This window comes from Phocoena phocoena, chromosome 1, assembly GCF_963924675.1.
Source record: "Phocoena phocoena chromosome 1, mPhoPho1.1, whole genome shotgun sequence".
In the NCBI taxonomy this organism is placed as follows: domain Eukaryota; kingdom Metazoa; phylum Chordata; class Mammalia; order Artiodactyla; family Phocoenidae; genus Phocoena; species Phocoena phocoena.
The window spans coordinates 129,350,965-129,423,053 of record NC_089219.1 but is presented as its reverse complement, the minus strand read 5'-3'; the positions used below and the strand labels follow the sequence as shown (position 1 = coordinate 129,423,053).

Sequence of the window (72,089 nt, the reverse complement as noted above, 5' to 3'; positions counted from 1 at the left end):
GAAGAGTAGCCGCCGCTTGCCACAACTAGAGAAAGCCCGCACACAGCAACGAAGACCCAACGCAGCCAAAGATAAATAAATATTAAAAAAAAAAAGCAGCAAGAGGGATTTACCTTTAAAATCAAAATATTAAGACCTACATGGGAGAGAAAGTGTCTTATTCAGAAAAAAAATTACAGATTGGTATTTTATCTTATCTGGGTAATCCACAGTCCATGTGTATATTACAGCTCTAAGTGACTGGGTAGCATATACAGATAATTCTTATAGTAATATATATCCTCATGTATGTTTTAAATTAGATAATATCATCACAGAGCAAAATATCTTCAATACTCAGAATGAAGCATGTCCAAATGACAAATTGTCAATATGTTAATAATTCCCAGGGTTCTGTCTTTGGTCTTTCTTTTATTCTATTCTTTTTCCCTTTGTGATCTTCTCCTCACTTTGAGAACTGCATATCTACATCCATACTGTGTATTTTCATGCGTGTGTCCCTCAGGGTTTTTGTTTCCATCGTATTGCCACATAACAAACTACCATACGTTCAATGGTAAAGAAACATTGATTCTCAGGCTCATGAATCTGCAAATTGACTGCAGTTCAGCTGATCTAGAATGGGCTTGGCTAGGCAGCTCTGCTCCAAGCTGAGGGTCAGGCTCAGATCTGCTCCATATGGGTTTTGTTCTGTGACCCAGAATGAAGGGGGTTTTTATTTTCATGGCAGGCATTAGAAGCTCCTTCTCTGAGTGGAAATATACAATGCCTCTCATGGCTTAGGCTTTGAAAGGGCAGCTATCATTTTCATTCACATTCTGTCCGTCAAAACAAGCCATGCACCCAAGCACACCATCAAAGGCTCAGAGAAGAGCAGTTTTCTCATAGAGGCTGAGAAAGAGGAAGTGAATATTTGCTGAATGATATTTAATCTGCTAAACTCAAACTCAGTGTCTCCAAATCTCTCATCCTCTTTGTTGTTCTCCTTTATCTAATGACTGGCACCGTTATCCACCCAGTTAGAAAACCAAGAGTCGGACTTCCCTGGTGGCACAGTGGTTAAGAATCCGCCTGCCAATGCAGGGGACAGGGGTTCGAGTCCTGGTCCAGGAAGATCCCACATGCCGTGGAGCAGCTAAGCTCGTGCGCCACAACTACTGAGCCTGTGCTCTAGAGTCCGTGAGCCACAACTACTGAGCCCACGTGCCACAACTACTGAATCCCGCATGCCTAGAGCCAGTGCGCCCCAGCAAGAGAAGCCACCACAATGAGAAGCCCACGCACTGCAACGAAGAGTAGCCCGCACTTGCCGCAACTAGAGAAAGCGCGCGTGCAGCAACGGAAACCCAACTCAGCCAAAAGTAAATAAATAAATAAATTCTTTAAAAAAAAAAAAAGAAAACCAAGAGTCATTCTAACTTCTGCTTACCCTCAGTAACTGTTTATCAAATGTGATTGATTCTCATTTTTCCATTTTTTAATTATCTGTACTTAATTTAGGCCTGTAGTGAAAACTATAATGATTTCTCTGATTACTCCTACTGTCTCATTTCATAGCTGGTTGTTCTATTACCCTAAAATGAAAAATATTAGAGAAAGCAAGTAAACCTAGATGATCGTTAAACGCTCTTTTTTATAGAATTCCATCTAATAAATGTGGAAGAAATGATAATGTATAAATCCTAATGAGCTATTGACTCAAGGAAAGATCGTCAATAGTTGAAGCCATTAGATCAGGGGTTCTCAACCTCAGCACTACTAACGTTTCTCATCATCAGACTTCTTGTCTTTTTTCAATTAACTGACAGCACTCAGCCATCTAAGTTCATTGTCCTTATAATTTCACAGCCCTTGGACTTCTCAAATGCTTGAGATACTGCCCCTGCCACCACATTCCCTTCACCTGTATCCCATCCCAGTTCCCAGAAAAAGTTTTAACAATTCTACTCACCACATGCCAGAGTCTATCAGAACACTAGCGATGGGATCCTTATTGCCAGCTGGTCGGTGGGCTGTCCAACTCTAAAATCCCATTTTGTAGTCTGCTTTCTCAGACCAACTTTCTTAGGTTGAGTTCTCTGGGTATAGACACCAAGAGAGAGATCTGTGGAAGATCTATTTATTAGGGTTAGCTCTCAGGAACACCACATTTGTGGGATTGAAAGAAGCAGGACTAGACAAAGGGAGAAATCAAACTGCAATGAAGTTGCAACAAAGGCCACTACCTATCCCCTAGGAAGTTCTAGAAGTAGGATGGCCCTTCAAAGTTGTTCTAAATTGTGGCAGTGACATTGTACCATCACATCAGCCAGTCACTGGATGCAGGCGCCTACAGGGAGGGTGTGAAACCTTGCACAAGGCAGCAGCCTTCAGCTGAGGGCAGTTTCCTTCAGCTGCGAACCCTCAGTGGCCAACATTCTCACTGCTGGGAAATGAGTGCCTTGGTCCTGAAGGGAAACGGGGGCAGTGCACTGCATTATCCACTACACATGTAAGCGTGCTCTAAGGTTTGGACAGAATCAGATTCAGCATGTTTTGGGGGGCGGGGGTGAAGGGCATATTACATCAGGACAGCTGAGGCACATAATATCTGCTTGTTCCACCCTAAAAACCTTTTATCTCATGCACTGGTTCTCTACAGTCAATTTTGCCCCCACCAGGGAACATTTGGCAACGTCTGGAGACATTTTTGGTTGCCACAACTGGGAGGGTGGGAGTCGAGGCTGCTACTGGCCTCTGATAAAATGCTGCTAACCACCCAATGGTAAACAACACAACACCATCCCCAACAAAGACTTATCACGCTCAAAATGTCAATAGTGCTAAGGAGTGAGAAAGTCAGAGGACCTCCTGGGCAACATCAAAGAGACTCTAACCCCTGAAGCTGGAGGGCAGAAAAATCTGAGAATCAGGTCCCAGACTTAATTAGTATCTTGCAGAGCAGTTTAAAATCTCTGGCAAGTCCACTATGCCAGAGGAAGGACGCTGGTTAGAAAGGAATGGTACCTTGAGACTGGGAAATGGGACATTTGGGTCAATGCACTCAAAAGCCTTGAAATATCAGATTCTCTTGACCTTTCTGGGCCTGCAGAAGAGGCCCACTCCTCTGTATTAAAGGTTAACATCCCACATTGCTTGAAGATGACACAGAAGCCTCTGCCTTGCAAGAAAAAATTACTTTCAAATATCAAAATTTACTTCCACCTCCACCTCTTAGCCACCGTCATCAACAACTAGGGTCGTTCACAACATGGCATATTATGGTGGGAAGACCAAACTCTACCACCATCACCCTTCAGCCAAGATAGTAAATCAAAACAATCTCGCGTGCTAGCGGGTGGAATGGCAGGGGTGGTATTCCTCATCATGTTTCCACTGAATTCACCAGTCTGACTCATAAAGAAACCATACGGAGCCTAGAGAATGACAATGGACTGCTACAAACTCCATCAATACTACCTGTAAGTGCAGCTGCCGTGACAGATACGCTATCTTTGTTAGAGCACATTAGCCCTGTCTCAGCTACAAAGTACATACCATTGATCTGGTCAATGAATTCTTTTACATCTTATCAAGACAACAGAGCAGAAACAGTTCACGCTCCCATGGAAGAGACAATAGTATGCATTTATGGTTTTCCTCTAAGGCTATATTAACTCTCTCCCTCTGTCATAATATAGTCTAAAGAGACTTGGACCATCTGAACACACATTAGTGTATTCTACAGATGGCACCATATTAATCAGCCAAGATGAGCAAGAAATGGCAAGTATTTTGAAGGCCTTGGTAAGATACATGCACTCCAGAGGGTGGGAGATGTATCTCATGAAGATTCAGAGGCCTGTCTCATCACTAAAAAATTGTAGGGGTCTGGTGGCCTGGGGGATAATTTAAACAACTCCTTTGCTAGGATCTTCATCTCCCCTTGCCCTTTTATCCTTCCACCACAATTCATGCAGACTTCCAGTCACCTCTGTTCTTTGTTTCATGAATGACACCAAAAGCTATGTATCCAAAACTGAACTCATAACTTTCCCCAGAGACCCTGGCTCCACTCCTGTATTGTATCTCTTGGTGAATGTCTCTACCACCCATCCAACTACCCTATATGCCCCAGCTTTATCTCTCCCTTTACCCCAAATCCAATAAATCACTGAGTCCTAAACATCTCTCAAGTCAGGCTCCTTATCATGTCCTCCACTGTTATTACTCTAATTCAGGCCTTCAGCATCTCTTTCCTGGTCTGACACTGGAGACAAATATTAGAGTGGAAAGAAAACCAATTTTGGAAACCTGTTGGTCTATCGACCTAGGTTTTAATATTCATTTTACCCACTCTCTGCCTATATGAACGTGGACAAGTAAATTAACCTAACAGTTTCTTCATCTATAAAAAGAGATAATAAATATCCACCTCACAGGTTGGTATGAGGAGAAAAAGAAACTAATTTGTAAATTGCCTGCCATAGAGGTCAGCATATTTTCCTAGAAGGGCACACTTCATAGTATAAAGCAGTCATATTCCCCCAAAAAATAAGTTATAATAAATTTTATGTAATTCCAATCAAAAGTCCAGTAGGATTTGGCAGGGAAGTGGGTGGGGGGAGAGGCATTGGAGGAGTTGATTATAAACTCTATATGAAGAGTATATATATATATATATATATATATATAAGTGCCAACACAAAAAGTCATAGAGATGCAGTTATTAAAATACAGTGACTAGTCCAGTAACAGAGAAGAAGATCAAAGGAACAGAAGAGAGAGTTTAGAACTGTTAAAAAATAAAATTCAACTGAGTAAATTTGCTTTCTAATTAGCTTTATTCAACAACTCATGAATTGGGCAGCACACCATCTAATAAACAGAAGGATTTTCCAAGAAGCTGTACAAAATGGAAGGCTTTTACAGAAACAGAGGAGTACAAGGAGGTTATTAGCAAACGAAAAGAAAGTTTCAGGCAAGACTACCTCACTACTACTGACCAAAAATTTCTAGAAATTCCACTCCTGGGAGAAGTGGAAACTGCAATTAAGTCTTGGTTTGCTGTTCTGGGGACAAGTGGTTCCACCTTGGGCCTATTGATTCTTTTTCCTTCCTTTTTATTTTTTTTTAACAGAAACAAACCCAAGCATAAAGGGAGCTTTGTCTAAGATTGTGCTGTCCTTTCAAATAAGTGTGAAATTAAAAGATGGTGTTGCTTATGTTGTCCACTATCTATTTTGAAAAAGTTGTTTACTACTTACCTCACACTATATAAAAGTAGATTTTTAAATACATTGTGGAGCTAAAGCACAATGAAAGTTTTATATTCTAAGAAAATAGAGAAATATATACCTATAAGCATAGGGTGAGGGAAGTCTAAGTGTGACAAGAGCTATACAGGAAACAATAGATTTGCTTTTAAAAATTAAATATTTTTGGGCTTCCCTGGTGGTGCAGTGGTTGAGAGTCTGCCTGCTGATGCAGGGGACACAGGTTCGTGCCCCGGTCTGGGAAGATCCCACATGCCGCGTAGCGGCTGGGTCCGTGAGCCATGGCCGCTGAGCCTGCGCGTCCGGAGCCTGTGCTCCACAACGGGAGAGGCCACAACAGTGAGAGGCCCACGTACAACAAAAAAAAAAAAAAAAAAAATTAAATATTTCTGCATGGAAAAAGTTAACGGACAGATGACACAATGGGAAGAGATCTTTGTAATACATGTAACTGACAAAAAGAGCCACATAAAGAGCTGCTATAAACCAGTAATAAAAAGACAGCAGCTTAATTTTTAAGAATAAATTATATTAGGTAATTCACTGAAGAAGAACTACAAATGGCAGTAAATAAAACCAAAAATAAAAGAGTTTCAACTTCAAAAAAAAATATATATATATATATATTTTTTTATTTGCAGTACACGGGCCTCTCACTGCTGTGGCCTCTCCCGTTGCGGAGCACAGGCTCCGGACGCACAGGCTGAGCAGCCATGGCTCACGGGTCCATCCGCTCCGCGGCATGTGGGATCTTCCCAGACCGGGGCACGAACCCGTGTCCCCTGCCTCGGCAGGCGGACTCTCAACCACGGTGCCACCAGGGAAGTCCCCTTCAAAAATATTTTAATGCAAATTATGGAGACCGTTTTTTGCCTGCTGGTGTAAAAATTTTTACAAATGGTCATATAAACAGGGCTTATAGTATAGAGAAAAGGCACTCTCACCTGGTGTGGGTAGGAGTGAAAATCAGTACAACTTTTCACAGAGCAATTTGATAATACTCATTGAAAGTCATAATATATAACTTATGCCTAGACCTTCCAATTCTATTTTTCTATCCTAGAGAAATACTAGCAGAAATACACAAACATGTATATAAACATAGTCATTATAGCATTTTTTTTTTGAAACAGCAAAACTTGGGGAACAAATTAAAATGTTCCTTTGTAGAGACATGACTAAAGATGTGCTGATGGTCTATGCGCCCAGCCATTAAAAAGAAAGAGGTAGGTCTGTATGTATGGAGGGAGAGATATTCATATTGTTCTATTCAATCATTTTTTCAACACACTTTTATTGAGTGCCAGAAGAAAAGTAGACATGGATCTAATTGGAAAAATACACAAAGGAAAAAATGTCTAGGAAATCATTACAATAGGTGCTGTAAAGGAAACAGAGTAGAAAATAGTAGGTGTAGTCCTTGATTCATCTCTTTTCCATGCACCAAACACCCAATCAACAGACCTGAAAATTCCACTACCAAAAGTAATAGATCAAAATTTTCCACTTCTCTCCAATTCTCCTTCTACTATGCTTTTCAGTGGCTTCCACTAGAACTAACAATAAAATCTAAAGCCCTCACTGCAGTTTAGAAAGCCATATGTGATCTGAGTCTCTATTAATCTCTCTAGCATTATCTCTTGCTGTCCCCAGACTCCAGCTCTATGGTCTTTCATGTTATTCCTGCTACATGCCAAGCTCATTCCTATTTTAGAGCCATTGCCTTTGATGGTGGTTTTCAACAAGCAGGGAGGAAGGAGCCACCACAGAGGGAAGTCTGGAAATGTTTGGGGGCTATATTTGGTTGTGTGAAAGGATTTCAATCTAAAACGGTACTGGAGGGTATGCAATGAAGACCCTCACCTATGTGCCCTCAAAGGAATGGGACTTAAGAACCGAGAGACTGATTTCCTCTAAATGCCTGGTTTATGGAAGACTGAGTCTTGTCTCCTGACCAATGAACATCTGCCAAGAATCTCTCTCCATCCTCAAGCCAGAAAACATATTGCTTGGACTCTGCCTGAACTTCCTCCCCTTTGCACTGCTTTCTCATAAATACAGCCCACCCCAAACCCTCGACAGACTTGCCTATAACTTGCTACGGCACGTGTTTCCTGAATAGCAATTCCTCCACTATTCTCAAATAAACCCGATTTCTGGTAACTTGAGCTTGCCTCGGTTTACCTCTTTATTTAGGTTGACAGTCGTCACAGTGACTAGTGGACCTGCTGGCATTTAAGCTCTTAAGAAAGCTCAGCATATTGCTAAGTGCATTATGGTTTCAAAATACCATAAGCAAGCCATAAAGAGTTGTTGCCGGGGCTTCCCTGGTGGCGCAGTGGTTGAGAGTCCGCCTGCTGATGCAGGGGACACGGGTTTGTGCCCCGGTCCGGGAAGATCCCACATGCCGCGGGGCGGCTGGGCCCGTGAGCCGTGGCCGCTGAGCCTGCGCGTCCGGAGCCTGTGCTCCGCAACGGGGGAGGCCACAGCAGTGAGAGGCCCGCGTACCGCAAAAAAAAAAAAAAAAGCTGTTGCCTCTGCTTGCAATGCTCTTTAGCTTAATCACTGCATTCCTGGCTCTTGTTACTTTAAATGGTACCTCCTCAGAAAGGCCTTCCCTCTGATGTAGTTTTCTAGTCTCTCTTTACCTTATCACCTTATTTTAATTCTCTACGTGGTGCTTATCTGATAATTTATTTGTTTGCTTGTCTGTTTATTTTCTCCACCACCCACACCCCCAATTAGGATGTAAGTTTAAAAGAAGCAAGGAACTTGTCTGCCGTGTTCACCACTCTATCCGCTAAACAATGCTTGGCACCTAGTAGGTGCTTAATAAATGTTTGTTGAATGAATGAAGGGTATTGGTATCATAATGGGGTAGTATGACTTTGCTTTAGGTAAGAGTCCTTGGATCATAAAAGCCTGGTCTTGAATCCTAGCTCTGTTACCCTGTGACTTTGGGAAAGTGACTTAACCTCTCTGAAACTAAATCAGTTTTTGGTCACTTTCAAAATGGACTTGTGGAGTTGTTGTGGGGATTAGTAAACATAAATGTTGGGTGTTTTACATAATCCTCACAAAAAGGAGTCAATAAATTACAACTACTATGGCTATTTATATACTTCATGGTTTGGCTTAGGGCAAGAATAAGTCCTGTGACAAGCATCCCATTATTTTTAAATAAAAAGTTGGGTATTCTTACCCAAGATGGGCATCCACCTGTGAGCCATAAGGTATGACAGTGCGGACTTGGCTGTAGAGCAGAAAAAAACATATTCATCTCCTCTTCAAATGTTTTTCCAGCTACCTGGCCACTGACTGTACTCCCGCTTCCTTCCCAGAGCAGAGCAGTCTTTCCGTGTTCTTCTGGAAAGTAGGAAAGAGCCAATTTGCCATCCTAAAGGAAGTATCAACCACCTCAGCCCCTGCATGGTGTTCTTCTCTTTGCCACCCTCCCAGACCCCTGCAGAAGCCTTCGGAATTTCTTAGAAGCCAGAACACAACCCACCAAATGATGCAAAGAGGATGCTGAGGTTTGAGCTGTCTTCCCTTGTAGCTCACACTTTAGAGTTCTGTTTAACACCTTCGTGTCTCTTTCTCACCATCTGAGCCAAGGCTGTTTTCTCTTCTCAATGAAGACACGGGGTGAGGAGAAAAAGATGCATTGCATGTTACAGGAATCCCCAGTTTCTTCAAGCTGCAGTCTTTAATCTGTTACGAAGGTCTAGAATCTTAGTTCATTTACTTAAGGCCAGAGACCTTTGTAGCTTCCTGAATCTTCCATCTGCCTTCTCTTCCAATCAGGAACAACTTATAGAAGCTTCCCTTCCAGAAAATGTGTACCAAGTTCCCTTCCACAGACTGGAAGTAGTGCAGGCGTGCTGCTGCTAGGGTGGGGTGTGTGATAAAACTGAGACCTAAACCAAGTGAAACTAAAAGATCCTTTGCCCAGAGAAACTTTTGAGACATGAGTGATGCCTCTCCAACTCTCCAGTCTCCTTTGCAAAGGTTCCTGTCTTGCATACGGTATCTTACATGTGCGGACACTTTCAGAGTTCGATAACGTCAAGGGTGCCTCTTACTAGCTCACAGTCTTTGAAGTGGTTCACCCACAGAAAGCCAAGGCTACGACAGAAGAACCAAGAGGTTCTATCCCTTCTGTGATGAGCAGCCAGAGAAGGTGGATTTCCTTAGTGGCTCACATCTCTTGAGGCAACCCTGAGTTAAGCAGAGGGTTTTAGCTATAGATAAGGATAGCAAAGAGCTTAAAGTGTTATATCTCACCAGTCAAAAGTTTACACATCACTCTATTTCATTGTATTTCAGGATTTAAAAAATAGGCATCAAAATGGATCACACTAGGCTGTGAACATAGTGAGCACGGACTATATTCGATATATTCAAATAACTTTTATAGAGAATCTGACACATGCCAACTGCTTTTATGTGTATTACGTCATATATTGTTTAAAAACAATAAAAGCAAGAGGCATGTGAGAAAATGTTTTAAAGGCTATGAAAATGTAAGATATTATTTCGTTTTTATACCTCAGAATGAGATTTACCTACATGTTATTCCTCATTAGTAGTTTTATGTGTGATGGGATTCATATAAAATATAGTAGGATTATGAATAATCGATTTTGTAAGTATGTAAGGATTTTTTTAACAGTGACTTTATCAAGAAAGTTGCTGAGGGATATGACAATTCCACTGACTAACCGTCAGGAGCGATTTTCCAAGTCACAAAGTAGCCTCACTCCATTTGCCATTAACAATATTCCCAAAAAATCATAGGAAAAGGAATTGGCATCCTTATTTTACAGAGGAGACGACTGAATCTCAAGGTATTCATGTCACTTACTTAAGGGCCCACATATAGCTAGTTGAGCAGCAGAGGCTGAACTCAACCCAGACTTTCTGACCCGAAGCTCAATCTCTTTCATTCTCACCTTATTAAAACCAGGATGCTATTTGCTGGTAGAGGGACAATAAGGGCAATTCAGATGGAACACAGTAGAGAGAAGAAACAAAAGAAGAATCTAAGAGAAAGTCTCAACACTGAAAATCTGTGACCTCTATCTATAGAATTACATCAATATATACATATGTTATATATAATATAACAATAAATATAATGCAGAGTATTGGTAATAGGCAAAGTGAGACTCACACTGAAATGCCAGGAGCTAAGGAAACACTGAAAATTAATGGGATGAGGCTCATTTTGAGCACCATTATATAAGATACAGTTCTAAGAAGTCTCTTTGCATGTGGAAAGAACATAAGACATACGGTTAGACAACTAGAGTTAAGTCCCATCCACCATTTCTTAGCCACATCACCTTGAGCAAGGCTCACAACTTTTCAGTGTTTCAGTTGTTTCTGTGTATAAAATGAGGATAACAATCTACCTTACAGGGTTTAGTGAAAATTAAACAAGATAAGGTACATGAGAGAGCTTGACAAGCCATAAAATTCTATAGGCGTATTAAGCAGCAAAGACTTAGGACCAATGTGTAGAGGATTTCAATTAAATCTAAGAAAGGACTATCTACAATGTAATATAGGCCAGTACAGAAATGGGTTCCCTCACAGTTCAGGGAGCCCTCTCTTCCGAACATTTTCAAATAGAGAATATGTTGGAAATGGGTTCCACTTGTTGGAAATATGGCAAAGAGGACTTCTACCTTAGAAGAGAGGTTGCCTTATATTATTTCTAAGATTATTTATAACCCAAGATCTGTGATGAGTAATTTTTGGCAATGGGGGCAGTTTCAGGTTTATATATGGCAATCTTAACACACACAGTTTCCTTCCTTCTTAAGGCTGGTATAGAGAACTTCTATCCATGAGAAGAACTCAAGCAGAACTCTAAGGCTGGTTGGTCTCTGTGCCTTTGGCTATCAGTGAAGAGTTGGCCCTTGTTGGTACAAACCCAAGGATGTGCAGCAAGAAACAAGAGTTTTCTTCCTCCGTCACAGACTGTGCCTCTTACATGACAGCAGCAAGACTATAATACAGTAAATGGCACCACCAGCCCCCCAATTGCTCAGACCAAAAACGAGAGAATCATCATTTCTCTCATGTCCCACATCCAATCCATCAGCAAATCTGTTTAACTCTTAACATCAAAATGACTCTCAATACCCTGGTTCAAGCCGTTGCCATCTCTCATCTGGAGTGCTGAAGCAGCCTTCTGCTGGACTCCCAACTCAGAGACTGTTCTCCATAAACAACTAGAGTGTTCCTTTTAAATTGTAAATGAGGTCACATCACTCTCTGTTCTCTGTTCCCAGCCCTCTAACAACTTTCTATGACACTTAGAAGAAAAACCACACTCCTTTCCGAAGCTTCCAAGGCCCTACGTCATCTGGCCTCTGGCTACCTTTCCAACCAGTTTTTATCAAGCTCATTCCACTTTAACCATATACCAAACATACCAACCACATCTTTGCATTTTCATTTCTCTACTTGATATGCTCTAAGTGGTGTGCCCTCACCACTTATCAAATAATCCCCTCCTTCTTTACCACTCTCTACCACCTTACCTTGCTTAAATTTTCTTCATTAACGCTTACTACCATATGACTAATTAGGTATTTATTTGCTTCTTTTTTGTTGTCTATTTACCATCTCTCCATTAAAATATAACTCCATATGAGGCTTTACTTTTCATTGTATTCACAGTACCTAGGGTAGTTTCTGGTATATGGTAGATATTAAATAAACCGTTTTTGAATGAATGAGCTTATGCTTCCTTTCAAGTACTAGGGTTTTGGGTGACACACTTAAGGAGATAATTGTGGCAAATTTGGGGGGTGATAGTGATGTCTAACACTCAATCTTAGGTATAACTTACACTGTGTGTGTAGTGTAATCTCTATCCATTACCCCCAAACCACCAATAAAATTTGTCTACACTCAGCAAGTTGTGGTAGTAGCGCCTTGAGGGAAATACAGGTATTCCACAATGGGAGTACCTTAGAGAACATCCACTGCCAGAAACCAGGTGAGAGCCAGGAAACCCATTATCATGTGGACTGCCCAAAGAATGGAGGTATTTCCTGAAAATTTCAGAAAACTTAGAGAGAAGACAACTTTCAACAGAATGTGATTGAGGTTCATGTCGTTTTACTGAGAAGGAGAAAAAAGGGTGGCTCCGTAGAGCTGAGGGAGCCTCCAAATGAGAGAGGAGAGACATGTGCATTGCACTTTTCTCTAAGGATGTATCAGTCACAATGGTGAATAAATGTCTCCCAGCAAAGGGAAAGCTTTAGCAAAAGGAAGAAAATCATCACTGAGGTGATGCTTTTCTACCCTCTGGGTGAATTGTAAGGAACAAAAGATACCCACTTAGCTGTCTATATTTCCAGGGCTGGTTGGCTTCTAGATGAATCCCAAAGATTCCTGGCTACTCTCAATTGTTATATTATTTCTGAATAAGGTCCATTTTTTAGTCTGAAAACCCTAAGGAATTGGCTTTAATTTGGCTCTCCTAGGATCACCTCATTCTGCCTCTGGATGATCCAAAACCCGGGGAAAGAAACACACACACACACACACACACACACACACACACACAAAGAAAAAATTTATCTCTACTGACATCACAACTTAACCAAACTCCTATGAAAAAATGTTATTTAACATGTGTAATTTAACATGTAATTTAACAGCACACTTTCTTAGATATGGACCAGGGGATGTCTATGGCTTAACCTCCTTAAGGAAATCTTATAGTCTGGCTTTGAGGAACCAGGCTTCTCCCCACAGTTCAACCTCTTCCAATGACCTGTTGTTTCAAATTAGTCATTCTCACAGTGATGATTCCAGTAAAGCTTTTTTTCTGTTAAGCTGTGGTAAGTCAAAACCTACTTCAGAGAATACAAAGTCACCACTCTGGGGGGTGGTGGGGGCTAAGAAAAAAACATGGTTTTCTGTGTTTTCAGTTGTTTAAAAAGAAAGAAAACTTCAAACTACTAAACCAGAAGTGACCTTTTTTTTTTAAGTGGTCTACTTTGGGTTTAGCATTTCATAAAGGAACAATGATTGACTCTACTTTTGATGAGCACATTCAAAAGGTTTTGGGGTTTTGACATTCCTTGTGTTCCTTCTTAAAGAAAAATAACTAAAGGAACTGTTAATATCTCTACCCTGAAACCAGTATTTAAAGCACAGTAAGCTACAACCCTGTCTTCAGAAAATCCTGAAGGCATCCTAGCAGAGCTCAGAGTTGATAGAGAAAAGTACCAGTAGTACCACAACTAGCTAATGGCATCGGTCATCACAGGATGCCCAGCACCATTCCTGCTCCTCTTTGCTCTAATACCATTATCTAGGAGGGCCCACTGACCCAAAAAAATGGTCCCTCAAACTTCCTGTGACCATTAGAACTGGTGTACTTGGATGGATGGAATCATATGAAGAAGAAATGGATGAGGAGAATTTCATTGTGAGGGTTGGGAATACAGACCATCAGCCAAAAGAAGGGTGACTACCTCTCTGACTTTCTCCATGAATTACCTGGTCAGAAACCTGACCACATAGAGCAGATTAATCAACAGTAGAGTTTCAAGGAGAGCAGGTGACACATTCCAACCTGGACTTTTAGTTTTGTTCATTAATTTATTCAACAAACATGTATTGTATATCTTCTAAACGACAGTTTCAGCTTTAATTACCTAGAATTTTTCCTCAACAGTCTCCCAAAAGCTCCTGGTAATGCTAACGACCAAATAGCTCTTTCTTTTTTTCTAATTCTATGAGTTAGGGCGCACTATATTTTTTCATCTGTAGCCTCAAACCCCCATTGAATAATCTAGTCAAAGCTGGATAAACAAGCACACACGTCCTTGAGGCAACACAATTATAGATTCACTACTCTGAAAAACATACCCATTGAAAGACTTTTGCCTTATAATGAAAGTTATTTAGTCAACAAATATTTATTGAGCACCTAATATGTGCCAGACACTGGGTTAGGTAACGTGAATACAGTGGTAAACAAGGCAGAAAAGGTCTTGCTTTCGGAGTTTTTTTTCTAGCAGAAAAAAAAACCCAGATATTTTTAAGTGGTTAAATAAATAACAGGCAGATTCCTGGCTTTAAAAATGGAGCCCATGTGTGTGGAGAAAACCTTCTCAGATGTTTGTCTCTGTGGGGAAAATGAGAAATGCAGCCATTTCTGGAGGAAGAAGAAGGCTAAAGAAAGGTTTGGGTTTTTTTTTTTTTGGTTTAGTTTGGTTTGGTTTATCTTTCAGTGAGAGGGGATACTTGAATATATGTACATGCCGGTGGAAGTTATTTCATAAAGCTAGTTTGAAGATTTAGAAGAAAGAAGAAAACTTTTAAACAGGTAAAATAAGGAAGAGGAAATTAGTGCACACAGAAGGTCCTCTTCCTCCACCGTATCAGATGGAAGAAAGAGATCATTCAGATACAAGTGGGTTTGTGTTTTGGTGGTAAAAGTGAGGTTCCATGGTGGGAGGAGGGGAGGAAGTTGGTTTATAAAAGGAAAAGACATGATGTAGTTGTCTCAAACAGTGAAAAAAACATGCTTACCAGGGAACTGGAGGAAAAGTGCTGGGCTGTGTTGAATGCCTATTTGAAATCTGTGATCACTAATGTAAAGCAGTGGTTCTCAGTCAGGAGTGATTTTGTCTCCCCACCTTCAGCCCGGGGACATTTGGCAACATTTGGTGACATTTTTGGTTATCACACATGGGGGCAAGGGCATGCTACTGGCATCTAGTCGGTAGAGGGCAGGGTTACTGCTAAACATACGACAATGCACGGGCAGGACAGCCCTCACAACAAAGATTTGTCCAGCTCATAACGTCAATAGAACCGAGGCTAGAAAACCCTGATGTAAAGTGATGTCATATTTATGTATAGATCATCTCGGAAAGGCTACAGAAGGAGACAGTGATCCTCCTTGTGGGCAGAGATGGAGCCACAGGACAGGATGAGAAAAGGACTTATTTTCATCCTATATCTTTGTGTATCTTTTAAAATTTGTGTTATGTGCATGTATTACCTATTCAAATCTATCAAAAGACAGAAATAATTCACTGATAAATAATTGATTTGGCCTTCCTTGGTGGTGCAGTGGTTGAGAGTCCGCCTGGCAATGCAGGGGACACAGGTTCGAGCCCTGGTCCGGGAAGATCCCACATGCCATGGAGCAACTAAGCCCGTGCGCCACAACTACTGAGCCTGCGTTCTAGAGCCCGCGAGCCACAACTACTGAGCCCGTGTGCCGTAACTACTGAAGCCCGCGCGCCTAGAGTTTGTGCTCCGCAACGAGAAGCCACCGCAATGAGAAGCCCGCGCACCGCAACGAAGAGTAGCCCCTGCTCACCGCAACTAGAGAAAGCCCGTGCGCAGCAACGAAGACCCAACGCAGCCAAAAATAAATAAATTAATTTATTTTAAAAAATTGATTGGATGACTTAAGTAGATGATAGATAAAAATAAAAATAGTCAATCGGTTTGTGTCATTTTTCTGCAGCAACGTCCGGCTGCTAGGATGCCAGCATAAAGAGAATGGGATTTTTACAAGAGGAAAACAGGGACGGTAACAGAGTATTTTGGAATTCAGGGTCTTTCCAAGGTACTGATTGTAACGACAGATCGTGGAACCTAAGCTGGATAGAGAAAAGAGTGAAGATAGAGAAGGAGCTGATGGATATATAAGAAAATGATAGCATTTATTAAGTAGATGTCACAACACAGTAAAATATATATACATATATTTAGGAGAGAAAATGTTGGACCAACTGAGTTGGAAAAAGGACATGATGTTGTGAAAATAAGGTGTCTGAAATCAAATTCCAGAGGAGATGTTGTTATTTTTAATGATGAAAAAGTCTAGGGAGAAGTCATGGTAATGAGCATTTGGAGAAAATAGGAAAAGGTTATTGTGAGACCAAGGTGAGAAGGCAAGAAACCAGGTGTTTGAATGGATCCCTCAGAGCAGTGGCTTCTTCTGGAGAATGAAGTGCCTCCTATAGAGTGGCTTATTAATAATGGCAGACACTATTGTTTGACATTCTACGATGTGTTAGATACTCTAAGTACATATCAGCCCCTTTTTGTCCAAAAGAGTCAAGTGATCTGCCCAGTGATTGCATAGTTAATAAGTAGAGGAACAAAGATTCAAATTCAGGTTTTTTAGTCCGAAGTCTGTGTCCTTTCCACTATGCCACATCTCTGCCCCCAGGAAAAGACAAATTGTCATCAGATCTATGGGAAGTTGGGTGAGCTTAACACTGGCAATAATATTGGTAATGGAAACTCTGGATAGTGGGAGATGGAGGGGAAAGAGAATATAGTGAGGAGAGGAGAGCCTGGCGAAGATGCAAAGATTTGCCTCACAGCTCTTCTCACCCTAGCAAATTCTTCTTAAAGTGGGCTTAAGTCATAAGGAATGAGGAGGCCATGGAAGAAAGAAATAATAAGGAAAAACTCCAGATCTTAGTGATTTCCAAAAAGCACACTCATAATGTTTACCTGTATTTTAACATAGTTTTTGTTACATGTATTCTGTTCATTAAAAATGCACAAAATAGGGCTTCCCTGGTGGCGCAGTGGTTGAGAGTCCGCCTGCCGATGCAGGGGACACGGGTTCGTGCCCCGGTCTGGGAAGATCCCACATGCCACGGAGCGGCTGGGCCCGTGAGCCATGGCCGCTGAGCCTGCGCGTCCGGAGCCTGTGCTCCGCAACGGGAGAGGCCACAAGAGTGAGAGGCCTGCGTACCGTAAAAAAGAAAAAAAAAAAACCCACAATATATATATAAATATTAGTTATCTTATGGAGAAACAGCTTTAATAACTGACAATCAAAGAGTTTTGAGGACTATTAGAGTTGGTTGCCCAAAAAGCATTCAAAATCTACCACCAAATGCAACCCATATTTTCCTAACATGTCCTTCCCAATCTCCACGTTCTCTCTACTTATGTAACTCTTCTAGTCACGTGCGCACACACACACACACACACCCCTACAATTGCACTGGAAATATACATGCTGTATAGGGAATGGGCTGAGTCCTCAAAAGATCTCCCTTGCTTCTCTGTTAGCATCACCTGATGGCTCAGGCTATGCATTTAGAAGTAAAGATGCTGCCAGTGGGACACTGGCCTTTTAGTCTCTTTAGCTTATCATGTAAGCCTAGCCCTCTTTTCCCACCCCTTATACATTCATGTTGCATCCATATACGTGAAAGACAGCCTCCCCTGAGGTAGACAGTAGACCCACCCCAAGAGGTGAGTTAAAAGGTGCCATTTTCAGTGTACCAAAGTGTGCTAGGCCACTTAAGATGAGTGTAGAACACCCTGGTAGCTGCTTTTCCCTGTCTCTGCAGCTTCACATGGCAGCCCAGAGTTTCATGTTCATGTCCTCCTCCTGTCTGGCTCGTGGACCTTAGGTGAGATGAGGAACTGTAGAACTGCTGGACCCTGTGGTCTCAAGATCCTCTTGGTTCATGTCTTCTCTCTTGACCTCAAGTGGACTTAAGAAGACCCTCATTCAAGACAACATTCTCAGTGCCTATAACAAGAAACCATAATGGAGAGAATCCCAAAGTGCTTTTCTTAGAGCTTATATAAGCCAAAAAATGTCTTAGATTCCTCAAAATTGACCAGAGAGGGCTCAGATACATTGACATATAAATGGTCAGCATTGGTGAGATTGAACACAGCCCCCAGGTAGCTGCTGCGGGCCCACATCTGGCCAGTAGTGCAGTAGTCCATCATCTTCCCCTCCATGAGCACCAGGTCCTGGGGGTACCTAAAATTCCTCGTGTAAACCTTGTGGTTCAGGGGCTGGTTGTTGCAGGACTGACCCCGGAAGTACACTTTGGAATACACAAAATACAGCCCAGTTTCATTGATCACAAGGCTGCCTTTCTTATACTTCACCCCAGAGACCAGGGCAATTCCATAAGTGTCTTCCCATTCCAGAGGGATGGATCTTGAGTTGGGCTTGCCTGAAACCAAACCAGAGAGGAGCTTTCAGCCAGGAATGCTCATGTATCAACAAACCAAGCCTCCAAGGCAAAATTGTGCACCATGCCTTGAGCAAATGCTTTTTACCCCAAATGACATAGCCCATATTGAGCCAGGTGACGGATCAGGCCTGACCTGTTACTGAATTTCTTCACACCTTTATCAAATTGACGTCTTCAATTTTATCATCCACACAACTGGGACAATAGCATATACCCCTAATCAACTGCAGTGAGAAATGATTGGGATGATTTTAGCTCTCTGGAACAAAGGTTCAGAACTAGTACCAAAACTACTAGGGTTTGAGGTCCCTTCATGAGGTGAAAAATCAAATCCAAGGAACTTTGAAGTTCTAAAGTTGGGAAGGACCTTAGGGATCATCTAGTCCAATCTTTACCTGCACTAAGGATTCTTCAGTGTGGGCGAAAATCCCCTTTCATTTGTATCCCCACAGCATTATGTACATTCTTAAGCAGAGAATGCTGGAATTATTGCTTATGCACCTGTCTTTCCCTGTTAGATTGTAAGCTCCTTGAAGGCAGGAGCCGTGTGTGGTTCATCTCCATGTCCCCCAGGCTTGGCACACAGCATGTGCTCAAGAAATGTCTGTTTATCTAAATTGGATCATTTTACAGCCTCTGCTGAAATAATTTCAGGGACAGCAGCATACCACTTTCCATGATACTTATCCACTTTTCAGATATTTGTGGACTTTACACTGGGAATGCCCATACCACCTCGCTATCAAATCATTTCACTCTGCTACACGACCACTAGTGCCAGGACTGGGGCTCCCCTCTCCTTTTTCTACCCATGGAGAAAGCAGAGTAAATCTCTTACAGAAAACCAAGGAAACACGTACTAAAATAATTCATCATTCCCCATCTCCCCAGCTCTCACCGCTTGGATCTGTGCCCCAAATTCCCTAAGGGTCATTGGAGTGAGTGAAAAGAGTGAGCTCCTTATGGGCAAGGATCACGCCATAAGCAGCTCCATTTCTCCAGTTTAGAACAGGGCCTTGCCCCGAGTAGGGGCTCAATGTGTGTGTGAGGTTGACCTGACTAGAAAGATGTAACTACTCTTGGGTTTCAAATACTGTCACTGGAAAGTATCAACTACTGCAGAGCACAGTCATGGAGACCAACCAGCTCTTCTGCTTTCTGCCAAAGGCTTTCCCAAGCCCATCTTCCAGATACAGACCTGTTAAATGAGCTGCCTTTCTCAGCTCCGTTTTCTCAGAGGATGGATTGGGGTGACCTGTTTCATAGAGAAATGAAAGATATATGTAAAAAATGACATAACAACTATTCTTTTTGTGGGACTCTAAGCAGGGCATTTAAATAAAAGAAGTTTTATGAGCATAAATGGCAACAGTCTAACATAGCCAACTCATTCAAGTCCAAATTGTAGGAATTACAACAGCCTGTATTTCAGAAACAGAGAGGTAAAAAGGAACTAAATTAAAATAGACACATGCATAAATTATAATGCTACAATAAAATAATAGAAAGGTTAGTTTATAAAGATGTGCCATATAAGTTATTGCATTTATAACTGGCCACAACTCTTTGAGGTAGAGATTACTGTCCCATCTTATAGATGGCAAAATGAGCTTAAAAGTTGGGTGACTTGTATACGTATAACTGAATCACTTTGCTGTACACCTGAAACTAACACAACGCTGTTAATCAACTATACTCCAATATAAAATAAAAAGTTATTTCCTGATAAAAAAAATAACAAGTTGGGTGACTTATCCAAGAAGACCTGTTTACTCAGTGTCAGAGTGGGACTGACACTCAGGTCTCCTGAGTCCAAAGCCAAGGCTCTTTCCTCTCTGGCTCAGCTGCCCTTAGGACTCTGCAGGACAAAGCCTGAAGACTGCTAATCTCCAGGCCACTAGGTCTTCCCCAACAGCATTCTACAATCTGCCCCAAATAAATTATCCTAAGATCTCAAACACCTTGAATGCTCCTCATTGAACGTGTAATTATGTACAAGTGTCCCCAACCATGTGATCTCTGCCTATCTGTCCAGCCTTATCTTGCTTACTCACCCACACTAGACATAGCTGTACAACAGTTCTGAACACACCCAGCTTCCCTGCCTCTGTGCCTTTGCCCATGCTGTTCCTTCTGCCTGGGATGCCCTCCCAAACAGATCTCTGTGCTAAATTCCTATCAACCCTGCAAATACCAGCTAAAATACCTCTTTTCTTGCAAAACATTCCCAAGCCTTTCTAATCAAATATGCTTGTTTCCACCTTTGAAACCTAGAAGCACTCTGTCTTCACCTCTCTTGTCAGTTTTGACTCCTCTTTTTCTGTGGTAACTGTATAATTCATCTTACTCCCCAAATAAATGGCAAATTCCTTACTATATGTTTAATCCACCAGAGTAATTAGCTCGGTTTCTACCCCAAGGCACGTGATCAGTACCTGTTTTCTAAATTAAATGGAAAGATTTAAAATAGACAACAGTTCTCAAAATAGGTACTATTTCTCTGACTTTAGATATTTCAGTGGAATAGCTCTACCACTTAACCAATGAATTTAGCTAAGATGTTCAAGAAAGTTTCATAGAAAGGCACTCATCCACATCAGGCTCTTAATGATTCGCCTGTAAAACTCTATATGGCCTGAGAGTGCTCCAATCGGCTGAGAGTATGATGTAAGCAATTATTACCTCTGTAGCCACCCAAGACCACCCACCATGAACGAGGTGAGGTGTTAGTGAACAGGAAAGGCAAAACAGTCTCTTCTATATTCCTACACCACAAACCATCTATGCAGCTGATCTGGCATTCAGCCATGAACTGACAGGAAATGGAACAGAGAATCACATGTTGTATATCCCTCGCAGTGTTATTCTCATAGAAGGTACTCAATAAAAATATCTGCTGGATAAATGATGGAATAAATAAAGTAGAAATATGTCCTATATTTTGGTGATGACTGTATCCTGCTCCAGGGTCTCTGCACATGCCATTCTCAGTGCTGGAATGATGTCCCCAGCCTCCTACCCACCCATACACATCCACACATCCACATTAACAACACCTCCTTAGAGGGGACTTTGCAGACCACTCAATCTTAGGTCACACTTAGTACAACTTAAAAGTTTGTTGTCTGTTTGCTTGCTTTTGTTTATCTTCTCTAGCATGCTAAGAGCTCCATGAGGGCAAGCCACTTGTCTCTCATTCTGTCATCACCCACTACCCAACACCCAGCCTGGCACACAGGAAATACTCCAAGAACATTTGTGAATGAATAAAAGATTTAATGAGTTAACTGTGGAAAAATGAAAGTGAACCAAATAAGAAAGTTTAAGTAACCTACAAGAGTACCTTCCAGAGAAAAATCACAGTTAAACTGTTGGAGTCTAAATCCTTCTAGATGTTTACTAAGAATATAAAAATATGCATATGTCAATATTAAACTAAACACACTGATTTATAGCTTGTCTTTTATCCAACAATATAGAATGCACAATCTCTATGGCATTAAATGTCCTTCTAACATATAGCTTTTAGTTGCTGCGTACTATGCTCTCATCTGAATACACTGTAATGTATTTAACTAATTTCCTATTAAGAAGTATTTAACTTTCTTCTGACTGGTTTATTATAAGTAGCCTTATAAGGAAGTGATGAACATCCTTATTATAAATTTTCAGGCACATTTTGATTCTTTTCTTAAATACTAAAGTCTTAGTGATGAGATTACAAGGTAAATTAACAGTTTTATCCTGTGATATTTTTTTCCCAACTGCTCTTTAGAAAGGTGTAGCAATTTACATGCCCACTGACTCTCAACTGTTGAAGCAGACCCTTTTCTCTCACATTTTTGCCAACCTGGGGTTCTGTGTTTTTTTTTTTAAACTTCACTAATTTGATGGATAAACCTGGGTATCCCCCCTTTTTAAATTTGCATCTCTTAGCTCATTAGTAAAGTTGCTAATTTGATTTCTGTGTGATAATTCACCAATTTCTGGTCCATCTGGGTTGATCTAGGAAAGATACTTGATACTTGTTTAGTGGGACAAGTGGACCTGACTTATCTGTTCACTTGACTTTTAATTACTAAAATGACTCCAGAAAGTGGGTGAAAGATGAGTAATTAGGTACCCATTTTACCAGCCACGTTCCACTGATTTTCAAATCTATCTTATTTTAGAAATCCTCCAGAGGCTTTATTTTTCTAACAAATGTTTTTACTCTGCTTCGGTACATCTGGAATTTCTAACTCTTTAGGAACTCAGACCCAGAACTAGAAACCAGAGGATCCTATGGATGGCTCCTACAAGAGCCTACCTGCTAGGGCAATAGGGTGACTTGGGTTTCTCAGGCATATCCTAAGAAACTGGAACAGCCTCCCCTTACTGGGTAGCCAGTGCTGTCTTCTGTTTTCTTCCCAATTTCTAAGGATGAGATTTAACCATTGTCTTTGCAGAGGCATCTTGCTTGTCATCTTTATTCTCATTCCATGGCCATCAGAAAAAGACAGGAGTTTCCCTATGTCATGAGGCACCAGAGCATGTGCTGGGAAGCACTATAAGTGACAAGGCATTAGGAGCCTATGTTCCTTCTCACCCCAGTTTCACACCAGTAGTGTTGGGCACATCACGTAATCTATCTGGTGTTTTGTTTCTCTTCTGAAAAATGAGATGACTGGACCAGATGTTCTCTAAGCTCCCTTCCAACTCTTACCAAATCTAAAGTTCAGTGAATCTTAGTTTAATGAGTTGCAGTATTCTAAATCTATCTGTCCGCAGTTTCCAAAACTATGTCCTGAAACTTTAGAAGGTCAATGTTTAACATTTTCATCTTCTTCCTGTCCTGGATCTCATACAAAGGTTTTTCCTTTATTATCAAAGGTAGCTCACGATTGCCTCTGTGAGTGAAGTGGGACTACCCTTTGAACAATGGCAAAAGTCTTCCTCCAAGCTTTCCAGTGGCTGCAAAAGAACCATCCTAATGGGGATGATTGGTTGCCCACTTTTTAAAAGCTTAAATATATCCTATGAAAATATTTAAAATAAGGTCTGACTCTTAACTAATCTCTTATAGAGATTAAATAGGAGAGCACAGGTCTTTCCCAGCAGCAGCTTTCTCTGCCTTTACCTCCCCTTCTCTCCCGAGAAGTTATAGCCACAGCCCTGTGCATGGGAACCAGGAGGCCTGAGGAAGGGGACAGGCCTGGAGCCAACTGCTAAGGGGCAAAGGTCCAGGGTTGTATATGTGTGTTGCTCTTTCCAAATTCAAGCAGAAATTATTTTTACTTTTGTGTGATACTCAGCTACACTAATTTTGAACAATTAAATTCACTTCATGTTTTAGGGCAGCTCAAAGAATCAAAATGACCAGAGATTCAGTATTGGTTAGGATTCCTCTTCCATAGTATACATATGCCCAGGAATGAGATGGAATTCAAGGCATTCCCCCAACATGGTTCAGCGCTAAGGACTATCTTTCTAACTCATGTACACGCATGAAAGGACTCACCTATTTGCTTCTCCAAAGACGATTCTGTATGCCTTTGGCTGGTGGACTGGTGAAACAAAAAGAGAAAAGGTATATAATAAATATGAAGTTCTTTAAGCAAAGGAGGCAGAATTGTCAAATAAACTAAGCACTGGAAAGGGAATCTAAACACCTTAGAACCTCTGCTAACTCAGACTCCGGCCAAGTTGGGCCTCCCCATGCCTCAGTTTTGTGATTTGGAATAGTTCCAATATTGTTAAGTATTTTCAAGGAAATTTAGTTTGTCCATTTGAACAAATTCACTTGTAAGCAAGATTCCAAGTTCCTTTTCTTTCTTGAATCACTGAGTATAAGGTAGGTAGCAACCCACTGAGAAAAGAAGAACTCTAGTTACCAGTCCTAATTTGGCTCTGATCCTTCCCAACATAGATAATATTCCTTCCACTCATTTGAGCCCCCATTTCTCTGCATATAGAACAGGATGGCTAGAGCGATTCATTTCTAAGACAGGAAAAAAGGATTGTGAAGTACTTTGCAAGCAAGACTGTGGTCCATATGGATCACTGTCACCTTCCTCCCTCCACTACAGCAGGGCTGTCTCACACCCATGCCTTCAGGGCACAGCAATCCACAGGGCAGCTTACCTCTCTGAGTTCGGCCAGTTCCTTCTGCAGGTGGAAGAGCTGAAATAGTCCCAGTCCCAATCCAACCAGGGCCACCAGAACCATGAAAAACATCACAAGGAGACACAGGCCTGTGTTGTGGCCCCTCCTCTTCTTCAGAGGTGGTGGTAGTGGCGGTGGCCTCCTTTGCCCGGGCCTTCCTGGCACAGAGGACGGACAGGGGAAGACTGACCCTGGAGAAGCCCAGGGAGAGCTGGCACTGCTGTCCACCCAGAAAATCTGGGGGTACGGGTAATTCAAGGGCTGCTGCATGGCAGCCAGTGCCTCGGGCCAGCCCCCAGCCAAGGGTTTTTCTCCTTCTCAATCCTGGGGAGTCCCGGGTGTCAAGGACGGGACTCCTGTTTCGTACTGCTCGAGAGAAAGGAGCTGGCTCTCTCTTTATAGAGTTCCCAGAACCCAGGGAAACACCTCTCTTTTGTTCTTTCTTTCCCCCTTTCTGCTTCTCAAAGAGACACCCACTCGCTTTGCATCTGAAGCTGAGAAGCCTCAAGAAGCTCAGAGCAAACCCGGGGCAGTTTCCGCCCACAATCTACTGATAAAAGCTTTCAAAACCCCAATTGCTGCTGCCTTGCTGCCTGAAAGGCTGGTAGGGCGGGCTCGTCTCCTCAGGCCCCGCGAGAGCAGGTAGCAGCAGCACAGCCCTGTCGACTTCGGCCATTGCCCGGCTATGGGGAGAGTGGCCAGTGGGGCTCACTCAGGCACTGAGGGGCGAGAGCACGGAGTCGTGGCCAGAGAAGCCGCTTCTATGTCTCACCTTTTGCAGGAGGGAATCGTCCCCCTGCTGCCAGCCCTTCCCCACACCCAAATACTATTCACCCCGACAGAGCAGAGCAACATAATTTACAGGTTACAAACCTGCTCCACCCACTTTGTAGAGGTCAGATCAGAGGTTACAAACCCGTCACCCATATGCCTTACGGAGCCCACAGACCCGCTTTGCTTGTGCCTCACAAGTGTTCTTTCTACTGATTGTCCCCTTTAAAAATGTGGATATTCCATATATTTTTAAATTTATATTATCTTTATATTATGTTTTGAACCGCTAGACTATTGGACCGTCTGGAGACCCTCTCTGCACAGCCAACCAGCTGGGCAGCAGCTGCTCTTGGGGATGGGACACAGACGTTCCAGGCTGCCCAGCCTGCACAGCCTCCACTATATTTCTCACGCACCTCACTGTGTGAAACGGCTTTCCTGGTCCCTGTAGGCCTTTCTGTTTGCCGTATCTGTTATGGTCGTCAGATGGCGCCCAGTTAAATTTGGATCTCAAATAATAACTAGTTTTTAGGATAAGTACGTCTTAAACATTGCATGGAATATAGTAAAAATTACTCCATTTTTATCTGAAGTTCAAATTTAACTGGTTATTTTTTTTTTTTTTTAACTAAAGGTGGGACTCTACCTAAACTTATTTCACATTTTCTCTGGCTTCAAATACCATTTACAGTAATTTCCAAGCGCTCAGCTCCACATAACTCATATAAACCTCTCATAAATCCCTATTTTCCATTTTATTAAAGGGTTCTGCCTTTGAAGTTTCATCAGTTATTATATCATGTTTTGGCATTTCTATGACTATCATTCTGGCTCTTCACCTGAACCAAACCAACACCAAACTTATTTCCCTGCCCCATTCTGCCCACCCCCGTTCCCAATACAACCTGTTTCACCTGAGGTCACTCTTTATGGTGACAAATTCCACTCCACCTCTTCCCCTCCTCCAGCATTGCACTAGTCACGCAGGACTGTCGATTTTACCTGAGCCATGTTTGTCACATGAGCACGCTCCCTCCCTACTGTCATTGCCTGAGGTCAGACTTTTATCATCTCACCTGAAATATTGCAGTGATACTCTAACTGGTTTCCAGGCCACCAGCCTTTCCCAAGCCCAAGTCACCCTGCATAATGCTGCAAGAATGATGTTTTAAAAAACATATTCAGGGCTTCCCTGGTGGCGCAGTGGTTGAGAGTCTGCCTGCCAATGCAGGGGACACGGGTTCGAGCCCTGGTCTGGGAGGATCCCACATGCCACGGAGCGACTGGGCCCGTGAGCCACAACTACTGAGCCTGTGTGTCTGGAGCCTGTGCTCCGCAACAAGAGAGGCCACGACAGTGAGAGGCCCGTGCACGGCGATGAAGAGTGGCCCCCGCTCGCCGCAACTAGAGAAAGCCCTCGCACAGAAACGAAGACCCTACACAGCCAAAAATATAAATAAATAAATGAATTAAAAAACATATTCAGTTATCTCACTTCCTTGCCTAAAATCTTCTGTCAGAAAGTTTGATTCTGGGAGTGGTCCAAATGCCTTAGTGTGACACACAAGGCAGTCTGTTGAAATCAGACTCCAACATCTGTCACTGCCCGCTCTCCAGGCACTTCTGCCCACATCCCAGTCTCCATGCATGAAACAGGGAGACAGATGAAATCAGAATGACTGCACAATGTTCTCACTCTCTTTTACAGATGGGCAGAGGTTACGTGTTTTAGAACTCACATACGGCTTTCTTCATAGTCGTGAAAAATGATGTTTATAATTAATAATCAGAAAATATAATTTTAAGAATTCCACCATATGTACAACCAAAAGCACAACCCTTAAAGTATCCTGAAATAACTCTTAATAACAGTTGAATAGAATCATATTTTTTAAACTATAAAAATTTTCCTAAAACTGACAAATATTCAGCTAAATGGAAAAAATACACCATATCCTGGATGAGGAGGATAGAAGGAAAGTGTCACATGATGGTTAGGGTGTGTGCTTCTGGAGTTAAACTGCCTGGGTTCAAATCCCAGTTCTTCCATTTATTAGCTGTGTGAACTGGACAGGTCACTTTCCCTCCTCTGTGCCACAGTTTTCTCATCTATAAAAATGGGCATGATCACAATAGTACCTATTTCATAGGGCATTATGAAAATTAAACGAGTCAAAACATTTGATACACTTAAAATAGTCCTCAACATCAAAGTAAGCACTCAAAAAATGTTGCTGTTCTTGTTGTTGTAAATACAGTGTATCTTCCCACAAATGATTCATCTGTAGACTTCATGTAATTTACCTTCTTTCACTAAGGATAAAAGAAGGTAGAGGGGGTGGAGATGGGGGAGAGATGTTGCAGGGAAAAGTACAAGTCAATGTCTGACATCAGTATCTGAGTGTCAAGTTGAGTCCCTTGACACCATGATGATCTTACCCTATGTCCTCATCTCTACTTGGTATTATCCACTTTTCTAATTTTTACCAAGTGCTAATATTTTTTCTGATTTCTTGTGAGGTTGAACATCTTGTCATATTTTTGTTATACAAATGTTTTCCCTTTTGTGTATATTTCCTGTTTTGTACACCATGCCCATTTTTCAATTGGGTTTCTTATCTCTTTTTGTTTATTCACAGGATTTCCTTGTACTTTATATTCTAGATATTAATCTATTGTTACTTTTAGACATTGAAAATATGTCACACCATCGCAGATTTCATGTATAGGCTTTAACCTATCTGGAGTTCATCTTTGTTTGTGGTATAAAAGAGTTCATCTTTGTTTTTCTCCATGTATGAACCAGTTTTCCCAACACAATCTATATTTTCCCCAACTGAATTACAGTGGTATATTTATCATATATGAAGTTTATACATGTAGTCGGGTCTTTTTCTGGGTTCTTATCTCTGTTTCATTGATTTATTTCTCTATTCCAGTACTAGGGTCATACAGTTTTCACAATTATGGCTTTCTAAAATGTCTTGAGAGCTAGAATGGTAAAATTTTCCCTCTTTGATCTTCTTTTTCAAAATTGACATAACTATTTGAGTATAGTTAATCTCTCCTATATGTATTAAGAAAAGAAAAACTATCATGGTCTTAAAATGTTCTACTGGACTATTAACAGTAATTGCACTAATTTAGGGGAAGTGTTTTCTTTACAATGTTTTTGCCCTATCCACAGTTTTCCATGTGTTCTTTATGACTTTAAAAATTTTTCTTCAGGATGGTCTTATCCATTCTTTCTTAGATTAATTGCTTGATATTTTGTAATTTTGTTGTGATTATAAATGCTGTAATTTTCTGTGGCGTTTTTAGATTCTGCGGTAAGCAACCTCTAAGATGACCCCAGTGACCCCCCCACCACCTGGTATTCATGCCCTTTCATAATTCCCTCCTCTTGAGTGTGGGCTGGACCTACTGACTCACTTCTAACTAATAGAATACAGTAGAAGTGTTGGGATAGCACTTCCCAGATTAAGTTATAAAAAGACTGCAGCTTCTGCACTGCAGATAGCTGCCTTCTCATTGTATCCTCACATGGTGGAAAGAGAGAGGAAGCAAGCTCTCTCCTGGCTCTTATAAGGGTAATAATCCTATTCATGAGGGCCCCACCTTCATGACATCATCTAATCCTAGTTATTTTCAAAAAGCCCCACTTCCTAATACCATCACATTGGGACACAGAATTTTAAGTTATGAATTTGGGAGGGACACAAACATTCAGTTCCATAACACCCACCTAAACCAACCTTGAATTCCTGACCACAGAAATTTTAAGATAAATATTTTTTATTTTAAGCCATTATGTTTTGGGGTCATTTGTTATGCAGCAATAGATAACTATTACAGATGACTATAACTGGTTTAAATAAATGTTCTTCACTTTGTAACAAATAATCTTGAATCTTACAAACTTGTGGAACTCTCTTTTTATTTCTGATAGTGTGTCTATTGATTTCTGGGGTTTTTTCTATATAGATATACATTATCAGTGGACAAAATGAGAAGTTTTAATCTTCCCTTCCAATCCTTATGCCTCATTCTTTTACTTTTGTTTTTGTATTGTCTCAAACCTCAAGGAGAACTATATAAAACAGTAACTGTGATTGTGGGTATCTATGTCTTGTCCCTAATCACAGAGACTGCACCTAAAGTTTCTCACAGTAAGTATGATGTTTTCCTAAGGTTTTTGTTTTTTATATATCACTTTTGTCAATAAAAGTTTCCTATTGTATCATCAGCATCTCGTCAGCACACAGATGAAACACAAATTAGGATAGCTTGAGAAGGACTTAATAAAAAGGACTGTTTACAAACATAGAGGTAAGGTGTAGGGAAATCAAAAAGGATAGTATAATATTCTAGCAATATTATAAGGAACAGGGCCGTTATGACCACTAGTCAAGGGGAAAGGTAAGCTATTGGAACCTAAGAAGGAGAGAATTGTGTGGAGAAGACAGCCTAAACAGGAATTGTGACTTCCAGTCAAGAATTGCAGCCAGCCCTAGATGAGCCTGGAGAATAAATACCCTGTCCTACCACCTTCCCCCTTCCCTCCTGCTGGGGCTCCACACTAGGCAAATTCAACCCAAAACCAGAAGGTGAGGAAGTCCATTGATGTAGTCCATACAGGGTAAATTCACAGGAGAGAGAGCAAAATAGAGTCTCATTCCCCACCATCACCTTCATCATGTTCGTACTGCCTAAAATTTTAATTCTGGCTTGTGATAGAGTCTTATGGTCTCTTTTTACCAATATTTAAATGGTAATTTAATTGGATATATATTTCCAAATCTGATGTTCTTTATCTCTCTTTTTTTCAAAATTTTGCAAATATTACTCTTTGTCTTCTCACATCCAGATTAGTGAGAAGTCTGTGGTCAAACCAACTCCTATTCTTTTCAGGCATTTTTCTTTTTCCCCTCCAGAAAGTTTCAGAATATTTTCTTTGCATTATTAATTTCACTAAAATGAATATATATCACTTGGTTTTTCCAACATAGCCTATGTGGTACTTTACAAGCCTTTTCAGACTAAGGTCTTTTACCTTTCTTTAATTTGGAGAAATTGTTTAAATATTTCTTTCTCTACATTTATTTTGTTTTCTTCTGGAACTCCTATTACAAGGATGCTGACACTTCAATTTCTACTCTCCTGGCCTCTACGCTTTTCTTTCAAAATACTTTTCTACTTTTTTGATGCTTTGCAGCGTTCAGAAATCTTCCAGCTCAGTAATACATTCTTCAGCTGTATCGTTTCCACAACTTAACATAGCCATTAAGATTTTTATTTCAACGATTACATTTTTCAAACCCAATATTTCCAATTAGTTCTTCTTTGAATTGTTTTTCTTGACTAATGTTATCAGTATTTCACCTTTATATTTTTTGAGGGTATTTCTCCTGCTTATTTTAAACTTATTTTCTCTGGTCTGTTCATTTTCTCTGCCCGGTGTATTTTGTTCAGCATGTTGTCTTTCTTATAGAGCAGTGTACTCCTCGTGTGTCTGATGAATTTCCCCTGCGAGCTTGTACTCACTCTCCTGGGAATGTCATCTATCATGGAGGATAACGTGCAGCATGTATGTGGGAGTTGGAGGTCGGGAGAGGTGAAGGTGGCTAAAGCCCAGGGATCCAGGAGTACCTTGTGCCCTTCCTAGAGAGCTTAGGGAGTTGGCAGATGGTCACTCCTTCGGAGGAAGAGCCTCTGGCATTGTACTCTGGGGTCAGTCATCCCCTGTTTGTCACCTACCTACCTTACCAAGTAAAACTTCCCGAGTTTCTGCCTGGCATTGCTCTTTTTCAAGAGATTTCTTCCTCAGTTGGAGTCACCTGCCTATACCTGCTGTTGACTCTTCCCCATCTCAGCCAGATTCCAGCATTATCTTGATATTCCCCCCCAGTGCTGCTGGGCAATCACTGCTGTTTATCTGCCTCAAAATGACAACCAAGCAAGATAGGAAAGAGAAACACCCAGAACCATAAACCTCTGGCCCAACCTATCTTCCTATGACATCTGACCCCCTTCTCCCGTGTGCTGCTGTAAACATATACCCACATGTACACTGAGAGCCAACAACCACCCTTTTCCCCTCACGAGTTTCTCACGCTTATGTCAGTTTTTCAGGCCCATCAAGACACATCCTGTTTCTTGGAGTTGTTTCAAGGGACAGAGTCAGAAACTCATGTTCATATGTCAACTTGTCAGGCCTGCTATGTTCTTTGCATCCGTTGCCTCTAGCATTACCGTGGGGATTAATTAAATGAGTTCATTCTCGTGAGGCACTTTAGGAGAGTGTTTGGAATATAGTACATGCTCTATACCTGTTAGCTGCAATTATTATTTATCATCATCATTATTAATATACATAATAAGTCTATGAAAATGAGTATATTATCTTCATAGATGAGTAATTGGATTCAGAGGAGAAAAGTAACCCTGGTAAGAGTTTGAACTAGGGTTCAGTCACATCCAAGTCCATTGGATCTCCAAAGAGTGTGCTCTTCCTACTGTTCTTTTTATAGATGGCCTTTTTCTACTCCCACCTCACAAGATCTGATTGGCTCAGGAAAATTTGCAAGATGTTGAAGGCTTTTTAATTCACTTTACTAGGTAGATGACCACAACTTTCTTTGTGCTTCAATTTGATCTCTTGTCTCCAAGAGAAAGGCAACTTTGATGTTCTTTTCTAGTATAAAAGAATGGATTGGGGAATAAGCTATCAAGGGGAACTCTTGTTTCTCCAGGCCACAGCAAGTTGAAGGGGGAAAATCAGGAAGCTGTGGATGACAGTAGCAATGGGGCTAAAATTATCCTTCAGCCCTGCCACCCCATGCAACACTATTATTGGATGTCAAGACTACTCTACTGTCCTTTGTGTATCAGTTGGAGTCTGGTCAGGGAAACAGAAGCCACTCTAAGTATGCAAAGTGGGGAAGGATTAATACAGGAATTAAAGACTGGACAAGCAAAGGTCGGGAAGGACAGTTTTAGGAAAATTTGAAGTGCAAAACCTATGCTACAACCAATAGTTTCAGCTTCCAGCAACACTGAAGTTGGTGATTCTTAGGAGGACAGCAGAAAGCTGTAGGAAAACCCCACACTACCTCTGTTGTCCCCACACCACACCACACATCAGTAGCTGCTGTGACAACTAATGGCTTCTCCTTTACCACCTTCCAAATCTCATGCAATGGTTTCTCATTGGTGGAATCTAATTGGGATCCCACTTGCAATGGAGTGTAGGAATTGTAATTTCTAGGCTTTATGCTCCTAGGAACAGAAAAGAGGGTAAAAAGACAGGGATAGTACTGAGTATTAACAACTTACCTGTGGTACACTGTGTCTATCTTGTTCAACATCACTGGGTAAAAACTCAACGAACATATACTGGCTGAATTAATCAGTGCAGGAGGGTCCCAGGTCAGGCAAAGCACTCTTTGGTGGGAACTGAGATGCTTCTGCCACCTCATTCAGTGATGCTCTGGGCTCCACCTCCTGATGATACTCTGCACATGCTACTGGCCTGCTGCTGACTTATTGTAGAAGCATGGCAACATTGTATTTCTTCACCTTCCACGGAGGTGGGCCATGTCACTTCTTCAGTTGTCACTGATGCAAATGTAAATCTGATCATGTCAATTTGCTTTTTAAAAGTATCACTTCAGTGGCTGCCTATTGCCTTTAGAACAAAATCTGAACTCTTTATCATGACTTCCAAGCCCTTGCATTATCTGGGTTCTTCCTAACTCTCCAACTTAGCTCTTTCTACTTTCTTCTTCTCTCACCACACTAAGGCCACACCGACTTTTCAGTTCATCAAATATGGCCAGTTCTTTCCTACCTCAGGACCTTTGCCTGCGATGCTGCCTGGAAAGTTCTTTGCCCCACTTATATTTGACCAGGTGCTAGAACGCTTCAATCCTAAACTAAATATCACTTCCTCAAAGAGGCCTTCACTTGTCACTCCATCTAAATTAGATAATTACTATTTTCTTAATAATACTCTGGGGGTATTTTTCCTCTTCTGGTACTTATCACAATATCATAGTTACAGATATAAAATCCTGTCTATACTCTGCACTTGATTGTATACCCAGCCCAGCACAGTGCCTGACAACTAATAGGCACTCAATAAATAAATGTTGAAACTCTTTGCAGACTCCTCATAAAGTAACTTTACAGAACGCTCAAGTTACAATTTACTTCCTCAATTTCTCTTCAATTGTTGGCTTTTAAACCCTGAGACAAGTCAGAAGGCATTTGAAAGGAAAAACAGACTTACTCCTAAAGTCATCTACGACCATTAATAATCCAATTGGATCCCAAGCATCCTTTGGTCTTTCCTGCCTCCAGATGACCTTCTTCACACCCAAAGTATGTCCCAAGAAGCCAGGGAGATACTCTGTCCTCCCTCCTGGCTCAAACGTTTTAATACCATTCAGTGCATTACTACTTCTCTCAGGAGGTTCATCATGTTCTCCTGCAGTTAGAACCTGGGTGGCTGACCTTGACATGGCAAGTTAGGTATGGCCTTGCAGATTGACCATCTTTTATTCTCAGTCCTTGTATGCGAGCATGATAATACATTGTGTACAACAGGGAACAGTGTCAGAGGTCATACATTGGTTACCTAAATTTTCTCAGTGACTAATTGTTTTAATTTCTCGAAGAGAAATGGCTAAACATGAATTCTAAGCCTAGAATAGTGCCTTGTATTAGAGGCATTCAATAAATATCTATTGATTATATGAATATAGATGAAGAAACTGACACTTAAATAGGTTAAGTGACTTGCTTAAAGCCACACAGACTGTTGGTGTTTGAGCCAAAATTCTAATCCAAAAAGGACACAATGTGAGAGGGATTATGAAACAAGAATACTCAAGACTACACTGTGAGCAGTATTCCCAAGTATATAGGGCTGGGAACCCACTGCCTATAGGGCAGTAAGTAAGCAGGATAGAGACAATATCTATTAAGAATGGAAACGTCTGAAGAAATGTAAAGATCAGAGCAGAAATAAATGAAATAGAGACTGAAAAAACAATAGAAAAATTAAACTAAGAGCTGGTTCTTTGAAAAGATAAACAAAATTTATAAACCTTTAGCCAGACATCAAGAAAAAAAGAGAGGGCCCAAATCAATAAAATCAGAAATAGTAAAGGAGAAGTTACAATCAATACCACAGAAATACAAAGGATCATAGAGATTACTACAAACAGTTAGACACCAATAAAATGGACAATCTCCCAAGATGGAACCAGGAAGAAATAGAAAATATGAACAGATCAACTACCAGTAATAAAACTGAATTAGGAATTTTTTAAAAAACTGGATGTGATGGCTTCACAGATTAAATTTACCAAATGTTTAGAGAAGAGTTAATGCTGATCCTTCTCACACTATTCCCAAAAGTTACAGAGGAAAGAATGCTTTTTAACTCATTCTATGAGGCCAGCATCACCCTAATACCAAAACTAGACAAAGATATCACACAAAAAGAAAATTACAGGCCAATATCACTGATGAACATAGATGCAAAAACCCTCAACAAAATTCAACAATACCTCTAAACAAATTCAACAATACATTAAAAGAATCATACACCATGATCAAGTGGGATTAATCCCAGGGATTCAAGGATGGTTCAATATCCACAAACCAATCAATGTGATACACCACATTAACATATTAAAGAATAAAAATCATATGATCATTTCAATAGATGCAGAGAAAACTTTTGATAAAATCCAACATCTATTTATGATAAAAACTCTCACAAAGTAGGTATAGAGGGAACATACCTGAACATAATAAAAGCCATGTATGACAAGCCCATGACCAAAATCATACTCAACAGTGAAATGCTGAAAGCATTTCCTTTAAGATTAGGAAAAAGACAAGGATGCCCACTCTCGCCACTTTTATTCAACATACTGCTGGAGTCCTAGGCACAGCTATCAGACAATAAAAAGAAATAAAAGGAATCCAAATTGAAAAGGAAGAAATAAAACTGCTACTGTTTGCAGATGACATGATACTAGACACCACCAAAAAACTACTAGAACTCATCACTGAATTTGGTAAAATTAATATACAGAAATCTGTTGCATTTCTATATACTAACAACAAAGTATCAAAAAGAGAAATTAAGAAAACAATCCCATTTACAACCACATCAAAATAATAAAAATAAATCTAAGGAGAAAAAAGAACTGTACTCAGAAAACTACAAGACACTGATAAAAGAAACTGAAGGCAAGACAAACAGATGGAAAGATATCTCATGTTTGTAGATTGGAAGAATTAATATTGTTAAAAGGAGCATACTACCCAATGCAATCTACAGATTCAATGCAATCCCTACCAAAATATCAATGGCATTTTTCACAGAACTAGAACAAATAATTCTAAAATTTTTATGGAAACACAAAAGACCTTAAACAGCCAAAATGATCTTAAGAAAGAACAAAGCTGGAGGTATCGTGCTCCCTGATTTCAAACTATACCTCAAAGTTAGAGTAATCAAAACAGTATGTACTGGCACAGAAATAGACACATAATTCAATGGAACAAGATAGAGATCCCAGAAATAAAACCACACTATTATGGGTAATCAATCTATGACAAAGGAGGCAAGAATATGATAGAGAAAAAATAGCCTCTTCAACGAATGATGTTGGGAAAACTGTACAGCTACAGGCAAAAGAATCAAACTGGACTACTCTCTCACATCATGCACAAAAATAAATTCAAAATGGATTAAAGACAAAAATAAGAACTGAAACCATAAAACATCTAGAAAAAAACATAAAGCACTAAGCTCTTTGGCATCAGTCTTAGCAATATATTTTTGGATGTGTCACCTCAGGCAAGGGGAAAAAAAGCAAAAATAAACAAACAGGACTACACCAAACTAAAAAGCTTTGGCACAGTGAAAGAAACTATTGACAAAACAAAAAGTCAGCCTACTAAACGGGAGTGAAGGCGAGAAGATATTTGCAAACAATATATCCAATAAGGGGGTAATATGCAAAAATTTTTTTTTAAAAAATCATACAACTCAACATCAAAAATACAAACAACCCAACTGAAAATGGACAGAGGATCTGAACAGACATTCTTCCAAGGAATACATACAGTTGGCCAACAGGAACATGAAAATATGCTCACATCACTAATCATCAGGGAAATGCAAATCAAAACCACAATGAGATATCATCTCACACTTGTCAGAATGGCTATTATCAAAAAGACAACAATGGAGAGATATACCATGTTCTTGGATTGGAAGAATCAACATTGTGAAAATGACTCTACTACCCAAAGTAATCTACAGATTCAATGCAATCCCTATCAAACTACCAACGGCATTTTTTACAGAACTAGAACAAAAAATGTCACAATATGTATGGAAACACAAAAGATCTCAGATAGCTAAAGCAATCTTGAGAAAGAAAAACACCTGGAGAAATCAGGCTCCCAGACTTCAGACTATACTACAAAGCTACAGTAATCAAGACAGTATGGAACTGGCACAAAAGCAGAAACATAGATCAATGGAACAGGATAGAAAGCCCAGAGATAAACCCATGCATATATGGTTGCCTTATTTTTGATAAAGGAGGCAAGAATATACAATGGAGAAAAGACAGCCTCTTCAATAAGTGGTGCTGGGAATACTGGACAGATACATGTGAAAGAATGAAATTAGAACACTCCCTAACACCACATACAAAAATAAACTCAAAATGGATTAAAGACCTAACTGTAAGGCCAGACACTATAAAACTCTTAGAGGAAAACATAGGCAGAACATTCTATGACATAAATCACTGTAAGATCCTTTTTGACCCACCTCCTAGAGAAATGGAAATAAAAACAAAAAGAAACAAATGGGACCTAATGAAACTTAAAAGTTTTTTACAGCAAAGGAAACCATAAACAAGACCAAAAGACAACCCTCAGAATGGGAGAAAATATTTGCAAATGAAGCAACTGACAAAGGATTAATCTTCAAAATTTACAAGCAGCTCATGCAGCTCAATATCAAACAATATCAAAAAAGCAAACAACCCAATCCAAAATGGGCAGACGACCTAAATAGACATTTCTCCAAAGAAGATATACAGATTGACAACAAACACATGAAAGAATGCTCAACATCACTAATCACTAGAGAAATGCAAATGAAAACTACAATGAGGTATCACCTTGCACGGGTCAGAATGGCCATCATCAAAAAATCTACAAACAATAAATGCTGGAGAGTGTGTGGAGAAAAGGGAACCCTCTTTCACTGATGGTGGGAATGTAAATTGATACAGCCACTATGGAGAAAAGTATGGAGGTTCCTTAAAAAACTAAAAATAGAACTACCATATGACCCAGCAATCCCACTACTGGGCATATACCCTGAGAAAACCATAATTCAAAAAGAGTCATGTACCACAATGTTCACTGCAGCTCTGTTTACAATAGCCAGGTCATGGAAGCAACCAAAGTGTCCATCAAGAGATGAATGGATAAAGAAGATGTGGCACATGTATACAATGGAATATTACTCAGCCATAAAAAGGAACAAAATTGAGTTATTTGTAGTGAGGTGGATAGACCTAGAGTCTGTCATACAGAGTGAAGTAAGTCAGAAAGAGGGAAACAAATACTGTATGTTAACACATATATATGAAATCTAAAAAAAAAAAAGGTTCTGAGGAACTTAGGGGCAGGACAGGAATAAAGATGCAGACATAGAGAATGGACTTGAGGACATGGGGAGGGGGAAGGGTAAGCTGGGATGAAGTGAGAGAGTGGCATGGACATATATACACTACCAAATGTAAAATAGATAGCTAGTAGGAAGCAGCCACATAACACAGGGAGATCAGCTTGGTGCTCTGTGACCACCTAGAGGGTTGGAAAAGGGAGGCTGGGAGGGAGACCCAAGAGGGAGGAGATATGGGGATATATGTGTATGTATAACTGATTCACTTTGTTATAAAGCAGAAACTAACATACCATTGTAAAGCAATTACACTCCAATAACGATGTTAAAAAAATAAATAAAATATAAAAAAATAGTTTGGAAGAAAAATAAAGCAGATATAATTAAAAATGTAAAAAAAAAGACAACAAATAACAAGTTCTTGCAAGGATGTGGAGAAAAGGGAACCCCCCACCATGCACTGTGGACAGAAATGTAAATTGGCGCAGCTCCTATGGAAAACAGTACGGAGACTCCTCAAAAAGTTAAAAGTAGAACTACCATATGATCCACCAATTCCACTCCTGGACATTTATCTGAAGAAAAGGAAAAGACTAATTTGAAAAGATATATGCACCCCTATGTTCATTGCAGCTTTATTTACAATAGCCAAGATATGGAAACAACCTAAATGCCCAGCAAGAGATGAATGGATAAAGAAGATGTATATAATGGAATATTACTCAGCCATAAAAAAGAATGGAATCTTGCCATCTGTGACAACATGGATGAACCTGGAGGGTATTGTGATAAGTGAAACAAGTCAGACGGGGAAAGGCAAATGCTGTCTGATTTTACTTATTATGCGGAATCTAAAAAACAAAGCAAATGAACAAACATAACAAAACAGAAACAGAGTCATAGATAAAGAGAACAAAACAGGTGGTCACCAGAGAAGAAGTCAGTTGGCGGTCACGGGGGAAGAAATAGGTGAGGGAAATTAAGAAGTACAAACTCAGTTGCAAAATAAATGAGTCATGGGTATGAAATGCACGGTGTGGAGAATATAGTCAAGAATTATGCAATATCTTTGTATGATGACATATTGTAACTAGACTTACCATGGCGATGTATATGGTATGTATATGTATAGTATGTATACATATTGGTATGTATAGAAATACCGAATAACAGGCACTACCATAACGTTGTAGGTCAATTATACTTTAAAAACAAACCAACTCATAGAAAAAGAGATCAGATTTCTGGTTACCAGAGGCGGGGGAGGTTGGGAGTGGAATTGGATGAAGGCAGTCAAAAGGTACAAACTTCCAGTTATAAATAAGTCTGAGGGATGTGATGTACAACATGATAACTACAATGAACACTGCCATATGTTATATATGAAAGTTAAGAGAGTAAATCCTAAGAGTTCTCATCGCAAGGAAAAGAGCTTTTCTATCTCTTTAATTTTGCATCTATATGAGATGACGGATGTTCACTGAACTTACTGTGATAATCATTTCATGGGGTATGTAAGTCACATCATTACGCTGTACACCTTAAACATATTAAGTGCTGTATGTCAATTATAATTTGATAAAACTGGAAGAAAAAAAGCCTGGAAAGGCCTGGGTCTTGTGGGCTCTTTTACGAACCCCTTATTGATGTTTGAAATGCTTCTTTGCAAAAACATGTGTCTTGGTAGGTTTGTGGGAAAGTCACATGCACTAAGGACTGACGTAAATGTCAAAGTCGTTGTTTTTGTCACCCACTGTTTCCTTTGAGTGTCTAGCAGATGTGAGTTAGGTCTCTGCAGCTGGATGCCTCCAGAGCCTTCCATCCTCAGGGTCTCATGAGAAGAAACTTTTGAGCACACAGCCTCTGATCCTGGGATGTGGTTCACTGTCTGTTATGGACCTTGAGAGAGCCCCAGTCCAGTGAGTGAAGAGCCCTTGGCCTTGTACCAGTTCGTTATTTGACAAATGAAATGCTGCCCACTGAGCTTTATTTGCAAACTAGCTGCAGTGCTGTCTTACCAACCTAAAACCTTACAGGGCTCTAGAATCTCAGTGCCGGAATAGGGAAGAGATCACTCTGTCGTGTCCCTAATTTTACAGATTTGGACCTGGGCTCCAGAGAGGTGAGAGGATTCTCCCGGGGCCACAGCCAGTGTGTGGAAGAGTTGGGAAGAAAACCTGCTCTGTCTCCTTAGTGTTTCTCCACCACAACTTTCACATGTGGAAATGAAACACAGTAAACATTTGTTTCTGTTCAATTCCATCCATACATGTCTTGAGCACCTAATAGGTGCCACGCAGCATGGAAGGTACAAGGACACAGCCGTGGTCACACACAACTCCTTTAGGAGCTCTTAGTTTGGTGGGTCCTGCCCCTGGTGTCGTCTTCACATCCCCTGAAATTCATCCAGTCTTTTCTGTCCCACCCTGGTCAATCACTAATGTTCTGTTGGGACGGGTGGGAAGGAAAAGGGGAAGGAAAGAAACATTTACTTAGCAACTACACTGAGCTAGGAACACTATACATTACCTTATTTGACACTCAAGCAGCCTTCCATGATTCTTATCTCCATTTTACAAGTGATTTGGAGAAGCTGAAGAACCCACAAGGAGGCTGAGCCTGGATTTGAATTCAGGCCTTCCCACCAGACCACACTGTCCCTCTAGCTTTTACTTCACCTCACAGCTATCTCCTCGTCCCTGAAAATTCTCACGTGCCTTTAGAACTCCTTCGACAAATAAGTTCCCCTCCCCAAACACATGCCATCAAAATCCCTACTTGTCATTCTAGGGAAACTGAATTCCACACGGAAGCTTCTCATTGTCACTTTCCAACCCCTACGCTCCCAAGCCCACACTCCTCCATGCCTCCTGGGTTTATGAGGTCTACTTGCCTCTGAAGCCACACTCTCAGCTCCTAGCTCTGCTTACCTTCCTAAATGCACTGTATTCTAGAACTGAGACCAGGACTGAGCTACTCACACTCTACCCTCTACCCTCCCTACCCACCACCACAGGACAGGCAGCCCAGTATTGTCACTTCCTCTATCAATAGAAGAGGTAACGGGAGCCCAGCAAGGCTGTGTCCTTCCACAGCAGGAACTCCTGGACCCCTACACCTCTACTCCTCAGGGTGTCTGCTCCCAGACCTCCCTGACCCACCCTGTGGGGAGGGGTCCCATGTCATGTTGCATGTGATTGTTTTTTCCATCTCCTGGGGATCTCTCTATCATTCCAGCCCATTTCTTCATTCCCTCTATCCGCAGTTAACTCTATTTTATCTTAGTCTAGCATCCTGGGTTAACCCAATATCCCCGAGTTATGCCAGGTGAACTCTTCCTTCCCAAGTCAGCTCAGACATCGCCTCCTCTGTGACGCCTTCCCAGGCACAGCAAATCCCTCCTTCTTCAAGGCTCCTGTAGCCCGTTTATTACAGCACTTCACATACCAAGTCATTAGAAATCTCTTCTATTTCCTAAACTCAAGCATCTTAACTCCTGGGACACTTTCATGTCAACTTCGCAATCTAATCTCTAGCCCAGAGGCTGGTACACAGAAATGTTCAATAAATATCCCTGAGTGTTGCTTGTCTAGATAGACCCTGTGGAGTAGAACTAGAACCAAACAGTGGAAGGTTCTGCTCCACTAGACTCCAAATGCCTCAGAGGCAGGGGGGAGAATCTTCTTCCATCAGTGGGTCCCTACCGTGTTTACAGTCACAGCGCTGCGAACACAGCACGAGCCACCCTGGGCTGGGGTCAGTTCCCAGTTCAGGAGATGCCTAAGCTCGGGATAATGATACATCAGCAGAGATTTGGGGCAAGGGCCGCACTAAATGTTCTGAGGTCCCTTCGAGCTCCAAAACCATTGTTCCATGATGAGGGAGAGGTTGGTTAAAAGATCAAAAGACAGATAAGAAAAGTGGTGGACAGAGGAAGGTAGAGGTGAGAGAGGCACAGGGCAGAAAATAAGGGTCAGTGAGGAAAGGGAGGCTGAAAACTGGAGAAAGAGAGGGGACTGGAGGGACTAGGCAAGAAGGAGGACAAAATGAGGGAGTGGGGCCTCACTAACTGCAGGTAGGTGCTCACACACTGGGCATGATCAGATTCCCGAGATCCCATTTCCCATAGGCACAAAGTCATAGAGAAAAGCTGAAATGCTGAAAGCTGCTGCACTTGGAAATCAGTCTGAAATGCACTTAATGTCTCTCCCACCCAAACGGGAAGCTAAATCCTAAGAAAATCAGCTTCAATTGACAAAAACCAAGGCACACAGGAACACAGTTAAAGCACTTACTGCTCTGCGCCATCTGGCCCTTCTCCGTGTGCCGCAGCCTGGCCAGCCCTGAGTCAGCATGCCGGGAGGACCAGTCCTCAAGCAACGAGGCCACAGGGAGGGCAGCCCACCCCGCCAGCTCTGGTGACCCACTGGCTCCATAACCCATCCACCCCCTTTTTCCTAAACTTATTGCACGTTACAAATGGTGACACTGCAGGCCGAGCTCTGGGACCAGACCGATTTCTGAACAGGAAATAACAGGCGCCCTGCACTCTGGTCACCTTGGGGCTGAAGGTCCTGCTCTAACTTCATAACCTGGTTCTTATCAACAAGCAACCATCCGGTGCCCCCAGGAATGTTTACCAAGTATCATGAGTGTCAATATTTACAGAATACCCATCCCATCCAGAGACTGAATCAGATCCTTTATGTGGATTATCTTGTCAATTCCTCAAAATAACCCAGTGAGGTTAAATATCCCCATTGGCAGATAAGGACACCAAAGCTCAGAAAGGTAAAATAATTCTTCCAAAGTTATACACACAATTATTAAGTGGCAGAGTCTGGATTCAAACCCAGGCTGTTGAGCTCCTGCGTCCATAACAAACTGCATCCAGCAATAGGATTTTGTTCCTCTATCCCTGAGGCCATGCCCATGTGCCTGTTGCTCTCATGCTCGGGCCCTGCTTTGCTCACTACTGTCTTCCCAAGGCCTGCTCCCCTGCCCCAGACTCTCCTCCCTGGGCCATGAGCCTGGCACCTGTGCTTGCGTCCCCTGACTCAGCCCCGTGACAGATGCCCCATCAGCCTACTGAGGCACCCCCCCGGCTGTCTCCTGTCCCATGCCTCACTGCAGTGGAGGCCAGCCTGCCTGCCTTTTTATTGCCAGCTTCAGAAACCCGCCCCCATCACCACTACAGAGGTTAACCTCTGCATCTTTCCGTCCACAGCAGGTCTGTCCTTCCTCTGACAGAACTGGTTTTCACATACACTGAGACACCTAAATGCATGCCCAGGACAGTGATTGACAGCCAGCTGAATCAGCTTCCTCTCTGCAGATATCTAATCCACGGGAACCCGGATCCTACAATGCACATCACCTTTACACATCTCATTGCTCACACGTCAAGGTAACTTGACTGTAAGGAAAGGGAGATCTCAGCCCTGGGCCTGACACTCCTCAGGCTCCAAGCCTCTGTGGGTGGGGATTTTGGCTGAATGAGCAAACGTGTTGGGGTTTCCTTCATCTCGCAGCTCTGCACCTTCCCTATTCTTGCACAGCAAGTACTGCTCTCACAGCTGCATCCTAACCTGTGTGTGCAACCTACATCCTGACGTGTGTGTGTGTGCACACATGAGTGTGTGCAACAGCTTGCAAAGGCACTGCTAACTCTCCCTGGGCTCATGTAACCCACACCACCACACAGGACAGAGGGAGGGCCCAGAGAGGGTCGGGCAGAGCATAAAGACACCGACGAGGACCCAGTGACTATGGCCACTAAAGCAGTTTCATTTCCACAACTTTCCTGCAGTTGATTCTGTTTCAGCTCCAACTCCACAGAGTGAAGAGTGGGGAGCAGTGGGGTGGGTGGGACACTGAGGAAGTGGTCAGAGTGGCAGGAAGCATTTCCTTTCACAGGCTTTGGGGACAGAAGCTAAGCATCATGACCTCTTGGTTCAAAAATCTCTTCTCCTGGGCTTCCCTGGTGGCGCAGTGGCTGGGAGTCCGCCTGCCGGTGCAGGGGACATGGGTTCGAGCCCTGGTCCAGGAGGATCCCACATGCCGCGAAGCGGCTGAGCCCTGCGCCATGGCTGCTGGGCCTGCGCTCTGGAGTCCGCGGGCCACGGCTCCTGGGGCCCGCGCGCCTGGAGCCAGTGCTCTGCGGCTGGAGAGGCCGCCACGATGAGAGGCCCTTGCACCGCAACGAAGAGTGGCCCCCGCTCGCCGCGGCTGGAGGGGGCCCGCGCGCGGCAGTGGGGACCCAGCGCAGCCAAAAAAAAAAAAAAAAAAAAAAAAATCTCTTCTCCTGCCCCACAGCCCCTTTCTCCAGCTTATAGACACATATTTTCTGTGTTCTCCATTTCTTCACATTTTCCTAGACCTATGTACTGTCTTCCCTCCTGAAGAGAGATCCCTGTGTTCATGGTCACAGAGTTGCAACTGAAATTCATCTTAGCACTCAGCCATCAGTTCATTCATTCATTCTTTCTTTCACTGTGTCTACTATATGCCCCTGTGCCAGGCATGGACCCTGCCTTGGGTTTCAACACAGTGTGATCATCCAGTATAACTTTCTCATTGCCCAGTTGGAAATCTGAGACGAAAGACCTTCCCAAACTGACATGAGCATCACGGTTGGCAGCATATCATTTACATTACTTAAATATCTCAGAGCGCTTAAATATGATATATGTTGAATTCAGAGGTTTCCTGTACACAGATGTCTCTCTCCTCCCCTGCTTCATGTCCTCCATGCTTCAGGCACACAGGAGGCATCTGCTTATTTTTGTGGGCAACTTCATGTCACAAGGTCAGTGGAAAATTAAGAGTTGGTTGACTGTGTCCCAGAAACTAAGTCTAGTCCACACTGGATCTGAAGAGATCCATGACCTAGTGACCTCTCTTGTCCTGAATGAAGGGTTGAACGTTATTGTCACTTACACTCCTCTTCTTGAATCAAGCAGAAAGGTCTTTTTTAAATTTAATCCTACAGTGCCTAAGCTTTGCCATCTACAAATATGGGGGATTTGCAATCCAGAATATTATGGATTTTGAGTGTCAGCCAAAAATCAAATACTTTAGAAATAAAATGGAGTACACTAGAGAGAAAACATCTAGTTGTCCAAACCTAACATTAAAGATGAGAAAACCGGGCTTCCCTGGTGGCACAGTGGTTGAGAGTCCGCCTGCCGATTCAGGGGACGCGGGTTCATGCCCCGGTATGGGAGGATCCCACGTGCCGTGGAGCGGCTGGGCCCGTGAGCCATGGTCGCTGAGCCTGCGCGTCTGGAGCCTGTGCTCCGCAACAGGAGAGGCCACAATAGTGAGAGGCCCGCGTACCGAAAAAAAAAAAAAAAAAAAAAGATGAGAAAACTGAAACCCAGGAAAAAAGTGAATGACTCAGTCTCACCCAGGTTATGAGTGGCAGAGCCAGGGCCAAAACCTCCAGTCTTCCAACATTCGTCAAGGCCAGGTGCATCCCCCTGCAGGCTCCAAACACTCTGATCGCCCTGGAGATAGGGCTCAAACCACATGACATATGGGTCCCATTCAGATAAATCTATGATGCTCTTTTGTCCCCAGATAACTGGTTTTAGAAACTTTGTGTTTGCCCTCATTAAGGAGCAGAGATTGTGCTTCTTGATGGTTTTCACTGGATTGAAAAAAAAAATGAAATGTTCTTTTTCCTCTTGATGAATGCACTCCACAAGAAAATATTCAACTATCTAAAAAAATTAGGGAGACCCAATTTTAGGAGCCCAGCCCTTAAAGCTTAGATGGAGAGAAATGTTTCTGTATGAACACTCTTGCTTGTAGGAAGGATGCAGAAATCGTTATAGAGTGACTGCGCTTGTTCGTTGTAAAGCAAATTTGCCCTGCAACAATCACTCCATTTTTGGTAACAATGTTCCAATTTTCTTTGAGAAGTTTTCCTCCCTTTCTGTCCATGTGGTTCAGTTGCAGCCGATCTGATCTAGATGCCATCCTGCTGCAGGACTCAGACTCGGTCAATAAAACCATAAGTCTCGCTGGCCTCAGTGACTGGGTCAGAGCTGGCCAAGGGCCCCAAGCTGGGCCATTACTGAGCATCTCTGGAAACTTTGCTGTCGCTGCTGGGAAAGAAGCGCACTTGTTCCGCGGGGCTTGTTAATAACGCAGAGGGGAGGCCTGGCCCTGCTTGTCTAGTCATCTACATGGGAGCGTCTAAGATAGCTGAGCTGAGAGATGGGCAAAGATAGGTACTTGACGATATCACCTGAGTATCTGATTCCAGCGGGGCCTAAATTTTATAAACTGTGGGCGTCATAACATTTTCTTTCTTTCTTTTTTTAGTGGAGTTGGGTTTCTGTCACCTGAAACCAAAAGAGACCTAATAAACCCACAGCAAGGATACTGAGGGGATGCTTAAAGAGAATAAGAGTTTTAACAAACGGGCACTGACAATGTGTGGGGCAACTGGCCTGAGTCTGGCCAGCCCCTGAGAGGAGGAAAAGTCCACCCCACTCAAATAATCAGGGCTGCCGGGTGGCAGAGCAGAGCTCACCAGGAGAGAAGAGCTCGTCCTGGGCTGACATCTAGACCTCCACCCACCTAACCTTCCAGTGAGATTCAATGTGAGAATATGAATCTGCTCTTGATGAGGTTCACCTCCTCTAACTCCCACAATACTTTCCAGGTCCCCAGAACATAATTTTTATTTTAGAGGCACCCCAAGATGTCTGCTTTATTAGGAAAAAAGCTAAACAGTGGAAAGGGGGAAAGACTGAGAAAGAATACTTGTGTGTGTGTGTGTGTGTGTGTGTGTGTGTGTGTGTGTGTATGTTTGTCTGTGTAAAATGAGGATGTTGGTGAAGGAATCCTTCCCAGCCCTGAGTTCCATGAATAAGAGGGGGGCAAGATGCTGCAGCTCTCGTGATCCTGGTCAGACTGGCAGTAAAGGAACCGCTAAACTGAAGACATATGGAGGGCAGGGGTCAGGTCTACCTTATTCACTGTTATATCATCAGCACCTAATTAGAGAGTTTAGCAATCAGGAAATATTTGTTGAAGACAGGAAGGCAGAGCTTGCTATATGCCAGCCAATGATGGGGGTGTGGGGGGAGGAAAGAGAAAGCCGAGACAAAGGGAAGGAGGTAGGAATCTGAGAAAGAAAGAGCACCAAAGGTGGTGAGATGGGACTTGAAGAATTACCGCCACTCATTTATTTTAATTTGATGTCTTTAAAAAAAAGTTTGGGTCCATTCAACCGAAAGCTCATATGAGGCAAGTAATCAATTCAAGAGAAATTGCACATCTGATCTGTGACCTGAATCCTCCTTGCTCCGTGTCATCAGAATCCCCCAGGCATTCCTGCCAGCCTGACTCAGCCTGTTTCCCGAGCAGTGAGGTCAGCTGCAGTCGCATCTCTGACCGTCCTGTCCACGACCAGCCCTCCTCCTCCGAGGTGAGGCACACACGGGTGATGCCCATCGGTGGGCCTTTCCCCACAGCCGCCCTTCCAGGGCACAAGCTTCCCAGACAGCCACCTGTTGCCCAAGGCTTCGCCTCCCTCCTACCGCCACGCACGGTTCAAGCCTGGTCACTTTCTTCTGGAGCGGCTCTGACACAGCTTGAAAGTCAGGGTTTCCAGAGATGAGACACCTCAGAGGCTGCTCTGCCCACAGCCCTCTGTGGTCTGAACTCCAGATCTCAAGCGTTCCAGAGTGCAGTGGAACAAGTGTGTGCTCCACCTGAGAGACAGAAAATCAGCCCTCATCTTGTTCCAGGGGGTGGCAACACATGGGCAGAGGGAGCCCCAGCTCTGGGTCCTCTAGAAAATGAGCCAGCCTCCAGGCACACGGGCCAGGGTTCTCAGAATGTTAGACAAAGGACGCTTTAACCACAGAAACTCAGGCGGCAGGAGCCGTATGGAACCACAGTGGCACAGCAAGTCAGAGATGCTGGTCAGTGATGGGGCTGTGCCAGGAGCAGCTTTTCGTGTTTGATGCTTGTCAATCATAAATATGCATCCTGTTTACCTAAGTTGTGTAGTGTAAGTTCACGTGGTTAAGTCCCAGCCTGTAGGCACGGGAGATATATTCCTCATCTTCTGATGTGTGCACGAATACGCGAATATGCAGATAGGATGGGTATATCAGCATCTGTTTCGCAACCAGGTAAAGTCAGCTTTGGCTCTTTTGACCCACTGATAATACAAGACAATATTTTACACTCATTAATAAGCTGTCCCTAAACCAAAGGACACAAACAATGTCCTTTAAGTTGGTTTTCCAAGTAATCACATGCACTGTTCTGTGTTTTGACAACAGAAGAAAGTGCTTTTCTTACTGGAAAAGGGCATGAAGAAAACAGAGCAGGAGAATTCCCCTCCCACCCAGTGGCTCCCTCACTAAAGATCTTCACAAAGATGTTCCACTGATCACCAAAGATTTATAAAATTTTAAGGAAGTACAAAAGCCCTCGATTTACTACACACTATCTGGTGGGAGATATTGAAAAGTAAATACAAACTTAAAAAACAGTTATAACCTCGTGGTGAGAGTAGGCACAGTGCCATGGAAGCCAGGAGAAGGGTCACCAATCTTCCACAGGTAGGGTGGGGGTCAGAGAAAATATTTCAGAGGTTGTGATGCTCAAGCTAAGTCTCAAGCAGCTAAGCCGCAAGGGAGGGAGCATCATTCCCAGCAGACAAAAGAGCAGGACAGGAAAGCAAGGAATGTCTGCGACCCGCCTCGCAAGAGCTCGCCCTGCTTTGTTTTCCTCTATAGTACTTAGTGCCATCAGCCATTTTATACCTTTATTTGTGTATTGTCTGTCACCAGCAACTAGAACATAATTCCCCCGAGGGCAGGGACTTCGTTCTGTTCTCTGCGATAATCCCTGCACCTAAACATGTTTAGCATGTAGTAGGAATCAAATACTTGCTGAATGCATGGATGTTGGCAGGAGTGAGAAATGAAGCTGGACAGTCAGGCAGGGTAGGCTCGCCATCATGAGGGCCTTGTATGCTCTGCTAGCGAGTGTGGACATGAACTTGGAGACTTAGTGCAATATTTACAAACTGGCAGCCCATAACTTACAAACAGTTCATGCAGCTGAATATCAAAAAAAACAAACAACCCAATCAAAAAATGGGCAGAAGACCTAAATAGACATTTCTCCAAAGAAGACATACAGATGGCCAAGAGGCACATGAAAAGATGCTCAACATTGCTAATTATTAGAGAAATGCAAGTCAAAACTACAAAGAGATATCACCTCACACCAGTCAGAATGGCCATCATCAAAAAGTCTACAAACAATACATTCTGGAGAGAATGTAGAGAAAAGAAAACCCTCCTACACTCTTCGTGAGAATGTAAATTGGTGCAGCTATTATGGAGAACAGTATGGAGGTTCCTTAAAAAACTAAAAATAGAGCTACCATATGATCCAGCAATCCCACTCCTGGGCATATATCCTGAGAAAACCGCGGTTCAAAAGGATCCATGCACCCCAATGTTCACTGCAGTGCTGTTTACAATAACCAAGACATGGAAGCAACCTAAATAAATGCCCATTGACAGATTAATGAATAAAGAAGGTGTGGTATATATATATATATATATATATATATATAATGGAATATTACTCAGCCATTAAAAAGAATGAAATAATGCCATTTGCAGCAAATAGACAGACCTGGAGATTATCATACTAAGTGAAGTAAGTCAACAGAGAAAGATAAATATCATATGATATCGCTTGTATATGGAATCTAAAAACATGATAAAAATGAACTTACTTACAAAACAGAAACAGAGTCATGGACTTAGAAAACAAACTTATGGTTACCAAAGGAGAAAGATCGGGGGGGAGGGATAAATTGGGAGTTTGAGATCGACATATACACACTACTATATTTAAAATAGATGACCAACAAGGACCTACTGTATGCCAGTTTTAAAAAAACTGGCAGCCCTTGGGCCAAACACAGGAGTGTTTTGCTTGACCTATACTGTGCTTTTTAAATTAGGGTATTTTAAAAAAATTTTATTGGAGTATAGTTGATTTACAATGTTGTGTTAGTTTCAGGTGTACAGCAAAGTGAATCAGTTATACACATACATATATCTACTCTTGGACATATACATACTACTATATATAAAATAGATAACTAATAAGGACCTACTGTATAGCATAGGGAACTCTACTCAATACTCTGTAATGGCCTATATGGGAAAAGTATCTAAATTAAGGTATTTTATTTAAAAATAAAACCTGGATTTCTAGCTTCCCTTTAAAAATCAGAGGGTGCAGTAATATGGGGCCTGTAGTCTTTCCAGGCAAGGTCAGCTTGTGCTAATAGCAGGTAGCCTCTTAGTAAGACCTGTGCTCTCAAGTTCACCGGGGTCTTCTCCAGTCTCAAATGTCTTGTGAGGGCTTCCTTCCTCACGTGTCACCTGCTGTTCCATCTAGATAAATGAGTTTGCAGCCTCTAGCCTGAGTTCAGAATGTCTGGTTTAAAAATCCCAACATGATAGCAAGTCTCCAAAATAATCTCCCAATGGCCCATGCCTCCCAGTATTTATGACCTCCCACAGTGAATCTGAGCTGGTCCTGTGTAACGAATAGAATGTGATGGAAGCAACACTTGTGTGGCTTCTAAGGACAATTCATAAGAAGCTAGTCACCACACAAAAAGTCAGACTCCTCTGAGGCTTCAGTGCTGTGAGGAAGCCCAAGCTAACAATGGGGAGAGGCCACGTACACAGAGAGAGTCCCCAGGTGTTCTAGATATCCCATCTGAGATGCCAGACATGTGAAAGCCATCTTGACACCCAGGCCAGCACCCATCTAGCTACATACAAACATGTCCATCGTATGAGAGGCTCCGAGAGACCCATCCAGCTGAACCCTTTCAACCCACAGAACCATGATAAATATTAGTAAATTGTTTTAAGCCACTGTGTTTTGCGTGGCTTGTTACAGAACAAAAGGTAAGTGAATCACATACACTACCACTTATACAGAATGTGGCCTTAAGCATATTATTTAGCATCTTTAAGCCTCAATCTCTTCATCTTTAAAATAAGGAATTAATAGTACTGACTTCAGAGTTTTTGAAATTCGAATTATATTATGAATGGGATGTACTCAGCCTTGAAGCTAGCACATCAGAAGCACTCAATGAATACTAACCATTATTTAATTTCACTTCTCATTATTACTGCTGTTGAAGTCTGCCTAGTGGGTAGCATATTTCACAACCAGAATACTGAAAAGGGAGGAGACAGGGAAGGTAAAGATGGGCAGATCAGGGTCAAGGAGAGTGTCGTGGAGAAGGCATTTCTCAGTGTGGTAGGTATGTCTTGCTCTCCCAAAGTCTAGAGTGCCAGGAAATTGGCTATTTTCCCCACTTGGGTATCTGCAGTAAGGATTCTGGAAACTCCTATCGAGTCAATTTATTAATTCATAACTCATTCAAAAAGAGCACTGACTCTATATGTCAAGCTCGGTACTGGGCATACAGCAGTGCACAAAACAGATAAAGGCCCCTGCCCTCATGGAGCTTCCATTCTAGTGTAGGAGACGATATCAAACAAATAAATAAAAGATGTAGTGTGGTATATGGTGATAAGTACAATGGAAAAAAATAAGTAAGCTAAGGTGATAATGAGTGTGGGGTGGAGGAAACTGGCTTGTAACCGTAAGTAAGTTGGTCAAGGAAGGGCTCCCTGAGCATAGTAGAAAGTGAAAGAGGTATCTGGGGTGGGGAGGGACTATCATACAGAAAGATCCATACATAAAAATGAGCTGAAGTCTCATATTGTTACATCTACTATCAATCACTGATGAATATATATGTCTTCTCCCAATAATTCTGTGAGGCAAATGTTAATGTACGTTATCCTTAATTTACTCAGTTACTTTTTTATCCTATTGTGCTCTATTTCTCTTTAAGCTACTTTAACTTCTTTTTGGAACAAGGCAAGATGATGGATTAGTCATGTTAAGTTAGGTAAAGCAACAAACACTCCCCAAATCTCACTGGCCTCACACAACAGCATGAGTCCACAGTGGCTGGGCTCCATCATGTCTTCATTCAGGGACCTTGGTCAGCTGAGGCATCACCATCTACACTGTCAATCACAGCACCAGGGAGAAGGAAAGATGGAACACTGGCACCAGCTCTTCAGTACTTCTGCTGGAAGGGACACAAGTCATCACCTCTCCTCATTTTTCACTGGCCAGAGCAGGTCCTGTGTAGCTGTGTATGAGTGTGTGTGTGATCGTCCTAAATGCATAGAAGTAAAAGAAAATAGATATTGACGAATAGTTTGTCTACCATAGATAGATGGAAATGATAGATGATAGCGGGTAATAATTGGTGAAAGAAAGAGAAGAGAAAGACAGAGAGAGAAAGAGAAAGATAGATAGATAGATAAAGTAGTTAAAAGAAAAGAAAACCGAGGCTTATAAATGGTCATTTGCCCATGGTGAAAAAGTTTGTAAATAGCCAAGTCAAGATCGGAACCAAAATCTACCTGGGTTTCATACTGGTCTTGGAGACAGACTACCTGGATCTCTGGTTCTGAGCAGAGTCCTTTGGTATAGAGTCAGATGTTTTTTCATATCAGGTCAGGCACTGAATGTGCCTCTCTGACTGGGCGGTAAATGTACCTCTGAATTTTGCTTTCATGAAGCACAATTTGAGAACCTCTGCACTTTTTTTCAGCAAATTTTAAAGAATATCATTATTCAATAACCACCACAAAGGACCTCAGTCAGCTCCACAAACACTACTGTCCCATGGGAACATGGTTTGAGAATCACTGTGATGAAAGTCTCACTCTGGGGGTATTTTCTAACACCAACAAGCAATTCTCTGAATCTCGACACCAACTGGGTGTTCAACAATTCAGTCAAATTCTGACACTAACTTCCCAGAGTGTCTCACAGTTTAAGGTCTCCATCCCACAGACTGCTCCGGACTTCAGGTGTCAGTCAAAAGTCCTGGGCCTCCCATACTTCTGACTGGCTATAAATCAGGGGTTCAAGCTTCCATGCTGTGTCAGGTCACACCACCCTCCTAGCACCTTGATGTGTTTACCAACCTGCAAGCTCTCCAAACTCTGTTGTTTAGGGGTTTTTATGGAGGTTTCATTACATAGGTGTGACCACTGGTGATTAATTCAATCTCCAGCCCCTCCACCCTCCCCAGAGATTGGGGGTTGTCTTTCTGGCACCAGCCCCCATCCTGAAGCTACATAGGGAACCCTAGCCAAGTCATCTCATCAGCATACAAAAGATACTCTTATCATTCCAGAGATTCCACAGGTTTAGGAGCTGTATGCCAGGAACCTGGGATAAGACCAAACATTTATTTTTTTATTATATCACATTCACCGTGCTCAGACTAATTTCATTCTAGAATAGTCAAAACTTGCAGCTTTGAATGTGGAGACAATTTGTAACTCTCAAGAAACGGAAACTAGGAGTGGGAGACATCTGAGAGAAACACATGTCCTCAATATTTTAAAAATGGTTCAGTTGAATTTATTCTGGATATTACTGAAACTATATTTCAATATCTGGATGATATGATTTTATTAATAGGTGGTATGTGCATGGTTTCTAGAAAATACTTTATTTGTTGAGTTGCAGAGATCTGTGTATATATATGTGTGGAGATATATATATATATATATATATATGTATATATATATATATATATATATATATATAATACAGATCTACAATCCTTCTTCCATAAAGGCCTGAAAACTGGAAGTTTTTCATAACTCACTTGGCAGTGGGCCCTAAATTGAATTCATTCGGTGACAGTATTTGACCTGAACTGCCATGAGGCTATTTAGAGTCGATATATAAAGTCTTTGTATAGAGTCTCTTTTCCCACTAGTGTGAATATTCATAGAACTGTCAAAATGTGAATTTTGATCAAATATTAGTTTGATCATGGAAACCTGATCCAGACTGGGGATGTCACCTCATAGCAAAATATGCACTATGTTACCTTTCTAAAATGAAAACATTTTTAAATTTTGAAATACTTTTGGCCCTACAGATCTGAATCAGAAATTGTAACCTAGATTATCATCTTTCTTGCTGATAAAAATCATCAGGTATTTTGCCCATTGAACCAGTTTGAGAGCCATACTCTCCTCTGTGTAGGGACGTCTTTTCTTACCTCCCCAGGCTGAGACAAGACACAGTTTTTCTGCCGGCTCTCTGCCACCAGTGAGCTATGTCACTTGTTGCTGGTGTCCTGATCTCGTTTGTTTATCGTCCTTTAGGAAAAAAAAAAGAGGTCATTGCAGTTTCATGTTGCGCTTTTGCAAGCTTTGCCTCATGGTTTCCTCTTTGCTTTGGCCTTTCTTTTCAGAGTCATACTTATTTGTGTCACTCTTCTGTGTTCGTGCATAAAACCTCCTGCTTCTGTACGGGTTCAGTTTGTCTCCAAGCTAGTATAGAAATATGGGCCTCTGTAGATGTCTCCCCATTTCTTGCTCATTAGGATAATTCGTGAGTTATTGCCAGAATTTTGAAAGCAGCCAGGTTAAAAGGGTTCTGAAGTGATTTTTCCTGGGTTCTTCAGATATCTCTTTAGGGAGATGTGATGTAACATCAAAGGGAAGCTCCACCAGTTTTTGTTCCCACCACCAACTTCCCCACCCCCACCCACCCCCCCGCAAAAAAAATGTGGGGTGGGGAGAAGGAAGGACTTAAAACATTGTATCAAACTTGGGGTTTAAACCTGCTTGAGAGTGACAGACTCCTTTGAGAAATTGACAAAGACAAATAAGAATAAACTCAAAATTTTGCACAGAATTTCAGGTTCCTCAGACTCCTTCTCTAAGCCCAGATGAAGAGCTTCTATCCAAGACCAGTGCTTTCCAAAGGCTAGGGGCCCTGGGAGATCCCTCAGATCCCTGGGCAGAGAGGTTCAAATTCGACACCACACGTCCCCTTACTCACCTGGAGCCACCATTGAAGAAACCTTTGGAATAAGTGGAAATGGGTCCCACATGTATCTTCAATCTTGAGCTACTCAAGAAAAATAATTCTTCCAGGTGAGTCACCTCTTTGATGTGAAATATTTTGTCTGCAAGGGAGTGTCATTACGGAAGAGGGAAATTTTCCTGAAATAAATACCTATCAGGATTGATCTGGTCCATGATCACAGACTTCTGAACTCAATCTTCCTGGTCATTTTGTGTCTTTAGTTTTTTCCCATGCCAATTACTATTTAAAAATTAAGATTTTTTCTTATTTTACTTTGGAATTTTTTTTCTTTGGCCTCCATGGAGAAAAGCAATGAAGAATATGAGGAAGTGACTCGCTTTTCCCTACCCCTTGCCTGAAAGGGATTAAAAATGCCTGGGTTGCCCATAGGGTATAGATATATGTTAATTCAGTTGATTAGCCCAGAAGAGAACCAATAAAGACCCATAAGGATCCACTATCACAGCAAAGCCTACTTTCTTAATCCCAGCTGGTCATCATCTCAAACATAAGCCTACAGCAACAATGTAACTGAGCAGGACCCTATGGGGCCTTCCCAGGACAGACCCCCTACCCCATATCCTCTGCTTTAGCTCATCTCTGAAGTACCTAGGTAACAGTATCTGACGCACATTTCCTGAGTTGTTTTACAGAGGCCAAATCCACCACCAGATGGAAGAAATTAACTACCCAATGATCATAAGCACGTAGGCCCCAGACCTACTGGCGCCTAAGGATTGATGATGTTAACCCCTTTGACTCTGCCCTGTTACCTCACCATCAACCAATCAGAGAACTATGCATGAGCTGATCACATGTCCGTGACGCCCCTCCCTCAATTTGCCTTTAAAAATGCCTTACTGAAAGCCATCCAGGAGTTTGGGCTTTTTGAGTACTAGCCGTCTTGAACTCTTGCGTGGAACCCTGCAATCAACACTGCATTTTCCTTCACCGCAACCTGTGGTTTGGAGATTGGCTTTACTGTGGCAGGCAAGCGGACCCAAGTTTGGTTTGGTAACAACAGAGAAGAGACGGTATTTGGAGGTCCCACACCTACTAATTAATCTCCATGAGCAGAAAAGCTCATAATGATGGTTCAGTAAAGGCATCTTCATATCATGAAAGAAAGCCAAGAGTACAGGTAAGAATCTGATGATCTTTGCCCTGGGAGAGAAATTGAAATCCATCTGATTAGTGACCAGCTGTGGTTATGAAGCTTGTTGCACTTTATGCCTCTAGGCTTTTTAGGGCTTTTTGTGGATGAAATGCCCACCTGACGGCCAGTCTTAATTCCTACCCTTCCTGGACAGTGTCTACCACCACTGCTTCCATTGCCTGGTAAACTCCTACTCATTCTTCCAGACACAGCTCAAAAGGCAAAGAAATTTCTCTCTGAAATCTGCTCTGCCCAGGCAGTGGTATACCCTCCGTGTTCCTACAACTTTTCATCATGCCACTACTAGAGCACTTAAACATGATATTATATTAATGGCTGTTTGTTTGCATTTTTCTGTCTACCCCTGCTCACTAGACTATGAGGTTCCTAAGATTAGGGGCTGTGTTAAAACAACCCTGCCTGGGCTTCCCTGGTGGCGCAGTGGTTGAGAGTCCGCCTGCCGATGCAGGGGACGCGGGTTTGTGCCCCGGTCTGGGAATATCCCACATACCGCGGAGCGGCTGGGCCCGTGAGCCATGGCCGCTGAGCCTGCGCGTCCGGAGCCTGTGCTCCACAGCAGTGAGAGGCCCGCGCACCGCAAAAAAAAAAAAAAAACAGCCCTGCCGGAAGCCTTTGCATTTGTTCTTGGGGGAGCTTCAGAATTGCAAAGTAACCCAAATGAAGATATTTCAGACAGAGACCTTAATTAGGAAAACATTAGTTAAGATTTGTAACTGAACTAGGCATATCCTTCGGCATTACTCTAAGACTTCGATCGTAGAAACCTCACAGTTCTAGTGAGGAAGAGGAGACACAGATGTCTAAGTAAATTGTTGCCATTATGCTACTATGGTCAAATGTTAGAATAGAGGAATAAGTGGAGGGATGAAGGTTGTTAGAACGTCTTTTTCTAAATGTATACTTAACCTTCATCTGAAAGTTATGAGGTTTGTTTCCTGGAAGGTACATGTACGTGCACAAGCAAGTGTGTGGATGCCCACGTGGACTTGTCCAAGTTGTGCCCATGGGAGACTGGAGCAGGCCCAGACTAAGGCAGGGCCTTCTTCTCAGGCCACACCATGAAAGAAAATGAAACAAGACTTGACACAGCCCAGCAGCACCTGGATAGGGTCTGCTTGGCCCTTCCAAAGGGTTCCTTATGTTAGGAGAGTGTATTGTTGGATTATGAAGATTTTAAAGAACTGGATGCTGTGCTACTCAGGAAAAGTTTTGAAATGGGTCAGGCAATAAAGGATCCTCTGATGGGTCCTTTTTGAGCTAAGGGTAATAAATCAGTTAAGTTATTCGATTCCACAGAAAGAGCCCTAGACCTATAAAACTTGTGATGAAAGTCAGTAGATTACAGGTGTGGGGGGAATTAGTCCATCTAATTACCAGTGGAAGTTTGTGCATCTGTAATTCCTCTTGTAGGAAATATGAGATATATTAGCAGTTAATGTTCCTTAGTAGAAGTCTTGAGGGCAAATCATTTCCTTAAATTTCATTTAATTGTCTTTTAGTTATGACTCCTCTTTCATGAATATCGCAGAATGGAAATACAAACCCACAGCCACTTTTCAAAGACAGATGAATTGATCATTTCTTTACTGTAAATAATAGTCTCTGAATTACTTTACAGAGTCACCCTAGAATTGACTAAAACTGAGCTCATTAGTACCAGGTTCAGACTCTCATTCCTGATAACATACAAAGAGGCTTACCTATTTTTACAATCAAATAGCTGTTAGAGATAACTCTAAACTGATCTATACTATAGGAAAAAAAAAAAAAAGAGTAAACACTAAAATGCCCAGGTTTATCTATTTGCTCTAACTATAATTAGGCAAACAATGGCCAGGTCTAGCCTGGGATAGGCAATATCCCAGGTGGTAAATATTTAAAGTATTTAAAGTATTTAAAGTAAATATTTAAAGTATTTCTGAGTGACTTGATAAACTTGGTCAATCTAGGATTCATAGAAACATGCAGATCAGAGCTAACAAAACCCTAGCGGGGCTCATGCAATACATGTGAAGGGTGCTATGGGGCTGTAGGGGGAGATCAGAGACTCTTGGGGGAGGAAAGAAGAGCCACAATTTCCGTTCTCTGCCGTGCTACTAGTTGTTATTTTTAAGCTGAGTCTCTTTGATGTGATACACATTAGCATTTCATGCCCCCTCAAATCAATATCCTTTTTCATGTGGGGATTTTGAGTCATTTTTGTACTTGTTCTTTTAAAGTTCCATAAACCCCAATAAATAAGAATTCTGATTGCCTGCTCCTGAGGAGAGCAGACTTTTCTTCACCAGTGATAAAAATACTGTTCATTTCTCCTAAATGCTGCATGGTTCTTAGAATTAGACTGTGTAAACTTCCTTATGCCTTAAAGTTAAGGGTTGTGGCAGTCCATCCCTAATACAAGATGATTACAAAATACTTATTTTACCTCATTGAATAAAATACCTCTTTGAAAGGATTCATGTATCCTTTTTTTATTCTTTTATTGAAGTATAGTTGATTTACAATGTTATGTTAGTTTCAGGTGTACAGCCCAGTGATTCAGTTATACATATATTCTTTTTCAGACTCTTTTCCATTATAGGTTATTACAAGATATTGAATATAGTTCCCTGTGTTATAAGTAGGTCCTTGTTGATCTATTTTATGTATAGTAGTGTGTATCCCTTAATCCCAGATTCACAGTTTATCCCTCTCTCTACGTCTGTGAGTCTACTTATGTTTTCTATAGGTTTATTTATATCATTTTTTACATTTCATATTTAAGTGATATCATATGACATTTGCCTTTCTCTATTTGACTTCCTTCACTTAGTATGATAATCTCTAGGTCCATCCTTGTTGCTGCAAATGGCATTATTTCATTCTCTTTTATGGCTGAGTAATATTTCATTATATATATTATATATATTTATATATATATATATATATATATATATATATACCAACAGTGTAGGAGGTTTCCTATTTCTCCACACCCACTCCAGCATTGATTATTTATAGACTGTTTAATGATGGCCATTCTGATCAGATTGAGGTGGTAGCTCATTGTGGTTTTCATTTACATTTCTCTTAATAATTAGCAATATTGAGTATCTTTTCAGTTCCCTGTTGGCCATGTGTGAGTCTTCTTTGGAAAATGTCTATTTAGGTCTTCTGCCCATTTTTTGACTAGTCGTTTTGTTCTTTGATATTGAGCTGTATGAGCTCTTTTCTATATTTTGGAAATTAATCCCGTGTTGGTGACATCATTTGCAAATATATTCTCCCATTCCTTAGGTTGTCTTTTAACTTTTTTTATGGTTTCCTTTGCTATGCAAAAGATCTTAAGTGTGATTAGGTCCCATTAGGTTTTTGGGTTTGTTTCCATTACCCTAGGAGACGGATTCAAAATATATTGCTGTGATATATGTGAAAGAGTGCTCTGCCTATGTTTGCCTCTACAAGTTTTAGAGTATCTGGTCTTACATTTAGGTCATTAATCCATTTTGAGTTTACTTTTGTGTAAACTGTTAGACAACATTCTAAATTCATTTTTTTTTATGATAAGGTAGTTTTATTTTCAATTTTTTTTTACATCTTTATTGGAGTATAATTGCTTTACAATGGTGTGTTAGTTTCTGCTTTATAACAAAGTGAATCAGTTATACATATACATATGTTCCCATATGTCTTCCCTCTTGCGTCTCCCTCCCTCCCACCCTCCCTATCCCACCCCTCCAGGCAGTCACAAAGCACCGAGCTGATCTCCATGTGCTATGCGGCCACTTCCCACTGCCTATCTACCTTAGGAATGGTAGTGTATAAATGTCCACGCCTCTCTCTCGTTTTGTCACAGCTCACCCTTCCCCCTCCCCATACCCTCAAGTCCGTTCTCTAGTAGGTCTGTGTCTTTATTCCCGTCTTACCCCTAGCTTCTTCATGACATTTTTTTCTTAAATTACATATATATGTGTTAGCATACGGTGTTTGTCTTTTTCTTTCTGACGTCACTCTGTATGACAGACTCTAGGTCTATCCACCTCATTACAAAGAGCTCAATTGCGTTTCTTTTTCTGGCTGAGTAATATTCCATTGTATATATGTGCCACATCTTCTTTATCCGTTCATCCGATGATGGGCACTTAGGTTGTTTCCATCTCCGGGCTATTGTAAATAGAGCTGCAATGAACATTATGGTACATGAGTCTTTTTGAATATTGGCTTTCTCAGGGTATATGCCCAGTAGTGGGATTGCTGGGTCATATGGTAGTTCTATTTGCAGTTTACTAAGGAACCTCCATGCTGTTCTCCATAGTGGCTGAACGAATTCACATTCCCACCAACAGTGCAAGAGTGTTCCCTTTTCTCCACACCCTCTCCAGCATTTATTGTTTCTAGATTTTTTGATGGTGGCCATCCTGACTGGTGTGAGATGACATCTCATTGTAGTTTTGATTTGCATTTCTCTAATGCTTAATGATGTTGAGCATTCTTTCACGTGTTTGTTGGCAGTCTGTATATCTTCTTCGGAGAATATGTCTATTTAGGTCTTTGGCCCACTTTTGGGTTGGGTTCTTTGTTTCTTCGTTATTGAGCTGCATGAGCTGCTTGTAAATTCTGGAGATTAATCCTCTGTCAGTTGCTTCATTTTCAAATATTTTCTCCCATTCTGAGGGTTGTCTCTTGGTCTTGTTTATGGTCCTTTGCTGTGCAAAAGCTTTGAAGTTTCATTAGGTCCAATTTGTTGATTTTTGTTTTTATTTCCATTTCTGGAGGAGGTGGGTCAAAAAGGATCTTGCTGTGATTTATGTCATAGAGTGTTCTGCCTATGTTTTCCTCTAAGGGTTTGATAGTTTCTGGCCTTACTTTTAGGGCTTTAATCCATTTTGAGCTTATTTTTGTGTATGGTGGTAGGGAGTGATCTAATCTCATACTTTTACACGTAGCTGTCTAGTATTCCCAGCACCACTTATTGAAGAGGCTGTCCTTTCTCCACTGTACATTCCTGCCTCCTTTATCAAAGACAAGGTGACCATATACGCGTGGGTTTCTCTCTGGGCTTTCTATCCTGTTCCATTGATCTATCTTTCTGTTTTTGTGCCAGTACCATACTGTCTTGATTACTGTACCTTTGTAGTATTGTCTGAAGTCAGGGAGCCTGATTCCTCCGGCTCCGTTTTTCGTTCTCAAGATTGCTTTGGCTATTCGGGGTCTTTTGTGTTTCCATACAAATTGTGACATTTTTTGTTCTAGTTCTGTGAAAAATGCCAGGGGTAGTTTGATAGGGATTGCACTGAACCTGTAGGTCGCTTTGGGTAGTAGAGTCATTTTCACAATGTTGATTCTTCCAATCCAAGAACATGGTATATCTCTCCATGTATTTGTATCATCTTTAATTTCTTTCCTAAGTGTCTTATGATTTCTGCATACAGGTCTTTTGTCTCCTTAGGTAGGTTTATTCCTAGATAGTTTATTCTTTTCGTTGCAATGGTAAATGGGAGTGTTTTCTTGATTTCACTTTCAGATTTTTCATCATTAGTATATAGGAATGCCAGAGATTTCCGTGCATCAATTTTGTATCCTGCTACTTTACCACATTCATTGATTAGCTCTAGTAGTTTTCTGGTCGCATCTTTAGGATTCTCTCTGTATAGCGTCATGTCATCTGCAAACAGTGACAGCTTTACTTCTTCTTTTCCGATTGGGATCCCTTTTATTTCCTTTTCTTCCTCTGATTGCTGTGGCTAAAACTTCCAAAAGTATGTTGAATAAGAGTGGTGAGCCTGGGCAACCTTGTCTCGTTCCTGATGTTAGTGAAAACGCTTTCAGTTTTTCACCATTGAGGATGATGTTTGCTGTGGGTGTGTCATATATGGCCTTTATTATATTGAGGAAAGTTCCCTCTGTGCCTACTTTCTGCAGGGTTTTTATCATAAGTGGGTGTCGAATTTTGTCGAAAGCTTTCTCTGCATCTATTGAGATGATCATATGGTTTTTCTCCTTCAATGTGTTAATATGGTGTATCACGTGGATTGATTTGCGTATATTGAAGAATCCTTGCATTCCTGGAATAAACCCCACTTGATCATGGTGTATGATCCTTTGAATGTGCTCTTGGATTCTGTTTGCTAGTATTTTGTTGAGGATTTTTGCATCTATGTTCATCAGTGATATTGGCCTGTAGTTTTCTTTCTTTGTGACATCCTTGTCTGGTTTTGGTATCAAGGTGATGGTGGCCTCGTAGAAGGAATTTGGGAGTGTTCCTCCCTCTGCTATATTTTGGAAGAGTTTGAGAAGGATAGGTGTTAGCTCTTCTCTAAATGTTTGATAGAATTCGCCTGTGAAGCCACCTGGTCCTGGGCTTTTGTTTGTTGGAAGATGTTTAATCAGAGTTTCAATTCCGGTGCTTGTGATCGGTCTGTTCATATTTTCTATTTCTTCCTGATTCAGTCTTGGCAGGTTGTGCATTTCTAAGAATTTGTCCATTTCTTCCAGGTTGTCCATTTTATTGGCATAGAGTTGCTTGTAGTAATCTCTCATGATCTTTTGTATTTCTGCAGTGTCAGTTGTTACTTCTCCTTTTTCATTTCCAATTCTATTGATTTGAGTCTTCTCCCTTTTTTTCTTGATGAGTCTGGCTCCTGGTTTATCGCTTTTGTTTATCTTCTCAAAGAACCAGCTTTTACTTTTATTGATCTTTGCTATCGTTTCCTTCATTTCTTTTTCATTTATTTCTTTTTTTTAAAGCTTTCATGTAATAAGTTTTCTTATATACATATTACATGAAAAATGTGACACTTGTACTCCCACAGTAAGACAGATAAAGAATCTTATGAATTATTTTAGACAAAATTATCTTGAAAAGGACATTCTCAGTGGATCTTGAAATAAATTCAGTTCTTTTGAGTGGGATATTCTATTTCTGCTCTGACAAATTATCACAAACTTAGTGACTTAAAACAACACCTTTACTTCAGGTGTTCAGCAAAGTGAATCGGTTATACATGTACATATATCCACTCTTTCTTTCTTTTTTTCAACTCTTTTCCCATATAGGCCATGACAGACTACTGAGTAGAGTTTCCTGTGCAATACTGCGGGTTCTTTTTTTTTTTTCTTTTAAATCTTTATTGGGATATAATTGCTTTACAATGGTGTGTTAGTTTCTGCTTTATAACAAAGTGAATCAGTTATACATATACATATGTTCCCATATGTCTTCCCTCTTGCGTCTCCCTCCCTCCCACCCTCCCTGTCCCACCCCTCCAGGCAGTCACAAAGCACGGAGCTGATCTCCATGTGCTATGCGGCCACTTCCCACTGCCTATCTACCTTAGGAATGGTAGTGTATAAATGTCCACGCCTCTCTCTCGCTTTGTCACAGCTCACCCTTCCCCCTCCCCATACCCTCAAGTCCGTTCTCTAGTAGGTCTGTGTCTTTATTCCCGTCTTACCCCTAGCTTCTTCATGACATTTTTTTCTTAAATTACATATATATGTGTTAGCATACGGTATTTGTCTGTTTCTTTCTGACTTCACTCTGTATGACAGACTCTAGGTCTATCCACCTCATTACAAAGAGCTCAATTTCGTTTCTTTTTCTGGCTGAGTAATATTCCATTGTATATATGTGCCACATCTTCTTTATCCGTTCATCCGATGATGGGCACTTAGGTTGTTTCCATCTCCGGGCTATTGTAAATAGAGCTGCAATGAACATTTTGGTACATGACTCTTTTTGAATATTGGTTTTCTCAGGGTATATGCCCAGTAGTGGGATTGCTGGGTCATATGGTAGTTCTATTTGCAGTTTACTAAGGAACCTCCATGCTGTTCTCCATAGTGGCTGAACCAATTCACATTCCCACCAGCAGTGCAAGAGTGTTCCCTTTTCTCCACACCCTCTCCAGCATTTATTGTTTCTAGATTTTTTGATGGTGGCCATCCTGACTGGTGTGAGATGATATCTCATTGTAGTTTTGATTTGCATTTCTCTAATGCTTAATGATGTTGAGCATTCTTTCACGTGTTTGTTGGCAGTCTGTATATCTTCTTCGGAGAATATGTCTATTTAGGTCTTTGGCCCACTTTTGGGTTGGGTTCTTTGTTTCTTCGTTATTGAGCTGCATGAGCTGCTTGTAAATTCTGGAGATTAATCCTCTGTCAGTTGCTTCATTTTCAAATATTTTCTCCCATTCTGAGGGTTGTCTCTTGGTCTTGTTTATGGTCCTTTGCTGTGCAAAAGCTTTGAAGTTTCATTAGGTCCCATTTGTTGATTTTTGTTTTTATTTCCATTTCTGGAGGAGGTGGGTCACAAAGGATCTTGCCGTGATTTATGTCATAGAGTGTTCTGCCTATGTTTTCCTCTAAGGGTTTGATAGTTTCTGGCCTTACTTTTAGGTCTTTAATCCATTTTGAGCTTATTTTTGTGTATGGTGTTAGGGAGTGATCTAATCTCATACTTTTACACGTAGCTGTCTAGTATTCCCAGCACCACTTATTGAAGAGGCTGTCCTTTCTCCACTGTACATTCCTGCCTCCTTTATCAAAGACAAGGTGACCATATACGCGTGGGTTTATCTCTGGGCTTTCTATCCTGTTCCATTGATCTATCTTTCTGTTTTTGTGCCAGTGCCATACTGTCTTGATTACTGTACCTTTGTAGTATTGTCTGAAGTCAGGGAGCCTGATTCCTCCAGCTCCGTTTTTCGTTCTCAAGATTGCTTTGGCTATTCGGGGTCTTTTGTGTTTCCATACAAATTGTGACATTTTTTGTTCTAGTTCTGTGAAAAATGCCAGTGGTAGTTTGATAGGGATTGCACTGAACCTGTAGGTCGCTTTGGGTAGTAGAGTCATTTTCACAATGTTGATTCTTCCAATCCAAGAACATGGTATATCTCTCCATGTATTTGTATCATCTTTAATTTCTTTCCTAAGTGTCTTATAATTTCTGCATACAGGTCTTTTGTCTCCTTAGGTAGGTTTATTCCTAGATAGTTTATTCTTTTCGTTGCAATGGTAAATGGGAGTGTTTTCTTGATTTCACTTTCAGATTTTTCATCATTAGTATATAGGAATGCCAGAGATTTCCGTGCATTAATTTGGTATCCTGCTACTTTACCACATTCATTGATTAGCTCTAGTAGTTTTCTGGTCGCATCTTTAGGATTCTCTCTGTATAGCGTCATGTCATCTGCAAACAGTGACAGCTTTACTTCTTCTTTTCCGATTGGGATCCCTTTTATTTCCTTTTCTTCCTCTGATTGCTGTGGCTAAAACTTCCAAAAGTATGTTGAATAAGAGTGGTGAGCCTGGGCAACCTTGTCTCGTTCCTGATGTTAGTGAAAACGCTTTCAGTTTTTCACCATTGAGGATGATGTTTGCTGTGGGTGTGTCATATATGGCCTTTATTATATTGAGGAAAGTTCCCTCTGTGCCTACTTTCTGCAGGGTTTTTATCATAAGTGGGTGTCGAATTTTGTCGAAAGCTTTCTCTGCATCTGTTGAGATGATCATATGGTTTTTCTCCTTCAATGTGTTAATATGGTGTATCACGTGGATTGATTTGCGTATATTGAAGAATCCTTGCATTCCTGGAATAAACCCCACTTGATCATGGTGTATGATCCTTTGAATGTGCTCTTGGATTCTGTTTGCTAGTATTTTGTTGAGGATTTTTGCATCTATGTTCATCAGTGATATTGGCCTGTAGTTTTCTTTCTTTGTGACATCCTTGTCTGGTTTTGGTATCAAGGTGATGGTGGCCTCGTAGAAGGAATTTGGGAGTGTTCCTCCCTCTGCTATATTTTGGAAGAGTTTGAGAAGGATAGGTGTTAGCTCTTCTCTAAATGTTTGATAGAATTCGCCTGTGAAGCCACCTGGTCCTGGGCTTTTGTTTGTTGGAAGATGTTTAATCAGAGTTTCAATTTCGTTGCTTGTGATTGGTCTGTTCATATTTTCTATTTCTTCCTGATTCAGTCTTGGCAGGTTGTGCATTTCTAAGAATTTGTCCATTTCTTCCAGGTTGTCCATTTTATTGGCATAGAGTTGCTTGTAGTAATCTCTCATGATCTTTTGTATTTCTGCAGTGTCAGTTGTTACTTCTCCTTTTTCATTTCCAATTCTATTGATTTGAGTCTTCTCCCTTTTTTTCTTGATGAGTCTGGCTCCTGGTTTATCACTTTTGTTTATCTTCTCAAAGAACCAGCTTTTACTTTTATTGATCTTTGCTATCGTTTCCTTCATTTCTTTTTCATTTATTTCTTTTTTTAAAGCTTTCATGTAATAAGTTTTCTTATATACATATTACATGAAAAATGTGACACTTGTACTCCCACAGTAAGACAGATAAAGAATCTTATGAATTATTTTAGACAAAATTATCTTGAAAAGGACATTCTCAGTGGATCTTGAAATAAATTCAGTTCTTTTGAGTGGGATATTCTATTTCTGCTGTGACAAATTATCACAAACTTAGTGACTTAAAACAACACCTTTACTTCAGGTGTTCAGCAAAGTGAATCGGTTATACATGTACATATATCCACTCTTTCTTTCTTTTTTTCAACTCTTTTCCCATATAGGCCATGACAGACTACTGAGTAGAGTTTCCTGTGCAATACTGCGGGTTCTTTTTTTTTTTTCTTTTAAATCTTTATTGGGATATAATTGCTTTACAATGGTGTGTTAGTTTCTGCTTTATAACAAAGTGAATCAGTTATGCATATACATATGTTCCCATATGTCTTCCCTCTTGCGTCTCCCTCCCTCCCACCCTCCCTATCCCACCCCTCCAGGCAGTCACAAAGCACCGAGCTGATCTCCCTGTGCTATGCGGCCACTTCCCACTGCCTATCTACCTTAGGAATGGTAGTGTATAAATGTCCACGCCTCTCTCTCGCTTTGTCACAGCTCACCCTTCCCCCTCCCCATACCCTCAAGTCCGTTCTCTAGTAGGTCTGTGTCTTTATTCCCGTCTTACCCCTAGCTTCTTCATGACATTTTTTTCTTAAATCACATATATATGTGTTAGCATACGGTATTAGTCTTTTTCTTTCTGACTTCACTCTGTATGACAGACTCTAGGTCTATCCACCTCATTACAAAGAGCTCAATTTCGTTTCTTTTTCTGGCTGAGTAATATTCCATTGTATATATGTGCCACATCTTCTTTATCCGTTCATCCGATGATGGGCACTTAGGTTGTTTCCATCTCCGGGCTATTGTAAATAGAGCTGCAATGAACATTTTGGTACATGACTCTTTTTGAATATTGGTTTTCTCAGGGTATATGCCCAGTAGTGGGATTGCTGGGTCATATGGTAGTTCTATTTGCAGTTTACTAAGGAACCTCCGTGCTGTTCTCCATAGTGGCTGAACCAATTCACATTCCCACCAGCAGTGCAAGAGTGTTCCCTTTTCTCCACACCCTCTCCAGCATTTATTGTTTCTAGATTTTTTGATGATGGCCATCCTGACTGGTGTGAGATGATATCTCACTGTAGTTTTGATTTGCATTTCTCTAATGATTAAAGATGTTGAGCATTCTTTCACGTGTTTGTTGGCAGTCTGTATATCTTCTTCGGAGAATATGTCTATTTAGGTCTTTGGCCCACTTTTGGGTTGGGTTCTTTGTTTCTTCGTTATTGAGCTGCATGAGCTGCTTGTAAATTCTGGAGATTAATCCTCTGTCAGTTGCTTCATTTTCAAATATTTTCTCCCATTCTGAGGGTTGTCTCTTGGTCTTGTTTATGGTCCTTTGCTGTGCAAAAGCTTTGAAGTTTCATTAGGTCCCATTTGTTGATTTTTGTTTTTATTTCCATTTCTGGAGGAGGTGGGTCACAAAGGATCTTGCCGTGATTTATGTCATAGAGTGTTCTGCCTATGTTTTCCTCTAAGGGTTTGATAGTTTCTGGCCTTACTTTTAGGTCTTTAATCCATTTTGAGCTTATTTTTGTGTATGGTGTTAGGGAGTGATCTAATCTCATACTTTTACACGTAGCTGTCTAGTATTCCCAGCACCACTTATTGAAGAGGCTGTCCTTTCTCCACTGTACATTCCTGCCTCCTTTATCAAAGACAAGGTGACCATATACGCGTGGGTTTATCTCTGGGCTTTCTATCCTGTTCCATTGATCTATCTTTCTGTTTTTGTGCCAGTGCCATACTGTCTTGATTACTGTACCTTTGTAGTATTGTCTGAAGTCAGGGAGCCTGATTCCTCCAGCTCCGTTTTTCGTTCTCAAGATTGCTTTGGCTATTCGGGGTCTTTTGTGTTTCCATACAAATTGTGACATTTTTTGTTCTAGTTCTGTGAAAAATGCCAGTGGTAGTTTGATAGGGATTGCACTGAACCTGTAGGTCGCTTTGGGTAGTAGAGTCATTTTCACAATGTTGATTCTTCCAATCCAAGAACATGGTATATCTCTCCATGTATTTGTATCATCTTTAATTTCTTTCCTAAGTGTCTTATAATTTCTGCATACAGGTCTTTTGTCTCCTTAGGTAGGTTTATTCCTAGATAGTTTATTCTTTTCGTTGCAATGGTAAATGGGAGTGTTTTCTTGATTTCACTTTCAGATTTTTCATCATTAGTATATAGGAATGCCAGAGATTTCCGTGCATTAATTTGGTATCCTGCTACTTTACCACATTCATTGATTAGCTCTAGTAGTTTTCTGGTCGCATCTTTAGGATTCTCTCTGTATAGCGTCATGTCATCTGCAAACAGTGACAGCTTTACTTCTTCTTTTCCGATTGGGATCCCTTTTATTTCCTTTTCTTCCTCTGATTGCTGTGGCTAAAACTTCCAAAAGTATGTTGAATAAGAGTGGTGAGCCTGGGCAACCTTGTCTCGTTCCTGATGTTAGTGAAAACGCTTTCAGTTTTTCACCATTGAGGATGATGTTTGCTGTGGGTGTGTCATATATGGCCTTTATTATATTGAGGAAAGTTCCCTCTGTGCCTACTTTCTGCAGGGTTTTTATCATAAGTGGGTGTCGAATTTTGTCGAAAGCTTTCTCTGCATCTGTTGAGATGATCATATGGTTTTTCTCCTTCAATGTGTTAATATGGTGTATCACGTGGATTGATTTGCGTATATTGAAGAATCCTTGCATTCCTGGAATAAACCCCACTTGATCATGGTGTATGATCCTTTGAATGTGCTCTTGGATTCTGTTTGCTAGTATTTTGTTGAGGATTTTTGCATCTATGTTCATCAGTGATATTGGCCTGTAGTTTTCTTTCTTTGTGACATCCTTGTCTGGTTTTGGTATCAAGGTGATGGTGGCCTCGTAGAAGGAATTTGGGAGTGTTCCTCCCTCTGCTATATTTTGGAAGAGTTTGAGAAGGATAGGTGTTAGCTCTTCTCTAAATGTTTGATAGAATTCGCCTGTGAAGCCACCTGGTCCTGGGCTTTTGTTTGTTGGAAGATGTTTAATCAGAGTTTCAATTTCGTTGCTTGTGATTGGTCTGTTCATATTTTCTATTTCTTCCTGATTCAGTCTTGGCAGGTTGTGCATTTCTAAGAATTTGTCCATTTCTTCCAGGTTGTCCATTTTATTGGCATAGAGTTGCTTGTAGTAATCTCTCATGATCTTTTGTATTTCTGCAGTGTCAGTTGTTACTTCTCCTTTTTCATTTCCAATTCTATTGATTTGAGTCTTCTCCCTTTTTTTCTTGATGAGTCTGGCTCCTGGTTTATCACTTTTGTTTATCTTCTCAAAGAACCAGCTTTTACTTTTATTGATCTTTGCTATCGTTTCCTTCATTTCTTTTTCATTTATTTCTTTTTTTAAAGCTTTCATGTAATAAGTTTTCTTATATACATATTACATGAAAAATGTGACACTTGTACTCCCACAGTAAGACAGATAAAGAATCTTATGAATTATTTTAGACAAAATTATCTTGAAAAGGACATTCTCAGTGGATCTTGAAATAAATTCAGTTCTTTTGAGTGGGATATTCTATTTCTGCTGTGACAAATTATCACAAACTTAGTGACTTAAAACAACACCTTTACTTCAGGTGTTCAGCAAAGTGAATCGGTTATACATGTACATATATCCACTCTTTCTTTCTTTTTTTCAACTCTTTTCCCATATAGGCCATGACAGACTACTGAGTAGAGTTTCCTGTGCAATACTGCGGGTTCTTTTTTTTTTTTCTTTTAAATCTTTATTGGGATATAATTGCTTTACAATGGTGTGTTAGTTTCTGCTTTATAACAAAGTGAATCAGTTATGCATATACATATGTTCCCATATGTCTTCCCTCTTGCGTCTCCCTCCCTCCCACCCTCCCTATCCCACCCCTCCAGGCAGTCACAAAGCACCGAGCTGATCTCCCTGTGCTATGCGGCCACTTCCCACTGCCTATCTACCTTAGGAATGGTAGTGTATAAATGTCCACGCCTCTCTCTCGCTTTGTCACAGCTCACCCTTCCCCCTCCCCATACCCTCAAGTCCGTTCTCTAGTAGGTCTGTGTCTTTATTCCCGTCTTACCCCTAGCTTCTTCATGACATTTTTTTCTTAAATCACATATATATGTGTTAGCATACGGTATTAGTCTTTTTCTTTCTGACTTCACTCTGTATGACAGACTCTAGGTCTATCCACCTCATTACAAAGAGCTCAATTTCGTTTCTTTTTCTGGCTGAGTAATATTCCATTGTATATATGTGCCACATCTTCTTTATCCGTTCATCCGATGATGGGCACTTAGGTTGTTTCCATCTCCGGGCTATTGTAAATAGAGCTGCAATGAACATTTTGGTACATGACTCTTTTTGAATATTGGTTTTCTCAGGGTATATGCCCAGTAGTGGGATTGCTGGGTCATATGGTAGTTCTATTTGCAGTTTACTAAGGAACCTCCGTGCTGTTCTCCATAGTGGCTGAACCAATTCACATTCCCACCAGCAGTGCAAGAGTGTTCCCTTTTCTCCACACCCTCTCCAGCATTTATTGTTTCTAGATTTTTTGATGATGGCCATCCTGACTGGTGTGAGATGATATCTCACTGTAGTTTTGATTTGCATTTCTCTAATGATTAAAGATGTTGAGCATTCTTTCACGTGTTTGTTGGCAGTCTGTATATCTTCTTCGGAGAATATGTCTATTTAGGTCTCTGGCCCACTTTTGGGTTGGGTTCTTTGTTTCTTCGTTATTGAGCTGCATGAGCTGCTTGTAAATTCTGGAGATTAATCCTCTGTCAGTTGCTTCATTTTCAAATATTTTCTCCCATTCTGAGGGTTGTCTCTTGGTCTTGTTTATGGTCCTTTGCTGTGCAAAAGCTTTGAAGTTTCATTAGGTCCCATTTGTTGATTTTTGTTTTTATTTCCATTTCTGGAGGAGGTGGGTCACAAAGGATCTTGCCGTGATTTATGTCATAGAGTGTTCTGCCTATGTTTTCCTCTAAGGGTTTGATAGTTTCTGGCCTTACTTTTAGGTCTTTAATCCATTTTGAGCTTATTTTTGTGTATGGTGTTAGGGAGTGATCTAATCTCATACTTTTACACGTAGCTGTCTAGTATTCCCAGCACCACTTATTGAAGAGGCTGTCCTTTCTCCACTGTACATTCCTGCCTCCTTTATCAAAGACAAGGTGACCATATACGCGTGGGTTTATCTCTGGGCTTTCTATCCTGTTCCATTGATCTATCTTTCTGTTTTTGTGCCAGTGCCATACTGTCTTGATTACTGTACCTTTGTAGTATTGTCTGAAGTCAGGGAGCCTGATTCCTCCGGCTCCGTTTTTCGTTCTCAAGATTGCTTTGGCTATTCGGGGTCTCTTGTGTTTCCATACAAATTGTGACATTTTTTGTTCTAGTTCTGTGAAAAATGCCAGTGGTAGTTTGATAGGGATTGCACTGAACCTGTAGGTCGCTTTGGGTAGTAGAGTCATTTTCACAATGTTGATTCTTCCAATCCAAGAACATGGTATATCTCTCCATGTATTTGTATCATCTTTAATTTCTTTCCTAAGTGTCTTATAATTTCTGCAT

General features: G+C 41.2%; 1 protein-coding gene across 2 annotated transcripts; it reads right to left on the bottom strand.

The window, feature by feature from the left end:
* Window positions 1-17,852: 17,852 nt before the first annotated feature.
* On the bottom strand, window positions 17,853-24,682 carry FASLG (Fas ligand). Of its 2 annotated transcripts, XM_065886659.1 has the most exons (4): window positions 24,392-24,682; window positions 23,769-23,814; window positions 19,467-19,523; window positions 17,853-18,247 (listed from the first exon to the last, which is right to left on the bottom strand). In XM_065886659.1, the coding sequence occupies exons 1-4, from the start codon at window positions 24,680-24,682 to the stop codon at window positions 17,853-17,855; spliced, it is 789 nt and encodes a 262-aa protein (XP_065742731.1). The 2 variants fall into 2 exon arrangements, with proteins under 2 accessions (XP_065742731.1, XP_065742739.1); XM_065886667.1 differs by lacking the exons at window positions 17,853-18,247; window positions 23,769-23,814 and having other exon boundaries at window positions 19,488-19,523.
* Between the last annotated feature and the right edge of the window lie 47,407 nt (window positions 24,683-72,089).

Coding starts and splice junctions, on each gene's coding strand:
- FASLG (XM_065886659.1), bottom strand. CDS start 24,682: ATGCAGCAGCCCTTGAATTACCCGTACCCCCAGATTTTCTGGGTGGAC. Junction 23,815..24,391: donor AACTGGCCGAACTCAGAGAG/GTAAGCTGCCCT, acceptor TTGTTTCACCAG/TCCACCAGCCAAAGGCATAC. Junction 19,524..23,768: donor GTCTTTGGAGAAGCAAATAG/GTGAGTCCTTTC, acceptor TCTATGAAACAG/GTCACCCCAATCCATCCTCT.